General features: G+C 37.2%; 3 protein-coding genes and 2 pseudogenes across 3 annotated transcripts in view; 2 read left to right on the forward strand and 3 right to left on the reverse strand.

Annotated features, from left to right (window-relative positions):
* LOC141297569 (fatty acid desaturase 6-like) overlaps positions 1–4,008 on the reverse strand; it is a 4,857-nt gene extending 849 nt beyond the window's left edge. The window contains exon 1 of the mRNA XM_073827983.1: positions 3,567–4,008. Within this exon, the coding sequence (XP_073684084.1) occupies positions 3,567–3,822 (256 nt within the window). The 5' untranslated portion in view covers positions 3,823–4,008. The remainder of the gene's footprint in view (positions 1–3,566) is intronic.
* A 2,722-nt stretch (positions 4,009–6,730) lies between these two features.
* On the reverse strand, positions 6,731–17,493 carry LOC141298177 (pre-mRNA splicing regulator USH1G-like). The gene is made up of 4 exons (XM_073828689.1): positions 17,135–17,493; positions 13,744–14,197; positions 10,505–11,074; positions 6,731–9,293 (listed from the first exon to the last, which is right to left on the reverse strand). Exons 1-4 carry the CDS (start codon positions 17,296–17,298, stop codon positions 9,009–9,011), a joined length of 1,473 nt encoding a protein of 490 aa, XP_073684790.1. The 5' UTR covers positions 17,299–17,493; the 3' UTR covers positions 6,731–9,008.
* A 2,536-nt stretch (positions 17,494–20,029) lies between these two features.
* Positions 20,030–34,311, reverse strand: LOC141298252 (protein HID1-like). The gene is made up of 19 exons (XM_073828763.1): positions 34,197–34,311; positions 33,085–33,234; positions 32,319–32,489; positions 31,715–31,828; positions 30,907–31,013; positions 29,454–29,567; positions 29,113–29,365; positions 28,354–28,410; positions 28,043–28,183; positions 27,862–27,952; positions 24,825–24,976; positions 24,352–24,430; positions 24,105–24,269; positions 23,672–23,914; positions 22,313–22,461; positions 22,149–22,226; positions 21,911–22,002; positions 21,310–21,468; positions 20,030–20,564 (listed from the first exon to the last, which is right to left on the reverse strand). Exons 1-19 carry the CDS (start codon positions 34,260–34,262, stop codon positions 20,501–20,503), a joined length of 2,445 nt encoding a protein of 814 aa, XP_073684864.1. The 5' UTR covers positions 34,263–34,311; the 3' UTR covers positions 20,030–20,500.
* A 2,734-nt stretch (positions 34,312–37,045) lies between these two features.
* Positions 37,046–44,110, forward strand: LOC141297570 (uncharacterized; annotated as a pseudogene).
* Positions 44,111–50,488: 6,378 nt separating this feature from the next.
* On the forward strand, positions 50,489–54,940 carry LOC141297571 (pancreatic secretory granule membrane major glycoprotein GP2-like; annotated as a pseudogene).
* Positions 54,941–72,089: the final 17,149 nt, after the last annotated feature.

Genomic DNA, 72,089 nt, shown 5'->3' on the forward strand with positions numbered 1-72,089 from the left:
TATCTCATCCTGAGGACCACATAAGTAAAAAATGTCTCATCTTATCCCAATTTCCCCTACATTTACATGACGATGATTATAATAAAAATGGAAACGTTCTGTGTACAGATAACAATGTTGTCAAAATAAAAAAACGGCTAAAAGCTATGTATAATAAATAAAACGTTTTAATTTTTTAGTCGAAAACATCATCTTAATGCCCCCTATAGCTAAAAGTAGATTTAAAAATAAAATAAAATAAAGGTTTTACATTTAATGATTATGATATAAGTTTCATTTGGTATCTTTTTAAACTAATTTCTGTATTTTGATGGGCATGTTTGAAGAATTTTGCTTCCAAACAGGGAAAGTTAGAGGGTTTACTTATCTGTTTTTAATTGTTTAGCTGTTTTTATCAGGCCATGGTTTCATTTATTGTTTTTCATGGTTTCGGCTAATGTTTTGGGGTATATTTGGGTATTATATGTGACCCTGGATTACAAAACCAGTCTTCAGCAGCATGGGTATATATTTGTAGCAATAGCCAGCAATACACTGTATGGGTCAAAATTACACATTTTTCTTTTATGCCAAAATCATTAGGATATCAAGTAAAGATTATGTTCCATTAAGACATTTTATAAACTTCCTACCATAAATATATCAAAATGTAAATTTTGATTAGTAATATGCATTGCTAAGATGTTCATTTGGATAACTTCAAAGGCAATTTTCTAAATATTTAGATTTTTTTGCACCCTCAGATTTTTAAATAGTTCCATCTCGAACGAATATTGTCCTATCCTAATAAACCATACATCATTGGAAAGCTTATTTATTCCAAAAAACAAACAAACAAACTAACCATTATAACTGTTTCGTGGCCCAGGGTCACAGGTATTATTTGTTATATCTGTTATTGTTTGATAATGCAATAATTCCTTCTTCCAAAACAAACTTCTCCCATGGGAGACAACCTTAGCAACTAGTAATATAATCATATATTTCTATTTAAAAAAATAAAAGTATCACATAGTTCATGTTTTTTTTGTTATTGCTTTGTTCTGTTAAATGTTTTTTAAAACATGATTCTGATTATTATATAAAATATTAAAAGATCTTTTATTCTCATTTAGCAGTTTTGACCCCCATCTCTGTTGGTTTCTCCCTGAAAGACGAGTCAGTGGCTAGAGTGCTGCAGGAAACTGGATCTGCCCAATGGGAGGGAAGCACCCAGATCGAACCCGGTCGCTATGACAACCACCGCCACAGGAGTGCCTCGGTAATTTGGATATTAAAGGGATAGTTCAAATAAAATTACAATTCTGTCATCATTTGCTCACTTGTTCCAAACCTGAGTTTCTTTCTTAAGTTAAACTGTAAAATAAGACATGTTGAACAATGCTGGAAACCAAACCGTTTCTGGTCCTCCATAGTAGTTTTGTCCTTACTAAGTCTATCCAAAGTAGACTGTCAACTGTTTAGTCTTCATTATTTTGCATTCAGCAGATCATACAGGTTTGGAACAATTTCTAAACTATCCCTTTAACTCCAGCCAACGTCTGAAAGCTTATAAAGCTTATATATAAAAAGAAGCCAGTCTGTTTGCACAAATGCAATATTTTGGTTTCTTTGTCAGTGTTAAAACCCCTGGACTGCATGACTAAACAAGTCAACCATTTGTTTCGAATGCACATTTTCCAAAACACTCCCTATTAATGACATTACACACCTCCATACAGCATACAGGCCGTTGTAAATGGAATGAAAACATCAAAACACACTTTGAATGTTTTCTAGACTCTGAGCATCTTAAATCAAAATGCAAATATTTTCAGACCAAAGCAACAATGGATACAAATTTGTATTCAGTTGTTAGTAATTTCCCAACGCACCATGAACTTTTCATAAAACCGCGATTAATTGCATCCAAAATAAAAGTTTTTGTGTAAATAATATATGTGTGTGAACTGTGTGTATTTATTATGTTACGTTTATGTATTAAATATATTTATCATATAAATCATATGAATATAAACATATACATGCAAATATTTTCTTTATATATGCTTAATAAATATACACAGTACATAGACAAATATTATATAAACAAAACAAAACCTTTATTTTGGATGCGATTATTCATGATTAAGTTCGTTTAATCATGATTATTATTCGTTTAAGTTGCTTACATTCTTTAAAAAAAGTTACGAAAATAAAGATACGTTTTTTTGCAAAGAAAAAAATGCAATTTCAATCTTTTTACTTAAATACTTCACATTTCTTTGTAATTATTAATGAGCAATTTCAGAGTGAAAACTGTTTTAAAGTTGTTGTTTTCCCCTCAGATATGAATGGATGAATGTAAAAAAAAGAAATTATATTTTGCATAAAGAAAACAAAGCCTTACACATACTGTATATGCATGTATGCCAATTTCATTCAGGAAAAATCTCGTAATGTATTTTACTTTTGAGAGTCTTTGTAATTCCCCTAACTATTCTCATTAAATCAGTAAAGCACTAAACCGTTACTATACTGTTTAAATCAGGGGTGCCCAACTACCTACCTGCAGACTTTAGTTCCAGCCCTGCTCCAACACAGCTGTCTGTAATTATCAAGTGCTACCTAACAGATTAATTAGCTGGTTCAGGTGTGTTTGATTAGGGTTGGAGCTGAACTTTGTAGGATAGTAGATCTCCAGGAACAGAGTTGGGCACCCCTGGTTTAAATAATATGTGACCCTAGAACACAAAACCAGTCATGAAATTGATATTTATACCTCATTTATTCAGCTGAATAAATAAGATTTCTATTGACGTATAGGACAACATTTGGCCGAGATATAACTATTTGAAAACCTGAGGGTGCAAAAAAATTCAAAAAATGTAGAAAATCGCTTTTAAAATTATGCATATTACTAATCAAAAATTACATTTTGATATATTTATTTTAGAAAATTTACAAAATATCTTCATGGAACATGATCTTACTTAATATCCGAATGATTTTTGACATAAAAGAAAAATCAATAATTTTAACCCATACAATGTATTTTTGGCTATTGCTACAAATATATCCATGCTACTTAAGACAGGGTCACATATGTAATTGTTCCCACAACACAGTAATGGATTTGATTTATTTTATTGATTTTTTTTTTTTTGCATTATATACACTTTTAAAAAATAAAGGTTCTTCACGATGCCATAGAAGAACATTTTTGTCTAAATGGTTCCATAAAGAACCTTACTGTTTCACAAAAGGTTCTTTGTGGCGAAACAAAGTTCTTCAGATTATAAAAAGTAAGAAAGAGATGGTTCTTCAAAAAACCTTTGATTGATTGGTTCTTTGTGGAAGCAAAAAAATGGTTCTTCTATGGCATTGCTGTGAAGAACCTTTAAAAACACCTTTATTTCTAAGTGTAGTAATGTAAAATTTAAAAATAAATATGGATTGTTTTCATGAAAATTGGATATTTTAAGTATGTTTTGTTTGTCTCGAGAATATCCCAAAGAGTCTGTGTGTCTAAATAGTATTTTGTGTCTATAATTAAAAAAAGAAAAAGTCGTCAAAGAGTGTTATACCTGCCGGTAAACTGATGAAGGCTGCGGTTAGGATGCTGCAGTCTATTCCTCTCCTCTCCCACCAGCTGCTCTCTTTCACACTCTTCTGCACCAGGCGTGTGAGCTCCATCATCAGCGTCTCCCGCTCCGCGTCCGCTTTCTGCTTCCCCTGCGCTGCGTCCCAGTCCCGCTCCGTGTCCCCGTGTCCTTCGCCATCCCGGGACGCGGGTCCTCGCGGGCTGCCGGTGTCTCTCCTCTTCTCTGGGATGTCCTGCATGCTAGCGCTAGAGCTCAGAGGCGCATGGCTCAAGCACACACTCTCCGTCCCGTCCGCGAAACAAGGTTGTGAGGGACTTTAGTGCTGACTGCGCTAGAAACGGATCTCTCTCTCTCTTTCTCTCGAGTGCGCGCACTCTGTCTTTCTCGTTCCCACGGCGATGCCTTTGGCAGGAGTGTCCTCAGTGCTGCAAGAGCCCTGCGTCATCTCCTATCACAAGAACAACACACACACACACACACACACACACACACACACACACACACACACACACACACACACACACACACACACACACACACACACACACACACAGAGCTATAGAATGAATTTCAATGAAGAGATTTTGGGCTTTTTTTTTTTTTTTCAGACTAGTGGAAAGAAAACATCCAAAAGTCACTGAGTGTTTCTTTTATAGCACTTTATCTATTTGTGTCAATAGATGTCAATTACAATATATATTTTTAAATGCTGTTTTCTCAAAATGAGTTTTTTCTCCTACACTGAGCCATAAATCTCCATTCCAGTAGCACTTACACACACCAAACTTTACATTTTTATTCCTGTCTATATCCTGAAGGTTTTTACAGAGGGATTTGTTCATACATGATTCGCTTGAACATTTTATTCCCCCCAAAATTTAAAAAAATATAGTGTTTCCTGTCTCTTCTAAGTTTTTTCTGAATTATGGCGTGATGAAATGAAATACCCCAAATTCCCTCTGTAAAAACTTTTGACTCTAATATGTCAAAAAAAATTAAACAAGAATTTTGAAACTGACTTCATCCAGTGTGTAGACTTTTATACTAGAAATGTATGCAAATTAGCGCATATTTCATTAAATAATGCCTCATTTGCATATTAAAACCTAACATTTTAGAAAACTTGTAATACAAAAAATGTTTGCAATTATCAATGTAATCAATCAACTGGGTAAGTAAGGTGATAACTATTAGTTAATTTTTGTTTACCCTATTCACCTGCAGTGTCTTGCCTTAATAAATATTTCTGACTGAAATAAACAGTCAGAGCAGGAAAGATTAGGCCTATACTTATAAATTGTAATTCATTACTGATTCCAAATTACAGGAATTACATTTTAATTACTAACGTAATCCATTATATTACACATTTTAAGTAATATAATCAGACTACTTTTAGATTACTTTTAGATTGCTTTTGACCTAATGAATTTATCACATTGATTTAAACAGGATAGTTTTGTACCATATTGGCATAAAAATACAAAGAGTAATATGTGGAAGCCTGTTTCCGCCACTAAAAAAAAAAAGGTTATTGCAACTTGTTATCTCACAATTCTGAATTGTGAGACATAAACTCACAATTGCGAGTTATAAAGTCAGAATTTTCGAGATATAAACTTGCAGTTCTGAGAAAATTAGACAGAATTGCATGATATAAACTCGCAGTTGCAAGTTAGTCAGAATTGCATGATATAAACTCGCAATTCTGAGAAATAAAGTAAGAATTGCGTTATATAAACTGGTAATTCTGAGAAACAAAGTCGCAATTGTGTGATAAACTCGCAGCTGCAAGTTATAGTCAGAACTGCATTTATGTCAGAACATATCAGTCTTTTTTTCTCCTCAGAACTGGACTTTATAATTCGCAATTGCGAGTTTATATCTCAAAGTCACAATTGCGAGATACAAAGTCGCAATTGCAAGAAAAAAGTTTTATAAAACTTTATTATGCGTGATAAACTGATAAAATTCTGAGAAATAAAGTAAGAATTGCAGTTGCGAGTTATAGTCAGAATTGCATATAAACTTGCAATTGCGAGTTAAGTCAAAACATATTGTAAGTATTAATTATTTTTTCTCCTCATGGACTTTATAAATCGCAATTGCGAGTTTATATCTTAAAGTCGCAATTGTGAGAAAAAAAAGTCAGAATTGCGACATACAAAGTCGCAATTGCGAGAAAAAAAGTTTTATAAAACTGTATTACTCGCAAGTGTGAGATTATGTCGCATAATTCTGACTTTATATCTAGCAATTTTCTAGCAAATTTCTAGCTATAGGCAAACAGTTTACAGATATTTGAGAACTTTCGTTACTTAAAACTTGTGCTTTTCAGAAAAAAAACAAAAATCTTTTACAAAAATTTAATTTTTAAATTAAGTAAAACAATGGTTTAGCATACAATTTGCGCACAAATTCTGTAAATGTTATGTAAAACAAGCAAACAAACGAATCACAAAATAATGCAACAATTTATGTCAAAAATATTCACACAAAAAATCTGTAAGTTCTCATCTTTCTTGTTTCTACAATGATGCCTTTTGTCCACAGTGCAGCAAGGGCCCATGTGGTGTCTTGAATCGCAAGAACAACACACACACACACACACACACACACACACACACACACAACACACACACACACACACACACACACACACACACACACACACACACACACACACACGTACTCCTTGTACAGCTATAGAATACATTTACTCTCTCTTTCATCTCCTGACTCACCCATGTATTCAGCAAACCTTCTCTCTCTCTCTCTCTCTCTCTCTCTCTCTCTCTCTCTCTCTTTTAATCTACTTGGCAGAAGACAAAAAAAGGTTGCAGCAAAAGTGTTTTCTCAGAGAGAAAAAAACTCAAACGCAGGTCGGTAATAATGACTAGTTTATTAAATCAACATTTTAAAACAACTATCCACAATTTGTCACTGAAAACATTGGCATTTGGCTATCTGAAAATATCTTGGGTCATATTTCACCCTCAAATAAAAAGTAAAATATGTATGATTTTTAAAATCTAATGCTTCTTTTTTATATTAGGGTGAAATATGACCTGGCATACTCAGAAACACTTAAAATATAAAGACAATATTTCGAGTTTCATGCAAGACTACTAAAGAGCAGAGGAAAGAGCAAAGAATGGAAAACAAAACACAAGTAACATATGCAGAACACATTTCTTATGAATAATTAAGAGTGGTTTTATAAATGATTTACTCAGAAATGTTTGCATTTGAAACATTTTCTACATTGCAGTATGCAAGAATTGTTTTAACTAGAAATTTGTGAATGAATAAGAATGAGTCTGAGCTAAGAGCGAGTAAAACAAGAGCAGATACACTTGCATCCAGACAGGTACCGAACAGAAATACTGTCATGTAAACTGTACACGCAAGAAGGGATATCTGTGTGGAGTTGAATTGTGTGGACATGGAGTGTGATGGATAGACATATAAAGTAACAAGAGTTATATCAGCTTTCAGCATGTCGGCCTCTAAACCTGCTGCACACACCCAGAAATGAGCAGATAGCAGAGGAACACGGCACCCAGAACAAACATCTCACCGACTGAGCGAGAAGCTTTGACTGTAGCCGATCGATAACATACACAGAATCGTACATCAATAAAACTGTACAAACATCAGGTGGCCAATGAAGGTATTTTACACACACCCAAAGTCAGTTGGTGTAATATACAATCACTATAATTGTCAGAATTCAAAAGATGAAAACTGTAAATTATGTCAAATTTGACATAACTGGAATGTCTTTTGGCTGGACATTAATGCTGTCCAAAGCTACATATGTACAACTAAACATAAAAAACATTAGATAATATTTGCATATACAGTAAGCAATGAGCCAACCTGAATATATGATTTTACAGACTTCTTAATCTAAATGCTTCTACTTAAATGAATAAAAAAGTAAATTAGAGTAATCTGGGATAATGTGGGACACTAAAACACTGATATATAGATTTTTGCTCCACTAGCAAATCTATGTCATTTTCGTGATGCATCATCATGTAACAAAGGCCTCATTTCTTGGTCTGAATTGTTAGAGTTAAAAATCATTGTGAAGTTGACATGCTAATTATTACTGCAAATTACACCAACTTATTTTAGCCTTAAAAATAATGCATCAAAATGCAAGGCAACAATTCATTGTATTTATCTTTGATTAATCTCAAAATGGTAAATAGCAGGTCATATTAAAAATTTGTGTAATATATACCTCCAAACTGCATAGTCACTTATAACCGCAACTTCCAAACTTTCAAAAAGTAGCTCTTTTTTTAGTGTACCATAGAGAGCTGTAGTTTTCCTCCTAGCCACAAGGAGGCAGCTGTTTCACTCAATCATGCACAGACATGCTCTGTTCCAGATGCAGGTATAGGAAGTATTTAAAAAAATGTGAATTTGCACTGTGCAACCTGTTTTTCTTCCACAATGTCATGCATTTCAAAGTGAAGCAGGATATTTAATTAGGAAAACAAGTAGGGTGGGACTTGATTTGTCAATCTGGTATTGATCTGACAGGTTTAAAATTGAGCGTTGCGTTCCAGAATTGAGTCAAAATTAATGAGCATTTAATTAAGCTGTTTGGCTTTGATTAATAATCGCCTGCAGCAGAAAGCAGTCATTCCATAAGAAAAGCAACATTAGGGAACAGATATTCAATATTCTCATTAAATTCCTAATTTGCTGCTTATTATTGATAAGATATGTGCTGTAGTAGTTATGTTTAGGAATTTGGTGGGGTTAAGGGATATATAACATGGCCATGCGTTTTTATGTGCATTATAAGTATTAATAAACAGCCAGATATGCTGGGTATGCATGCTAATAAGCAAGTTAATAGTGAATAGTGTTCCCCAATCAAAAGTGTTACCGTATTTTGCTTAAAACCCCTAAAGCCTAATACATTTTTTCTCTGGAATAGCAAAAACACAGTATGCCCTTAAAATGTAGCTGACATTTTGATAATGTGAAAGTACCTTAACACTGGGGATGAACATTTAGCAAAGCAGGTGGTAGTTTCTGACGAGAAAGTGGCTGGAAACTTTAGGCGGTATAATTATCTTGTAGCAAATACAAGGTTTTGGCCAAATTCTCAGGCAGCATCGCATATATGTTTTACATAGAAAGCAATCCTAGAATGCAACAAACTCAGAGATAAAATGTCCAAGATGGTAGAAAAGATGAGAAATACTGGAAGACATGTCCAATAAATGGGTGAAATGGAAAAGTCTCCCATGCACTTTGCGTGAGAAGTGCCATTTGTGTGGCGTGTTGAGTGCTGACTTTGTAGACACTAACAAAGATACAGTCCAGCTAGGATGTTGTTTTAAAAACAGCAAGAAAGTACACTAGAGTTTGGAACAGAGTCAGTAACAGACAAACACTCTACAGCATAGTGTCCTGCATGCCGTCAGCTTCTTCCAGAACATTGTTGCGTCTACTACATGCATCAAGTAGTTTTTTGCGAGGTCCGAGTGGGATATGAATGCTAATGAGGTCCTGCTTGGAGCACAACAGCAATGCCTCTAGGTCCATCTGCTCTCGATGGAAGATGGAGAGGAAGTCACTCAGTCCTTGAGATGCCAGGAACACTTCTAAAGGAGCCGACGATGGCTGAAGCTCATCATCCTCTTCCTCCAAACCGAGGTCTCCTTCCTCCCATGGCAAATCCTATGGGATGCCACAACATGAGAACAATCATTATAATCATCATAAAGCCTCAGATCTAGATGCAGTTTCTTCTCATAGCCTGATTAGATTAACAGATTAACACTAAGCACATTTACATTAGGCTAATTCAAATCTACAAATTTCTGTATCTCACACTACATGGCCAAATGTATCTGGACACCATTTTAACAGGTTTTCATGATTTACTAATTACTAAAAATAGTAATCTTCATGGACAACCATCTAAAATGGAACCCTTTTTTGTTCAAAGAAATTATTTACTGGTGTGAAAGAACTTAAATAGCCTTCACAACCCCCTGCCCTTAACCCCAGTGATCACATTTAGGATGAATTGGAAATGCAGACTGTGAGCCTGACCACATTGCCCAATATCCAGTGCCAGACCTTGTATGATTGGGAGCAGTGCCCTGCAGTCATGTTCCAACATCTAGTAGAAAACCTTCCTATAAGAGTGGAAAATGGAACCAACTCCATTTACAAATCATTGGTACTGAAATTAAATATTTGACAAGCACATATCACCATGGTTTTTGGATGTCGACATTTTGCCATGTACTGCATGGTTGGGCAACTACAGTCCTGGAGAACCACCATTGTCTTGTAGAATTCAGCTCTATCCCTAATCAAACACATCTTCAGACTTTTGGTTAGATTGGGGATGAAGCTAAACTCTGCAAGACAGTGATCTTCCAGGAGCTTAGTTGCCCATCCTTAATGTGCTGCAAGTTCAAGACAGCCAATAGTAAGAATAGGATGTCTAGTACCATGCTCCTGGAGGGCTGACTAATCAAAGTCTTCTGGATTGCTTGAACAAGAATTATGCATATTGGTAAAGGGTTACAATTGAAGACCTTAGGAAGGTAGTCCTCCAGGAGCATTACCTTAGAACAGTGGTCTCCAAACTTTGTCCTAGAGGGCCACAGACCTGCAGAGTTTAACTCCACCTTGCCTCAACACACTCATCTTGAACTTTCTCACATGCCTAGTAAGACCTTGATGAGCTGGTTCAGGTGTGTTTAATTAGGTTTGGTGCTAAACTCTACAGGACACTGGCCCTCTAGGACCAATATTGGACACCCCTGCCTTAGAACAAATCAGATAAAGCTAGCATTTAATGATTTAGAAAGATGCTGCAGGGATTGATAGGAACAAGTGGAATTTGCATGGTATCTGGTGATTCTTGTTTGTACCTGCAAGTTCTTCTCTTGGAGACTCAAGGAGCTGCCTATGCTGACTTCATCAAGACTGGGTGATCGTAGTGGCAATCTTCCCCGTAAGCGAACATTCGGGATCCGTCCCACTGGTTCACTCCCCGCCACACTGCCCTCATTCTGTCCCATTCGCAACAGCCCATCAGTCACATAATTTCGACGGAATACCATGGTACCGAGTCCTGGGCGGTTGAACAAAGAGTCTCGACCTGAGTCTGTACTTATTTCAGAGTATGCAGCGTCATACAGACCGGGATCACTGAGTGCCCGTGAAACGGTGTCTACCTCATCGTCATCATTATCTGTCCTGATGTCCTGTTTACCAGAAAACATGTTACGGATGTTGAGCCGAGGACTGGACTGCTGGCGTCTGTCGACGTACGTACCCTGCTTCAAGAACATGACATCATTGCCAAGTTGAAGACCAGTGAGTGAACGAACACTCCTTCGCCCATCTTCGGAAATCTTGAACGTTCCGTCACCCTGCTTCTTCTTCTCAAGACGCCGCTGAATCTTAGTCCGGCCTCTAGTTGTGGACTGAAGCGTTGCCTGTAAAGAGAAGTTTATCATTGTTATATTCTTTGCCATACTTCACACTGTATCCAAACTTGTTAGCATTGCCTTACATACATCTAAGCACCCTATTTGAATACTGACTGCTGTTAGTGAGCTAGCACGCACTGTCCACAGAAGCATTATGCTACTTTACTAAGAAAGCAAGTCTTCATTTAGCAATTGCTTTACCTACAGTAAATCATGAGTGCCCAAACTTGGTCCTGGAGGGCCAAACTCAACAGGACCAAGTTCAGGCACCCCTGAGCTAAAGCAATATCCCAGTATCCTTGGGCTTTGCACAAGGGCAAAATAGTGACAAATCATGCAGGTCCAGAACCAGCAACTGCTGCAATCTCATTCCAAGTGTTTAACAGAGTTTAAGTGTTTGGACACCCCATTCTAAATTACAGGTTTGCATATTTTAGCAACACCCTTTACTAATGAGCTTAATGTCAAGTCATGCAATTGTCATAGTCAATCATTTTTACTTTTCCATTTCACCAGGATGATGCCCATTTGCGCAAAGGTCAAAAGGACACCTTTGGGATAAGTTCAAAACACAGCTTGTGAGCCAGGCTACAGTTTTATTCAGGGTTGTCCAGTCCTGGAAGGCCAACCTGCCCAAACAGTTGCCTAGACGTTTCTGGTGATCCTGAAGAACTTGATTAGGTTCAATTGTGTTTGATTAGGATTGGAGCTCTGCAGTATAGTGACCTTCCAGGAATAAGTTTTGAAACAAAGCTTTATAACTTGCTCTATATTGACTATAATGGTTAAAGGTGCCATAGAATGAATTTATACAATATTTTTAATTGTTCTCTGATATCTACATAGAAGGTATGGCATAGGAAAGGTCAAAAAGGTTTTACAAGTCTATTTACAACCCTACCCACTGCGCAATGTGACGTCGTAGTGACGTCTTTTCCATGTCATTTTTGGACGTCCAATTTCCGTCCATTGATGGGGTTGTTTTGTGACGCCAGGCGACGTCTTTTTTCGACGTCTACCGCACGTCTAATGTTGACGTTGGTGGGACCTCCATGTAAGGGCTACTCCAAAAGTGATTTTTTTTTTATATAAAATAAATAAATTTATATATATATACACACTGTATATGTAACCCCTCACACACAGGTCCTTCCGCACTTGCTCCGCGCAGGTCTCGAACCCGGGTCTCCGGGACGGGAGGCGGACGCCCTCACCATGAGGCTATTGCATCTCTTGAGATCAGGAAGTGCGGTTTACCTATTCATCACTTACTAGATGGCCTCCGTTATATATAACATAAAAAAATAATAACTTGATTATAGGCTACTTTAAATAAAATAAAAACTGTTAAAGGAAAACAGGAAAATGTAAAAAAAATAAAAATAATAATAAAAAAACATATGGACTACCAAATAAATAAATAGTCATACAGATAATAAATCTTGTTTGTTTATAAATAATCTGTATTCGTATGTATAATCATGTTAATAGGTTCTATTTTGTAAAACACATTTACTGCAACTGCCATAGACGTCCAAATGACGTCCAAAAAAACCCAGATCAAATGTTGAACGTCAAAATGACGTCTAAATTGGGTCATGGATAGACGTCCAAATAGTGGACCTAGTTTGGACGTTGAATAGATGTCCCGAATTGGTCCGACCGACGGACCCAATATAGACATGATCTGCACGTCTATCCGACGTCCAATGTGTATATCACAACTGCCATAGACGTCCAAATGACGTCCAAAAAAATAAGCCAGATTAGGTCAAATGTTGAACGTCAAAGTGACGTCCAAGTTGGGTCATGGTTGGACGTCCGAATAGTGGACCTAGTTTGGACGTCGAATAGATATCCAGAATTGGTCATGGACCGACGGACCCAATATAGACATGATCTGCACGTCTATCCGACGTCCAATGTTTAGTGGGTAGGATTTGTCCCTAGAATGAAACGCTCTGTTATTGTTTGTGAATATTAATGAGGAGCTCTGCTCTGATTGGCTGTTTTACAGAGCTGCTCATCGCAATAGCTAGCACATCGAAAATATAGATTTAATTACGGAGCTCTAGCCTCTTTTAACATGCGGTTTGTTGAATCTGCCATTTTTAATCCGCGACATTTTACTCTCACTACTGTGATTGCATGTGCTCTGTGTAAAGTTAAACTGCAGCGACTTACCACACAAGTTTAGATGCTCGTTCCTGATAGTCTTTAATGATGCTCAGGATCTGTAAATCATTGGCCATCATCAGCGCAGTCATCTCTCCGTTTATGTGGTAAGGCTACCGCTACCATTAGGCTAACCATGTCCCTTCAGTGGCTTGCCATATTTTACGGATGTACTGACGTTACTGATGATTGGGCGATGCAAATGTTGGGGGCGTATCTAATTAATGATCCTGACTATTGTGTAATAGTCGGTGTTATGTTGGAATTGACCTTTTTTCAGTGGTCTTTTGCAAACACCAGATTTATATAAGAAGGAGCAAACAATAGGTGTTTGAGACTCACTGTATGTCATGTCCATGTACTGAACTGTTATTATTTAACTATGCCAAGGTAAATAAAGTTTTCCATTCTATGGCACCTTTAAGTCCATGAAGCAAAGGTTTTATGTTGAGTATTACCAGTTCTATGCCCTTGAGGACCCATGTTTTCAGTCACAGTACCTGTGAGTATGTCATGTTGGAGTCGAGAGTGTTGAACTGCGGGATTCTTCGACTCGACAGGGTGCTACTGAAACTGCTGTAACTCATTGTATCCGACATGTCCATTGCAGCACTCTCTCTCAAGAAATGCTTCTCCATGCGTTCGTGATGCCTGCGCTGAAGCTTTTCACAGTTCTTAATGCGTTTCTCTGCATTACGGAAGGCACGGTCCTTTAATTTGCTCACAAGTTTGGGGTTGATGGTGATCTGCTTGGCAGCAATAGAGTCCAGATATCGCACACAGTCCATGTGGCCCCTAGAGGCCGCCATGTCAAGTGGTGTGTGGTAGTCATTGTCCAAACACCACACATTGGCGCCAAATGACACCAGGAAGGACAGACAGTTGAGATGGGCATTAGCTGCTGCCAGGTGAAGAGGAGTGTTTCCCCAAATATCACATTTATCTGGATCTCCTCTGTTGACCAAAAACAATAGCGGATTGGTTAAATCTAATCAGTTTACATAGCTACATGGTCAAAATTAGTGGTCGATGCATACAGGTTTGTTATGATTGACACCAATAATGATATCTTACAAAACATTTGTGCAAAATGGTTATTGGCCAATGCTGATGCACTCAAAATGGACAATTAATTTGCCTTGAAAATAAACTGATCAATTACTAGCGCAAATATAGGGTGTGTGAATACATGTGTATTTGCACATGTGCATGTCGGTGCATGATTGCATGCATTCATGTTCTGTTATGTGGCAAGGTGTTGATCTGAATACGTAACATGATGCTTTGGAGCTCCACTTACCCACTGTAACACATGTGCACACACACCCACACATTATGCACAGTGCCTTTGTGACTCACCTCTCCAAGTCATTAAAAACTGTGCACCATGTAATGCATTCATCTGTATTGAAAGAGACCTGCAGTATTCGTTACCAACCATACTTTACATTTAATTCATTCTGTTCATTCATTGATAATACTGAATAAGTGCAAAACCCTGTTTATTGTTAGTTAGTGTTACATGCATGTTAACCAGTAATCATGGTGTCAATTGTAAAGAAATAGTTTTTTGAAGAAAATATTTCAGGATTTCTCTCCAAATAGCGGACTTCTATAGTGTCCGCGAGTTTGAATTTCCAAAATGCAGTTTAAACGCAGCTTCAAAGAGCTCCAAACATTTTCTTCTGGAAGTGAACTACTCCTTTAAAACAATAATTTACAGAAAACAAAAATGGTGCCATTTTTCACTTTCCCTTATGTTTCAAACCCATATGACCAAAAAGTATAAAACTTTTGGAAAAAAAACTCAAGCTTTTTCTTTATGCAAAATAGCATACGAGTTTAGAGCCACATGACTGTGAGAAAAAAAAAATGTTTGTATCTGGTTAAATATTTCAGCTAGACCTTTAAGACAACTGTATAAATAAATATATATATATATATTATGCATTTTTAATAAACTGTCTGTCCTTACTAAGGTCCATAACCGCTCAGTGTTTTCTCTTTTAGTCTCAAATTCTCATATCTGCAAAAAAGCTAAAAAGAGTTGCTGAGGTATTAATGGAAACCAACCATTAGCAGAGACCAGCAGAAGCTATGTGAGGTTTATTGGGACCATGCGGGGTAACAAGATTAAAATACTACAGAAAGCAAAAACGTGAAAGACTGAGGTGTATAATGCTGCTGACATTCATGTTAACAAAATGCCAACACCCAAAGAAACAGGCTGGCGGAAGAGGAATAGCCTTAATTCATTATGCTGACCTTTAACTGTGAACATTAATATCTTTCTCTCTGTCTGACCATGTGTAAAATTCCTCTCCATGAATGTGCATGCAGCCCTGAACTTCCTTTAAAGACTCTCAGGATGAAAGCTTACTGCACGTTGGAGATGTAGCACAGCGCTTGCGTAGGATCTGTACTCTAGACAAGTTGGAGCCATGATGTTCAAAAGGGTAATGTTTTGTCAATCCCATTATTGATTCCTCCTAGCGGTAAAGGCAAATAATTATGCTCTCAGCTAAAAATAAAAACGTATTACTCAATTGTGTTCAAAATAATTATGAAATTCAATACACGTTTCCATCTTCTTCTTCTTCTTTTTTTTTATAATGGCTTTCCTGTTTATGTGGCTAACAGCTATTTTAAAAATAATTTGAACATGCAAAAAACATTCTGCTGATTCTTTCTGTGCCCAATCATGCCATCCAAACAAAATCTCAGACTATACAAATCAAAGTGATTCTCTTTTCTAAAAACACACTTTGTGAATCATGAACTCTCTGAGTTATAACTCAAACCGCAATCGTGTCTATCTTTGTGAACGTGTTTCAGTAAGAGATCCAGTTCAGTCTGAGATCTGGAGGGACTGATGCAGAACACTAATTAGAGAACAGTGAGGGTGTTCACAGAGCAGAACATTTAGCTTCCATTATTAACCTGGCCATGAGATAAGAGCCAGGTTATTTAGATCTAATTACCTAATGACTTGATAACAACACTAGTGCTCTCTCCTAAAGCCAGTTCTTTAAAAGAATGTTTACAGAAAACAAAAATGGTGCCATTTTGCACTATTCCTCATGTTTTTATTTTTTTTATTTTTGAAGAATCTCATTACCGCTTATTACATATGCAAAACAGTATATGAGTTTGGAGCAAAATGATTGTGAGAAAAAAATAACAGGGTTTATATTTTATCGGGATAAATATTCCAGTTATATTTAGCTGCATATGCATGACATTTTATTACAGCATGCCTTTATCTGCTGCAAGCAGATTTCAGGATTTATAATTGAATACAGGCCGACTACTTTTAAGCAGTAGCAACAGAAAAGCATCCCTCAAGAGAAAATTGCATGGTTCTCCTGCTTGACCTTTACTTTAATTAGTCCAGGACAGTAAATATGCAAATAAAACAATCCAGATATCCATCAGTGAGAGCGGCTGGGTGGAGGGCTAAATTATCTCAGTGCAGATGTGATCTGATACAGGAGAACACAGAACTGCCATCCTGTTAATGAAACTGTATATGCCAAAACATAACCAGACCTGAAAGCGTTGTATATCATTTTAATTATGTTGAAATTGAATAAACTCTTTAAATTACATGTTTTAAGTAGAACCAGATAGAAAAGGGCTGATTACCCAACACAAACTTTTCCTGTACTAAATATTTCTGAAAAAAAAAAAAAAAAAAAAGGCTAGAACTCTTTAGACAGCCAATATTACCAAAATGTATGTAGAACAAATATATATTATTATTTATACATACATTCATACATCATTTATGGTCTGGAATTGTTTTTTTATTTTAAACTGAAATAGTTTCGACAATAAACAAACACAATTTTAAAATATATATTGTTCATAAATAATTAACGTATCACTCACCCTCTTCCCACCACCAGTCTGAGCGCGTCCAGGTTGCCGTGGTGCGCGGCCCAGAGCGTCGGCGTCATTCCATCCTCATCCGGCGCGTTCAGGTCTTTGCGCGTCGCCTCTTTCAGGAGGTGCAGGTGACCATCTCGAGCCGCCCGGTGGTATTTGTCGTTCATAGCGGCGGATGAAGCCTCTATCCCGGCTCACGGACGGTCATTTGGCGTGTGTTGTGTTGGCGAGATTTCACGTGCGCTCCTGGCGTCTCCACTCGAGAAACTGCAGGCACGCTCGAACGGTTGCCATGGGATGAGCCTGGAATGGACACGCCCACTTCCGATCAGCGTACACCTGACAGATGAGACCTCGGTGACACATTCAGGTAAAATCACACTCTGAGATAAATGTGACCCTGGAACTAGGGTTGCCACCCGTCCCTTAAAATACGGAATCGTCCCGTATTTGAGAATGAAATTGCGCGTCCCGTTTTGAATCAATACGGGACGGGTTTTGTCCCGTATTTTTTATAATTTTTTTAAAAGCAGCGTCTCATGCAAATAATCACTGCGGTAAAGCCAGCCGCGGTTCAGAAAAACACGGTCAAGCCAGCCGCGATTGATTTTAAGTGTGCGCGCATATTACAGTGATTACGGTAGTTTCAGAAACAACACACAGAGAGAACGCGCTTGCAGAGCGCTTTTTATTTAGACGCCCAGGACTGAGAGATAATACTACAAAGTGCTCGTGAATTTTTACTTACTTATTTATTTGCATTTCTGCTTTAATATCCGTTTTATTTATTGGTGTACTTGACGGTTCTTTTCTGAGAAATCGGACATTATTAGACTTTAGAGTCTAATAAGTAGAAAAAACAAAACAATGATCAGTTCTTATTCAGGACGGCCCATATTATATGCAAAACTCATATGAAACCTTTTTACTGCAGCATTTTTTAGATATGGGACATTATTAGCCTACATTTTAACGGGGTATATAGACCCCATTTCTAAAAAGTAGAAAAAAACAATGATCAGTTCTTATTCAGGACGTCCCATATTATATGCACAACTCATATGAAACCTTTTTACTGCAGCATTTTTTTTTACCCCCCCTGCCCCATAAGTATTTACTTATTTTTATACGTAATCTGAATAAGCTTTCCATTGATGTTTGGTTTGTTAGGATAGGACACTATTTGGTCGAGATACAACTATTTACCATACAAAATGTACAAAATATCTTCATGGAATATGATATTTACTTAATATCCTAATGACTTTTGCCAGAAAATCGATCATTTTGACCCATGCAATGTACTGTTGTTGACCAGTGTTGTGGGTAATGCAAGTTACGTTATAATATTACTTTTTCCAAGTAACTAGTACAGTAACGCATTACATTTTAATTGACATGAAAATATTATTACTTTTCAAATAAGTAACGCCAGTTACTTTTTCTCCCATTTATTGATTAAAAGCTCTCCTGTCCCCATGTTGAGAGAAATTGTGAGTAAGATATTACTTTAGTTCTAGAACATGCATTAATTCATCTCACTCACTAAAAAAACAGATAGTCTTCTTCAAAATGAATAAAAACAATGAAATTCAACACAAACCTGCAATAATTAAATATGTTAAATTATACAAATATCCTTTATGTATTTAATCCCATTTTATTAACCAATGTTTTACTGATGTCCTTCAATGATCCAATTCATCCATACTAATAAGCAAAAATTACTCAAGATAATCTAACATTTGTTTTCCTTTCTTTTATTGCTGAAGAATTGATTTTTTCTTCTGCGGTCTACCCTACAGACCTGAATTTACTTTTCTCTAAGCCTGAGGCTTTTGGTGTAAAAAGGCTTTTACATTTGGCAAAAATAGAACTTTTTATTTTAAAAACAAGCAAGCCCTGTCCAGATTTAAAAAGTAACACAAAAGTAACGCATAACTTAATTAGTTACTTTTTAACTCAATATTGTAATGCATTACTTTTAAAAGTAACTTTCCCCAACACTGCTGTTGACTATTGCTAAAAATATACCTGTGCTACTTATGACTGGTTTTGTGGTCCAGGGTCACAAAAACACAGGATACAATGTAATGATTTGACGAGAATGGCAATAATTTTTAGAAAAGAACAAACAAAATGAGTAGATGGGTATGTCCTGTATTTATTCAATAAAATAAATCTATATAAAAATTATATATTTTATATTTTCATCCAGCCTGTAAACTTTTATTATTCTCCTTTGAGGGGTCATACATTCTCGCTGCAGTTGAGAAACTTAATATACAACAAACATTGAACTAACCCAATCTAAACAGAGCCAAACCCTGCTGTGACCTCAGCATAACCTTTGTTTTGGGATGACATTGCAAATCACTTATGTCCTCCCTTCTAAGTGTAGAAACACCTTTGAACCACAACAATTTGTGACCCTGGATAATTTTTTGAAATTTATATTTCTACATCACCCAAAGCTGAATAAATAAGCTTTCCACTGATTTTTTTTTTTTTTTTGGATAGTACAATATTTGGCCGAGATACTATTTGAAAATCTGCAATCTGAGGGTGCCAAAAATGTAAATATTGAGAAAATTGCCTTTAAAGTTGTCCAAATGAAGTCCTTAGCAATGCATATTACTAATCAAAAATTACCTTTTGATATAAATTTACGATAGGAAATGTACAAAATATCTTCATGGAATCTGATCTTTACTTAATATCCTAACGATTTTTGGCATAAAAGAAAAATGGATCATTCTAACCTATACAATGTTGGCTATTGCTACAAATATACCCCTGCTACTTACGACTTGTTTTGTGGTCCAGGGTCACATTTCTGATGTATTAAATGAAGTCTCATGCTGCATTTATCTCATTAAAAATATCCTGTTTTATTCAGAGACATAATATTGGCTATTCAGCGATTATGCAATATTTCATGTTGATTTGGGCAGGTTTCTGACCTGTATTAGTTTTGCATACAAAAAAGTAGACAAAATTGGCATTCAAGAGTTTTTATAGTACTTCTATACATGCAGCATTAGCAGCTTTTATATGATTAAGTTCTTGCTTCAGTTTATATACAGAGTTCATTCACACCCCTCCACACACAGAACACTAATACAGTAAAAAAAACAATATAAACACACACTCCTCTCATTCCTCATGAGGTCAGAGACCTGACGGTTAGTGTATGTGTCCGTACTCATGGACTGAGGAAGCAGAATGTGTCAGAAATAACAGAACAGTTTGATTAGGTAGTGTAAATTCATTCATTCATTCAAAGAAAATGTCAAAAAAAAAAAACTAACTGAATGACATTTTTAGAGAAATCAAGTCAGTTTTGTTGAGTTGCTTCTTTCTGTGTTATTAAATTCTCTGGATCTCAAACAGCTTGACATCAGTGTCATACCAAACAGGAGGATCCACGTTACTGAAATGAGAAAAAAACAGCAACTTTTATCCTGTTTTATTAGATATTAGCCATATTTCAATATATAAAAGTGACTCTGGACCACAAAATCAGTCTTAACTAGCATGCGTTTAGTTGTAGCAATAGCCAACAGTGTATGGGTCAAAATGATCAATTATTCTTTTATGCCAAAAATCTTTAGGATATTAAGTAAAGATCATGTTCCATTAAGATATTTTGTAAATTTCCTACCATAAGTAATATGCATGGCTAAGAACTGACAAAAGGGAACACATAAACCTCATATTTGAGGGGAAATTAACTTTTAGTACAGTTTTGAATTTTTTTTGTATTTTAGTATGTTTTAGTATGCAAGTTAAAATTCTATAATGTGATGTGGTTGCTACCTAAACTAATATGCATGGCTAAGAAATTTATTTGGACAACTTTTTAAAGGTGATTTTCTCAATATTTAGAATTGTTTTGCACCCTCAGATTCCAGATTTTTCAATAATTGTATCTCAGCTAAATATTCTCATATCCTAACACACCATACATCAATGGAAAGCTTATTTATTCCGCCTTTAGATTATGTATTAATCTCAGTTTTAAAAAACCGACCCTTATGACAGGTTTCATTGTCCAGGGTCACAAATACATAGAACACATCACATTGATAAAGTCTGATCAACTGATTTGTGAGACTTTCTATACTGAGTGTAGCTCCCACTTTGTCCTGTAGAGGGAGACAAAGCACAGGACTCACCGCAAGTAGATGATGCCCCACATGTACGTACGGAACCACAGAGCCGTGCCCTCATTGGCCTGGTACTTGCGGATGAGGATGGGATGAGGAACCGGCAACAAACCCACCAGAGTCCCGTGCTGCAGAAACTTCAGGATCTCAGTCTCATCCGTCAAACCTCTACAAGAACAACAAGAGCTCACTTAGTGTGAACCTCTTTATTACACATACTTTAGAAACCAAAATCTGGGACAGAAATATCATTTAAACCTGACAATTAACAGACTTTTAGGACTGTGAGACATTTAAAACAACGTAATGATATAAAGTGAAGAAATATTTTTGATTAATCAAATATATGATGCACTTTGAAACATCTCGAATCATGCTTTTGAATGATATAAAAAAAAAAAAATACTATTTCTTAAAATTTGTTAACTTTTCACTTATTATGCTAGTAATAGGATTTGTAAGTAAATTATTTGGATTAAATTAGAACAGAAGAATTTTTGCTAGTCGTCTCAGATGTTTGGTGCCACTTTTGTTGTGTCATGTGTAAAACCATCAGTCTGGATTGCCAGGTTCATCAGTATTAAATGATAAATATGTGTATGTGTCTTACTTGTCTATGCAGATTTTCTCCACCTGAGGCACCAGCACCTGTAGGAGTCTCATTATAGTCTGCAGAGGAAGTTTGCTCTTCCAGGAGAGGACCTGAAAGAGAACACACAGGGATGTGGATGTGATAAGCATAAACGTTTCGGAGAGGAAAACATTTTTTTTTCTGACTGTCTCATAAATATTGCAGTGCATACAAAGTCCTCACAAGCTTTGGTCTATAATTTGGTTTTATGACTGACCCAGTCTGGAGAAGGAGCCCAGTCTGATGAAGACGACACACGTTTCTGACTCCCATCAAAATCTTCTTTTTCAGACTTCTAACAAAAAAAAAAAAAAAAAAAACTGAAATAAACCGGATAAAGTAATGTAGATTAAATGCCAGGGTCATCAGTGATGCTTGTACCTTGTCATCTTCACCTGAGGTTGGCTCAGCGTCTCTGACTTGTGTCTCAGAGCTGTGATCTGATTGGTCGTGGGCTGGGTCACTCTGCTGCAGTAACAGGGTCATTCCATCCTCAGAAATCTGTGATGTCTCTGTTAGTTTATCAATGCCTACAACAAAATAAACCAAACATGAACATTTTTGTTAATGCCATGTCAGCAGATCAGAGAGAGAGATTTCAAAAAGACATTCAGGTGATAATTTTAAAATACATTATTTAAACATCTCTAAATAAAACAGAATTTAAATAAACCAACAAACAAGCTGTTAAATTACCAATACCAGCAACACTAGAGGTTTCCATCCAAAGTTGCAAAATAGTGCTTAAAACATTTTTAAATAAAGCACTCTTTCCATCCCAGGTGTTTAGAGCACAAAACTATGACTTATTATTAAAACTACTATTATTATTATTGTTAAAGTTGCTTAAGTTGTTGCACCTCAAATAATTTATTCAGTAAATGTGACCCTGGACAACAAAACCAGTCATAAGTGTATTTTTTTTAAATTGAGATTTATACATTATCTGAAAGCTCGATAATACTAATAAATAAGCTTTCCATTGATGTATGGTTGTTTGGAGAAAGCAATATTTGTGAGATATGAAAAAAAAACTGTCCAAATGAAGTTCTTAGCAATGCATATTACTAATCCAAAATTAGGTTTTGATATGTTTAAGGTAGGAAATTTACAAAATATCTCAATGAAGCATGATCTTTACTTAATATCCTAATATTTTTGCCATAAAATAAAAATAGATACTTTTGACCCATACAATGTTCTTCTGGATATTGCTACAAATATACCTGCTACTTAAGACCAGGTTCAGGTCTCAAATGTGTTTTCATCGTAGTTTATGTACATGTTTTCTTTTTGGATAAAAAAAAAAAAATCTGTCTCTATAGCATACATATGTCTTTTTATGCACATTTTACGATTTTATACACTGGATACATCATTTCCATCCAGACTTTTTATGCCATATCCTAAAACTGGCATAAAGATTCATAATTAACAAATTGTGGTGCACAGAGTTTTAATATGCAGCTGTTTGAGTAAGACTCAAGAGTTTTAGAAAATTGGAATACTTAAATTAAATTAAGTGTCTGTTCTTTATAAAAAGCTATAAAAAGACATGCAATATTGTACACAAGTCATATCTCCAATGCACTGGATACATCATTTCCATCCAGACTTTTTATGCCATATCCTAAAATTTGCATAAAAATGTGGATGGAAACAACTACTAAACTCTTAATAGTCAACATACTGAGGTGGAACAGTGCAATAATGTATACTGAAGTGGGTTACAGTACATACGTGGCATGGCCTTTAAGCTTGCGTTCAGAGTGCCTGTTTGAACCGGTGTGATTTTATATGGTCCTTCACTACAGGCAGTGTTGTATGGGTTGTTGGTCTCCATGAAGGCAGCATTATGGGTGCTGTTGCTCCTGCTTTTCTTCTGCAGGGCTTTCTGGATCGAGTTGATGTCTGTAGGCAGGTTGGCCAGCTGGTGAAAGACGTTGCGCTTGCGGATGATGCCGTACACCAGGTTACAGTTACCTGATTTTTGAAGACAGAAATGAATGCTATGCTTATAAAAACTACACTCAACAAATATTTGATTTTATTGTAAAATCTGAGTTGCAAGAAAGTAGAGCATTGTGTACCAAGGCTACATTATTTGCATTCTGCTTTTATTAGTGATTTGAATTAAGAACTGCCACCATGACTTTGCCAACTGCACACTTACCATCAAACTGGTACTGGATGATGTTGTTAAAAACTTCTAGCAAAAAGAAAACCAGGTGATGGGTAACAGGTGAGCAGAACAGGTACCACGGGCTTGAGAAAACTTCCAGCAAGTGTAGTAGTTTGTTGGCTGCTACCATAGACAGACTTTTCAGGTAAGGAGACACTGAAAAAAAACAACAACAGCAAAATTCATCAGGAAGTGAATACAATCTCTCAAAACATTTGTACTTTATAAACTTGCTTACCATTGACTATAATAGTGAGCAGACAGTCATAGAGGGGCTGCAGTCGCTGGTGTCCACTGGTGATGATTTTATGAAAAACCTGTCAAATCCAAAAATAAATAAAAATGTTTGCATTTTAATGCTCATGCAAACCAGTTCTCAAATTTTATTAGCTTATATTCCTATGAATGCATGAACCGAAAAGATGCACACATTGAATGCAACTCGAGTTGCTTTCAATAAAGACATCAGCTAAATGCATGAATGAAAATATTCATTAAAGATGCATGTTTAACATGCAGCTGTGTGAGTGGGACTCAAGAGTTTTACAAAATGGGAAGACTTCAATTAAATGTAGGGTCTGTTCTTTATAAAAAGACTCCAAAAGACATTGCACACAAGTCATATGGACTAATTTTACTGCGTTTTTAAAATTGCCAACATCTCCAATATGATGTAACAAAGGCACACAAGTTTATCTGTGTTCATCTCACCACTATCAGCAGGTCAGCATGAGTCCCAGCGAACACTGAAATATCCATTGGCACTCTCACAGTGTATGGTTTATTCAGACGCACTCCAAAATTCCTCTCTCCACTTAACAGCAACAAGATGAACACACCAATATGCACCAGACCGACACGTGCTGCGAACAAATACATATGCTGATTTTTATCACATCCTACAGTTCAGAAAAATAAGACACCACAAAAAAAGAAATGGGCAATATATTGAATAAAAGAAAAGTACATTAAAATAATTTGAAAATATGCACTCAAGAATTTAGTTCAAACCATCTTATATGACCCTGGACCATAAAACTAGTCATAAGGGTCGATTTTGAAAATTTGAAATTGAGATTTATACATCATCTGAAAGCTGATAAATAAGATTTCCATTGCATGGTTTGTAAGGATATGACAATATTTGGCCGAGATATAGGCTTGCCACGATAGACGGTGTTGACGGTGTTACCGGTTTTAAGACGCAACACCGATGACATCACTTTTCCACCGTGACACCGTCCCCACATTTGTTTTTTTAAGCATTCGTTTTTTTATTAAATATCTATTTGAATTAAATGGGAAATATAATTCTAAATAATTTACTTAAGACGAGAGCATGCACTATAATTAAAAACTGAACATAGCTACAATGCGTCATATTTCATTTATCACGTGAGGAGAACAAGAGGAGTCAAATCTACAGAAAGAGAACGGCGGACGATTTAGTGTCAAAACGCAATGCAAAAGCGCCTGTTTGGCAATATTTTGGCTTCAAACCAAAGGCAAAAAGGTAACCTGAAAACGTTAATGAGGCAATCTGCAATCTTTGCCTGACAAAGGTGGCAGCATCTGGAGGAAACCTTCAAGCGCAGCCCCGACTGCTGACTTGTCATTTTTGTAGCCTAATGTCATTTTGGAAGTTTTTCTTTTATATTCGTTTCTTGTTCATTCGTTTAATCTTATTTCAACTTTGTGCAATTTATTTATTTATCTTTCTATTTTATTTTCTTATTCGTTTTAAAAACATTCTAACATAGGCTACGTAATAGGGATGTTAACCGATGACCGTTTGACCGGTGGTTGACTGTATCAACGTTAACCGGTCAAAGTTGTCGGTAGTCGGTTAAAAAAAAAAGTGCCGGTGCGTCTTTTACGCATTCTGAAGATGCCTGTTTTATCCATTGGTTTTATCATGTTGCAGTCTATTAGGCAACATTCCACATAAGATGGGCTTAGATTTGGAAATACATTACATCTACATTTCAGTGGTAACCGATAAGGTGATGATGATCATCATCTTTCTTTATTATGGTTAGCACTACCTCAACTAAAGCGGCGTCTCTTCGGAGCTGTCATTTTCTTAAATGAGCCGTGGCAATGTTTCAAATGAGCTTCTAACCTAGACAAACGCCTTTATTTTCAAAGCGATCACCTTGTACCCAAACCATTTGAAACTAAGGAGCCATTTGTCCTACGATTACATACAACAAGCTCTTCGGCGCCGCGTTTGCGGGACTCATGTTTCGCGCTGTAGGGGATTTTAAAAAAGTGACGTGAGTGGCAGTGTGTGTGTGTGTGTGTGTGTGTGTGTGTGCGGGAGGCAGAGCGGCAGAGAGAGGCCGCGATCACACCGAACGCGTTTTTGCAGTTGGAGGCGCCTCTTTTGAATGGTTTTCTGTTGGCAGTGAGCGTTCTACGCGCTGCTTATGTGCCCCAGGCGCCTCGCGTTTTCGCTGCCTGCTGCGCCTCGCGTTTTTGCATGAGCGCTCTGAGCGCGTGAAGTTGAAAAAAAAATCAACTCTGAGCGGAAAAACGCCCAACGTCATTCGCGTTCTTTTCCATTGTCCAATCGAATGAATGGAGAGGCGGGCCTTCTGTTGTGGTGACGGAATTTTACGGGTTGCTTAAAAAGTCCGGAGACTGCAAGAAATAGAGGAGAAACCTTTTGTGTCTATCGTGGGTAACCTGGAGCTGTATTATTTAGGGTTTCTGCTAATATGACAGTTTACTTAACAGCATAAAACTAAGATTTTAGAGTGCTCGCGCTATAATCCTTTGATTTGACTGACAGGACAGCTGTTTCGGTCGTTGCTTAGCATAAAAAAAACGCAGCACGCTCTTTTATTAAAAGTCACCAAAAAAAAGGCAGTGCTGTGCGCATCGCGTTTTTAGAACTAAAAGACGCGTTCCGTGTGATCGCGGCCAGATGCGACAGAGTTGCGAAATTGCAGGCGCGGCTCGAAATGGCTGTTATTTCAAATAGCGTACCATATTTTAAACTAATCGGTTAACCGGTTTCAACCGGCTAATGAGGCTCGGTGGTCGGTCAAGAAATTTTTTCGTTTTCGCCATCCCTACTACGTAATAAACGTTCTATGGTTGTTTGTTTGGTTCCAACTTCCACAGTTTTTTCAACCTGTAGCATTGTTGTGTTTTTTTTTCCGTTATGTTAATAAAAGTTCTGTGTTTAATATCAGTGTTTTTTTTTTGTTGCAGTTTCGTTGTCGTCCATTCAAACAATTGATGCCGAATTGCCAATTCCCGCGAAACTGAAAGTGAAAGTATAATACGCACGCATTTATAAGCTATTTAAAAACAGAAAAAAAGAGGAAACCCCCACCGGTGTTGTCACATGTCGATTAACTGGTGGGGAAATTTCCTCATCATCACAACCCTACCGAGACGCAACCATTTAAAAATCTGAATATCAAAATATTGAGAAAATCACCTTTAAAGTTGTCCAAATTAATTTCTTAGCAATGCATATTACGAATGAAAAATTAAAGTTTTTATATATTTATGGTAGGGAATTTAAAAACTATCTTCATGGATCTTAATGATTTTTGGCATAAAAGAAAAATTGATCATTTTGACCCATGCAAATATACCCATGCTACTTAAAACTGCCTTTGTGGTCCAGGATCACATATTATTTAACCAAAAATGTCTTGAAGTACAATAAATATTAATGTAAAAATCTATGATTTGTTTTGTACGCGTAACCCCGAATGGTCCAGATACTCACACTGATTGGCGCGAGCGTCATTCAGATAGAACAGAATTGGTACCAGAATATCCAGCACGTCACTGCTCTTCAACACATAGAACAGGAACTTCTAAAACACAGAGATAAAGAAATTTGAGTCCTGAATTATTCTTATTTCATATTTTATTGTAAAATAAAATAAAACACCACGAGGTGGCACCTTGTTGAGGTCACAGAGTTTCCAGAAAAGCACCAGCAGCTCCTGATGAAACTGGATTTTCTTGCAGGAATGGGGAAGGTATGTCTGCAGCAGGGGGTTGTTGAGCAGCCGTCCGATTCCTCGCAAGATAAAATTAAAATCCTACAGGCAAAAAATATATGCATTTTGAAAAATATAGGTATTATTACTATAAACATAATATGTGAGGATACCGATCATTTACAGTGTTTAAACGTCTACTGTATGTGTAAGGTAGGAGTCGAGGGCTGTTGCACTTGATTTAGGAAGGTTGTGAAGTGTTTGTGTCTCACCTCTTCTCTATGAATTCGAGACAGGTAGTTTACAAACAGGTTTTCGCCTCTTGTTAACTGAAACATATCATGAGAAAAAACATGATACTTTTTCACACAAGATGTAGGATGCCATTTAAGGAAATGTAAGTTAAAACCATTTCATTCATCACTGAAAAAACAAAACAAAACAAAAACAAACTATTTTGGGCAATATTTTTATTTACCCTGCATTATTTGTGCTTACAGTATCATGCATGTTTTATTGCAGTATCAGTGCACGTTTAATTCATTGAGTTAGATTCAGTTATCATTTTGAAAATAAATAGCTTTTGCATTTTTCTCTCAATTTTGCATTAAAACATTAATTTTTGGATTTCATCATAGTTGGCATCAATTTGCATTGTGGGATATTGTATTTTACGAAAATTTTTGAGTTTAGGATGCTTGTCTAAAGATTTTAGTCTGTAATATTGTTTAAGGATGTTTAAAAGTAACAATCCCACAATGTTTGCAAAATGATAAAAAGATAACTTTTACATAACATTAAGAAATGTAATGTTTTGAATATTTAGACAACATTTAGAAATAACCTAAATGTTCTAATAATGTTTTTCAAATGTTTTTACTCTTCAGAGAACATTCAGAAATGTTATTTTCATAATGGAAACTAGGCAGAATGTTCAAAAACATTTAAAAAAAAAAATTTTCAGACAAGATTTAGGAAAGTTTTCATGTTACCTGGGATTCTATTCTGAACACATTTGTGTGTCTCGTTACCTGACATCCTTCAGCCATTGTGTTCTTGTTGTAATCAGCAGAGCAGTTATCAGCATTGGTGCTCAGGTTCGGGCTGGTGTTTGAGTTATCGATGAGCTCTTGCTCCAATGAAACGATCAGTGTCTGAAGCGCCAGCTCTGATAAAACTCCACGCTGGTCAGAGAACATCAGGTGATTGTAGGGGATACCGTACCCGACTGGATCATACGCACATACCACGTTAAGAAGAGAGGTGAAAAGTGGCAGGGCATGTCTGACAGAGAGAGAGAAAGAGCAAACTTTAATTGCTGCATCACCAACGAATGACGTGAATGACAACAAATGAGCGCATGTGTGGTTACCGGTTATCTCTAGAGCAAAAGAATGAGACCCAGGGATTGAGTTTATGCGTTTCAGATGGAGACTGGTACATTTCTTCTGAGAAACATGTCAATAAAAGCTTCAACAACTCTGCCCTAAGAGAGAAAATAAGATTGTGAAAGACATATAATTGCCAACATTTTCAATCATCAAGGATGCAGTAAATTGATTATAAATGAGAGCAAGGACATTTATAAAGTTTCTATTTTAAATAAATGCCGTTTTTTGAACTTTCTATTGATTAAAGAGTTTCCACAAAAATATGAAGCAGCACAACTGTTTTTAACATTAACAATAATTAGGAATTGTTTCTTGAGCAGAAAATCGTCATATTAGAATGATTTCTAAAGGATCATGTGACACTGAAGACTGGAGTAATGATGCTAAAAATTCAATTTTGATCACAGGAATGAATTTGATTTTATAATGTATTCAGATAGAAAACATCAATTATATGTGTTGCGACAATATTTCACAATATTACTGCTTTTACTGTATTTTGATCAATTTTGGTCAGCATGGAAGCCTTTTTTTAACCTCAAAATTGTGAATAATTTTAACAAAATAAGAGAGATCATACACAATGCATGTTATTTTATATTTAGTACTGTCCTGAGGATGACATTTTACATAAAAGATGTTTACATATAGTCAAAAATAGCTTAAAAAAATGTAAATAACCCCTTTCAAAAATTTGGAAACCCTTGGTTCTTAATACTGTGTGTGGTTACCTGAATGATCTATGACTGATCTCTTTTTTGTTTTGTGATGGTTGTTCATGATGAAAGTTTCAAATATTCACTGTTGCTCCAGAAGGAAAGACAATGCATTAAGAGCTGAGGGTGAAAACCCAAATTTTTGTATCATTTTCTCCCATTTAGTACTGCCCTTCGGAAGCAAAAGAAGATACTTGCATGTTTCCCAGAATACAAATTAAGTACAATTTACCTTGATCTTTAAATTCAAAATGTTTTGACCCCCGGTGTTTCCTTCTGGAGCATCAGTGAATGTTTGAACCTTTTTTCAATAGTTGTGTTTGAGTCCCTCAATTGTCCTCAGTGTGAAAAGATGGATCTCTAAATCATACAGCCACTGCTGGAAAGAGTTAAATATGCAAAAGATGCTGGAAAACTGAAGAATCTGCTGGACCTGGAGGATTTTTCTGAAGAACAGTGCTCAGTTTAACTGTTCAGAACAAACAAGGGACTCATGAGATCAGGGGGTTATTTTAATAATTTCAACTTTCATCTTTTTATGTAAAATATCTTATTTAGGACAGTGCTAAATAAAATAATAACATGCATTTTATATGATCTCTTATTTTGTTAAAATTATTCACATTGTCAAGAGGCTCCCAAACTTTCGCATGCCGCTGTATATGTGATAAGTGTAGTAAAGAGGGCCAGGGTAGTAAGAAGTGAGCAGATCTCTGACCTGTTGGAGTCATGTGTGTGATTGAGAGGCGGAGTCTGAGCAAATCCAACGCCAGCTTCCCAGATGAACTCACAGCTGTCTATGGACCGGATATCAGAAGGGCCATCCTGAAAACATATAGCCTACATAAGTCATGTTCAAGTAAACAATTTGTATTTATTAATTTTACACATAGATGAAAAGAAATTGTGTTCTCAAACTCAAAGGTTTGTGAGGGAAGTACATAGTGTTTGTTCATTGATGAAAAGCTATGAATTAATTAAATCATATTTTAAAAACGTTTAGTAAAACAGTAAAAGTTCATTTATTTGTTCACATGCATGTCATGTGAAATCTGAGAAATGCCAACATGTCAAATTATTGAAAAACTAACTTACGATCTCATGGGTACTTTAAGTAAATTTTTTAAATCAAAAAAAGTTTGGCAGAGAAAAAAAAAAAATCATGCAAGGAACAAATTTATCTTTAAAATATTTACCCTAAATGCAGTGCAAGTTGCTTTGGATAAAGCAAATCTAAATAAAGCAACTCATGAGATATAAATGTTTAAACACATTTGTAAAAAAAAATCTTTGCCAGATTTCTGTGCCATTATTTTAATGAGCAACCATTTTGCTGGATGGCATTTTCATAAATTTCAGACAAACCTGATTTTACATTAACATTAACTAATGTTGGTCACTTCTGATGGTCTCTTTCTTTCTAAACAGGGGTTTCTTAGCCAGACCAAGTAATATGGATCTGATTTTATTAGTTAAAACCCCTGCCAGACTAGAAAGTACTGATATAGAAACAGAAAGAGGGTTACCGCAGCGGTCCTGCTGTTGCTCTCGACAGTGAAGTCTGGACAGAAAAGCAGATCAGAAATAGCTGTGAGGAGAGATTCTGCCAACGGCCGTGTGCACTCCTCATCGCTTTCATCCTACGTCAACACACAGAGACAAATCACAATTTCATTTTTAAAATCACAAATTCTTACATATTTTGAAACTTTAGGAATTCAAGCTGGTCTGACAAAGTGTTTGAGGAGCTATTGGCTTTCTGAAGAGTTTCATGCACACAATCACATCATCAATACACTCTTTCTGCTCTGTTCATGTCTTTAATCACAGGATATTTAATACGCCGTCGTTCTTTGAGACAGAGACAATCAGAGCAGTGTTTAGGCGGGTAACAGGAGACCATAAAAATGCACTCCAGAACAAACTCTCTTACACACATAGCTCATGTTTTAAACAAAAGTTCGAGCTAGGCAAAGCTTTGCTGTGTATCTTCTTAAAAACTGCTTGGACAGCTCATGTTTGCCGGTGACGTTTTGGGAGTGTGTGCAAACTGCACGTTTTACTTTAGTGCATATTCAAACATTTGGAGAGGTAAGAACTTTGATGAAAGCAATTTTGAAATTTCTTTACCACAGATTTGCCCACTTTTGGCACGGTGGACCAGAAGAATCCACGCCAGTCTGGATCCTCAAAGATATACGGCAGAATCCGAGTCAACAGACGAGTGCAGCTCAGTACGGCCTGTCTGTCTCTCTCACACACACAACCTGAGTCGGCATTCAACACGAGCCTTTCCACTGCCTGCAAAAAAAAAAAAAAAAAAAAAGCACAAGTTATTACTCAAGACAGCTCAAAAAATGCCCGATTTTGTTTTTTGATGACAACATCAAAAAAAAAAAAAAAAAAAAAAAAAAAAAAAACTCTGGAATATTTGCTAACCAAATAAGATCAAACGAAAAAAAACAAAAATAAAGTTTTATGTGGATAAACTTTCACTTTTAGATTAAAATTATTTTTCACGCTGCTGTGCTTAAGCAATATTTATGCATATTCAAGTAAATTCTGTCACAAAAGTGTGCATGAATATATTTTATCAATGTATTTGAAACTAAAATGAAATTGAAATTAAATGAAAAAAAAAAAGTTTAAAGCCTCAGCAAATAACTAGGTCAAAAAGGTATCACACTAAATTTTTAAATACTTGAAAAACAAAAGCAAACAAAAAAAAAAGGAAAAATAATATGCATTTTCTGAAATGTGTATGCATCTGGTTCGAGTCAAAACAGACCTAAATACATGTATGGTAACTTGAGAGTCATGTTATTGTCACATGTTGAGGTCACATGATCACTTTTTTCCCTCATTATTGATCTCTGTTATGGGACACAGACTGTACCTTGTAACAGAGGGTTGCCAGATTGGATGGAGACTCCTCTCTCACAGCACGGATCTCGGCAGCAGGAACCAGAGCGAAAATATCCTGTGCCGTCAAGTTGATGTCAGTCCAGAACTGGTCCCAAAACACATCCTCAGAGGCCTCTACAGGCTACAAAAATCACAAGGGTCTTTTTTTATTTAAAAGTACAAATGACAAAATCATAACCTTTCAGAACTCGCATATTTTGCTGATTATTGCTGCTGAAAACAGTCAATTATTGTCATGTTCTGGACGGTACTAATCGGTCTGACTGGGAAAAAAATACGGAACAAAAAAAGGAGTTTGTGATTGGCCAAACTGAACCAGGATTTCCAGGGCAAGAATCTTGACAACATTCGAGTTTGTTCTTATTATTATGCCCTTTCCTGCTTACTAAGTCCTTCTCTGTATGATTAAGCAGCTTCAATTAGCATAAATTAGCAGAACAACTTATTCAGTAGTACATTAATGAATTAATTCATGTTGTTGTTTACATCCAAGTATCGCCAATATGGCTACGCATCTGGGAAACTCACCAAATCGTGACCAAATCGTGACCAAATTCTCACTATTTGTCAAAAATGTAAAACATGTTGATGGTCCGAAATGCTTAATTTACTAACAAAATACAAAATATAACATTGTTTCCTTTATTTTTACCATTCTTTTTTACAGAAAAGGGTGTTAACAGAATTATAGCAATTATAATTAACGAGAAAGTAATTAAAACAGAGAAAAAAATGTCAGTTTCAGAAAAGCAGGTCAGTTTCAACGTAAATGAGCATCTCCGTTAAAACTTTAAGAAATTAGAAAGCAGACTGAATGTAAATAAAACAGCATGAATGCACACAGCTGTCACATGTATAAAGTTTTTGATTCTCTCTAGTGTGAATGCTTGATATTAAATGATGATTAAAAACCAACAATTTAATATTCAAAGAAACTTTAAATGTCCAAAGGAGTGTCTAAAGTTTAATATTATTAGATATTATAAGCGACAATATTCCATCTGTTACACTTTAACAGCGCGTTGTTTCTAACCCACATAAACGCTTATAAAAGCCACATACATCAAATAAAATAAACCTGACCTGTGTTTTGGTTGTAAGTTGTATCACCGTTTTTCTGAAGTGCAGTTTGGAGTCTGAATTACCCATCTCTCTCTGATCTGTCCACCGCGCACCTGTGGCGCAGGTGAACACGACGCCAAATTACCACTTCTACTACGGCAAAGGCTTAGCTCATGAATATTAATTACGCTGCACTGACGTTGACGTTAACCTGTATGGCGCATCCAATCACCTTATGTTTTAATATTTGAGATTCGCTGATTCGCCAGCTGCCTAGGCGCCCATTTCAACCGTTAGCCAATCAGATTGGCCGAGTGAACGAGCGTCCCGTTACGTCATTAATATACATGAGAGAAGGCGTAGCCATAGTAGGAATCGTTTGTTCGTGACCAGGATGCAAGCATCGTATTTTTCCGGGTGTGTAAAGTAAATATTTGCCCAAAGATTACTCTTTAAAAGTCGAGTACCTTAAGCATACTGTGAATTAATATTAAGCTGTTGCTTTAAAGGTGCGGCTGACATTGAATACAATGGAAGTGTCCTCAGAAAAACACGTACCACCATCCATTGTGTTTATTTTATTAGTCTGCGCTATGCCATACATTGTGATTTAAATACAGTAAGCACACAATTAGTACTTTTTTCTACCCACTGTAAGTATATATCTCTCTTGAATGTGTTTAACATAGAAAAACCACATGATGTAATTGTGGATATTGATTTATGCACCATTATTTAAATGCTGCATATAGCAAAATCCATAACGTTGGTGTAATTTAGATAGTAGCAGCGTAGTTATTGGCTAGAACTTAAATAAACATACTTTACTTGGAATTTAGCATTACTGGGTATGTAAATACTTATAATGCTGTGAGTTTGTGTAAGTTTGGCTCCATATGTAGGAGTATATTTGTTGTTCCTCAATATTTATGAGCTCACAAAAGCTGTTGGGATAATAATGATACAAGAATCAGACATGATTGATTGATTGATTGATTGACTGATATGAAGCATAACATTGGCCTGGTTACAGGTTACTGATTTACCTCATTCCACAAGTAGAAATGTTCATTTTACCCTGCAATTTTGTGTTCTTAAGCTGAGATTCAGTAACATGTCGCTGTTAACGGTGATACTCAAACTGTTTTTGCTTTGACATTTCAAAATGGCAGAAGAATCACCAATGTTTGGCCAATTATTACAAGCAAAATATGTTTATATGTCCATAGTTTTTAAATCCAAAATTCACGCAGAAAAAAAATTGCATGCTTTACTTGGAATAGTCTTGTTTACATGCAATTGACTTAATTTGAATAAACTCATGTGTGCATGCTCATTTCACACAGTATGTGTTTAAAACCAGGAAAGAAAAACTCATCTGATTACATGATACACACAACACTGAGTGAGAGGAAAATGAGCAGTCAGCATATTAAATCAGATGTTTTCATGTAATTTGCAGTGGTAAGTGGCAATTTTATTTATGTCTATGTTGCTGCTTTGTTGCATTTAAAGAGCCAGTCTATGTTTGGAAAATTATACTACTCTTATTTTTCTGCAATATTAGTACTTTAAGTATGCAGTTTTTCTATATGCATACAAGTTACTGACAATGCAAATTTTCATTTTGCAAAAAGTTTGTGCTCATGCACATTTTTATTTTATTTCATTGCAACATTTCTTGGTGTAAGTTATTGTCAAAGCATTTATTGTTGTTTTTACTCTTTAAACTGTTAACTCTTGTTTTTATAAATGGGGGCAGACCTTTTTTGTCTGGCACGAAAAAGAGGTAATTAAAACATTGCAAACATTTAATTTATATTTAATGCTTGCTTACTTATTTTTATTATTATTTTAACATATATAGGCTAATCATTACTTTTCTTCTACAGACAAAGTCTGCCCTGTCAGTATGTGCTTGCTGATCTCCTCAAGTTTGGATTTAAAATGGGGAGGTTGTGCACTGAACATGATTGAATTGTCTTTGTGCAACTACCCATTGACTCACCAATGACAACTCTGGTCTTTATAGAAACAGTTGCTTACAAGTTTCCATCCATACCTACACAAATGTTTCTTCAACACCGCAAAAATGAAGTGCTTAAGAGAAGATTTATGTTATACTTTTTGTACGTACAGTATACATAATACCTGTTTTGTTCTAATACACATTGTATCAGCAATTATTAAGAATCAGTATGTTATCGAATATATATATTTGTTGCTGGGAATCTCACAGAAACATGATCTGATTTTCGGTCAACATGTACAGTACATTAGCTATTGTTTCATTTTAATATCAGAGCAACCAGTACATAACAGAACTGCACAATGTAGTAAACCGATTAAATGCCAAGCAAACCATAGCTACACTCTCACACAGAAATTAAAAACTGCTATTGTTTAGAGATTACTCTTGGTTCTAGTAATGATCCACCCAGAGTTATTAATAAAGGCATTGCTAAGTTTAGAAGAGCTGCAGTTTATCATCACTAATCAGTTGTTCAAGAGAGAATATCCCCGAGTTTGCTCTGCAGCAGCATTTGGCCTCAGGTAAAGTTATTCCTCTTAATTTTGTCACTCTTTGAGTCAGATTTTTACCAATGTTGTATTTTAATAGCTTGTTCTGGTTGTATGACTTATGGAATGAAGTTTTACATAAATGTGCAAAATGTGAATAACAAAAGCAAGAAATAGTATTGTCCCCATTTGTACAGTCAGTCAAAAGTAAAATTTAATAACAGAAATTAGTAACAGTTTAAAAACAGTAAAATTTAGTACAGATTACACAAGTTTTAAATTGCCGAATGCCACAAAGGATCATTTAGAATCAAGTTTTTTTTTTTTTTTAAACAGGTCAGTTTGTCATAATGAGGTTTCTAATCTCACTGTGCACTTTCCTGCTTCTGCTGGTCAATGGTGATGGTATGTTTATAAAAGTGCTCAGATTTTTATCTTAGAATGATGCATTTAAATGTCAACTTACTAGATGCTGTATTATTTACACATTATTAATTATTATTATTATTATTATTATTATTACACATGATTTGAATTTTGTGTTAACAGGTGAAACAGTCAGTACAACAGGACAAACATCAGGTACAACAATCTTTCTTCAACTTCTATAGCTGGCTTTATTATGAATCATAATCACTAATTTATTTCCATAAATAGAATGGCTTCCAGATTATGGGACAAACATTTGATCCAGTCATTATTGACAAAAATGCTTTTCTCTCCTTCACAAAAAAAGCAAACCACATTTATGAAATGCAGAGAGATCCATCCTCAGTTTATCAAACAAACATTGTTTCTTCCATAGTTATTTAATGTCCTGTTTATTTGTGCTGAACTAGATAGATATTGACAGTGTGTTGGCTTGTGATTGCCTTTTGTCTCTTTCAGCGTCTACAACTTCCGTCTCTGATCCATGCTATGACTATAACACTCTTGAAGAATACTGGAGAGACATACGGCAAAGCCCATATCAGTACTATGACCATGATGACACCCTTGTTGAATGGAGTGGCTGGTATCGGCTGTATTTGAATGGAGAAAGTGCCCAGATGTCTGAGTGGTGTGTGAATACTGTGGGATGTGGTGGTTACACTGGACTCTATCTCAACGGTTCTCATCCAACATTTGAGGATGGAGTGGTGACCCGTGAAGTTTTGGGAAGTTACATGTGGTCTTACCAGTGTGGCACCTATACATCTACGTCCATCCAAGTCAAAGCCTGTCCAGGAGATTATTACGTCTATGAATTTGTCAAACCCAACATATCAGTCCCCAGACCTACATACTGTGCAGGTGCAGTTCTAAGCACTTTTTTTTTTAAATAAAATACATTTTTGTAAATCATATGCATTAAGCTGTACTCCTATTTTAAGTTAAGTGTCATTTCTGTTCCTAACAGAATTGAGGAAATGTTACCCAAACCATTTTTGTACCATGCCTGTTCAGAAAACTAGTCGGATCCCTGACTGTTTCATGCAGCGTTGCTCCAAATATAACGTTAGTTAAACCAGAAGTTGTTGTGTTGGACTCTTTAAACAGACTATGCTGAGATAAGAGAAAGTAATTAGGGGGGGAAATTAAACACAATTCATCTGCAATGACATTTATTGGAAGTAAGCCTATGGGTGAGAATAATAATGTGGAGTAAAATTTAGAGGTCTGTCGCTATATATTCAATCTTTGTTCACCCGCTGCCCGCTTAGAATAATTTTCTTCCTGACTTGACCTGTTAAATTTAGATCTCATTTCCAGAATCTCACATTTAACCATTAAGAAATAATACAGAGTATGTAAAACTTATTTTTTTCAGTACGTTCATCAATGTTCCACTTAAGACGTATTGTATGACTGTCAAGAGTGGCTCGGATGGTCCTGTCAACAGCAGCAGCATTGAGCACAGCTGGAATGGTTTCACACATGAGTGCATGCTATAGGCTAAAGCTTGCTAAGGAAATATTTGAATGATTTATTTATGAATTAGTGTTTTCTGAGTCAGCTTTGCAAGTATGAAGTTAACGATCCCCCTCATTGATCTCCTCATTGGACGCACCTTTAGAGAGAAATGCATCTTTACGGATTAGCTACATAATGAAAGCGTTTTTGTTTTCAATTTGTTTGATTTCTGTGATGCATTTATTGGCTGAGTTTCGGTTCATTTTTGTTTTCTTTATTTTATAAAAGCACAAAGTTTTATTGATATTGTGTGTGCACAAATAAAAGTATACAGTACCATTTACAGTTCCGAATGACGTATTTTATCATTTTGAACAAAAATAAAAGCATGTTTTAAATTGTATGTAAGTGATCGTGCTGACGCAAAAAGCACTGATCCATGTGTGCGGCGCGTGCATAACAGTCCTGAGCGCTGGCCGTACAGGTGCTCGATATGAATGAGTAAAGCGCAGATATGCTGTTCAGAAAGGATATTGGGAACGGGATAGTGTTACCGCCTACTCCCATTCAAATTACACCAGAGTTACCTTCCGCTACCGCATTTTATTTGGAAATTTATCCCCGTGTCTCCAGGAATCTGGTCGGGTTCCGTGGTTGCAGACCTCTAGTAAATGGTAAAACTGATTGCACTACAAACCAGCATTTTAATCATTAAGATAATAATTAACAGCAAAACCAGCTGTTTTATACTACAAAAAAATTCTGGATGCGAATGAGACCAGAAGCCAGACCCATACAATTTACAAATGGCTGTGCTTGCTCTTGTAGGAAAAATTAGGTGGATACATGTTCTTTTCATGTTCTCTTACACAAAAAGTGTTTGAATGCGTAACTTAACCTTTCTCTTTTGTCCATGATAGTTGCTTTCCAAAGCATCAGCAGTGATCCCTGCTACAGCTATGAGTCTCTGGATCGTCCCTGGAGAGCCAACAATGAAAGTGGAGATTATATTTGTGATGAACGTTTCTCCTGGAATGGCTGGTACCGGCTTTTCTACAATGGAATGAATATCCAGATGCCAGAGACCTGTGTTAGTTCATACACCTGTAACACATACTATAGTCTGTGGCTCAATGGTCCTCACCCTCCGATAGAGGATGGAGTGGTGACCAGAGAGGTCTGTGGAGGGTCTTATTGGAGCAGCTGCTGTTATTACAAGACAAACCCCATCAGAGTGAAAGCATGTCCAGGCAATTACTATGTCTATGAACTTGTGCATCCACAACTCTGGTGTTCAGGGTACTGCACAGGTAATGTTTTTTCTCTCCATCTTCTCTCTCTTTTAGACAAAGTCTTTTACAAAAAAACTTTTACAATTTCTTAAATTTACTTACTGTCTTGAATGTCCTTCTTTTAAGATGTCAGCACAATTTCACAACCAATTTTTACTGCAAGTCCAGATATATTTACTGGATCCAGCATCACATTGAGTAAGTTACATTTGTTTGTTAATGTGTTTGATTAGCTCACATTTGCGCTTGTGAAGTTGCTTATTAAAAAAAAAAAAACTGGTCTGTTTTGGTCTCCTACTAACACAGATTATGACCCATGCAATAACTACAACACACTCAACAACCACTGGAGAAGCACACTCAACTACTGGTATTGGTATGGCTATATAAATGAACATGATGACACTCGTGTTGAATGGGATGGCTGGTATCGACTCTTCATTAATGGATCAAGTGCTCAGATGCCTGAGTGGTGTATGTCCTTCATGTCATGTGGAGGTTATAGTGCTCTGTGGCTTGGTGGCTCTCATCCTCAGCTAGAAGATGGAGTTGTTACTCGTGAAATATACGGCTCTCGCCATGATCAGTGCAGTCGCTACAGATCTGAACCAATCCAAGTCAAAGCTTGTTCTGGAGATTATTATGTCTACAAATTTACCAGACCAAAGGTTTCAATCCCAGCTCCTGTATATTGTGCAGGTACATTCATTCATTCTTTGTATTTGACATGCTTATATTGGAGTTTTCATATTTTGATCTTGGAATCATAATTTGGCACTATATTTGGGTCTTTTCCATAATAGTACCATTCATCGCCTCAAGTGTTGATCCCTGCTACAACTACACCAGTCTGGATCAGCTTTGGAGAGCCACTGACAACCCTTACTATAGTTACTATAGTAACTATTCCTACCATGTCATGTGTGATTATAATGTGGAGTGGAATGGCTGGTACAGGCTGTTCTACAATGGCCAAAATACTCAGATGCCAGAATCATGTGTTAATCAAGGCATGTGTGGCACTTATTACCCTCTGTCACTCAATGGCTCTCATCCACAGCTGGAAGATGGAGTGGTCACTCGTCAGGTCTGTGTATCTGCATGGAATGGCTGCTGTACTTACACATCCCACCCTATACAAATCAAAGCCTGTCCAGGAGATTACTACGTATATGAGTTTGTCAAGCCAATATTTTGTTCAGCGTTTTGTGCAGGTAGATATATCTAACAACATACACTTTGTTCACTACCATCGTGGGATTATTTTTTGGAAATGAGTGACATTAACAGAAATCTTTCTCATATCAGATGTCAGAGGCCTTAATGAGACATCAACTACTGGTAACGTACTATACTGTTTTACTAATATGCTGAGAGCCCTGATGTATACTACTGTAGAAAAACAAAAAAATAAGTAAAAAAAAAAATAAAACAAAAATAAAAATAGCAATATAGTGAAATATTCTGACAATTAAAAAAAAATTAAAAGATAAAATGTATTTATATCTGTGATCAAAGCTGAATTTTCAGCATCATTTAGTCTTCATTGTTACAAGATACTTCAGAAATCATTCATTTGCTGCTCAAGAAACATTTATTTATTATCAGTGTTGAAAACAGTTGTGCTGCTTAATATTTTGTGAAAACTGTGGTATTTTTTTTAAAGGTTTCTTTTAATTTTGGAATGAACAGTGTTGAAACAGAGATCTTTCATAACATTATATACTTTTTTTTTTAACGTCTTTGATCGATTTAATGAATCCTTACAAAAAATAAAAATAAAGAGTTCCAGCTGATCCCAAGCTTTTGAATGGTAACGTATACTATTGGCATTGCTTTAATCCCCAGTTTTATCCCTAGTTCATCACATTTTTACTACACAAGTGTAATAAATTATTTAATTTAATGAATAAAGATGAGTAAAAAACATTAGAATAATATGATGCCTATTTTGGTAAAATATTAATTATTAGCAGCCATGTTTTCCTCATTAATATTTACATTAGTTATGCTTTGATTTAAAATTTTAATGAGTGAATAACATTTAATGGCCTTATTTATAACAGTGTAATTTGTGCCCGTTTTTTTTTTTTATTCATTTTGTGGTTCTCCCTTTTAGATCCCTGTGCTGAACTTAGCTGCACAGAGGATGAATGGTGTGGAGAGAAAAACGGCGTCTATGGCTGTTTGTGTAACGAGAACCAGACCAGACCAGATTCTTTTGGTGAAACACATTCTACTACAAAAAAACGTTTTGATACAGTTTTATAAATTATTATTTACCTTTTTTTTGTTTATTCCGACAATGTTTTGGATGTTTTCTCTCTCAGATTTCTCAGAAACCTGTGAAAGCAGCTCTGGCTCCATGTCTGTGTCTCGCTGTCAGCTCTTTGAGGCTGGTTTTCCGGCTGACGGCTTACACCTCAATGATCCCAGCTGCAAAGGAACGGTCCGGAATGGCAGAGTGGAATTCCATTTTGATAACAGTGAACACATCTGTGGTACAAATCTTGTGGTATGATATATTTCGTATATGCCACTTGAATGTAAAAAAAAAAAAAAAAAAAAAAAAAAAGGATATCCTTTTTATAATACATGTGATTTAATTTCTCTAAAGTTTTACATGTAGATGAATACAGAAAGTGGTAGTTTTTTTTTGACAATTAAAAAAAATAGTCATAATCAGTAATTCGGCCAAAGCTCTAACCAACAAACACTTTAGATAGTGGTTGATGAGTGAAATAAACATGTTGACATGTTCAAATATTGTCTACAGGCCAATGGCACCCACTTCATCTATGGTAACTTCATTCTGGGGAAACCAAAGTCAGAAGGTCTCATCAGCAGAGAGAAAATCCTTAAGCTTCCTTTCAGCTGTGTTTATCCTCAAACACAAACACTTACCATGAATGTGGAAATCAACCCACTGGAGAGGTAGAAACATAAAGCAACAATAACTAAGCAGTATGAACCTGAGCTGTATGAAAATGATCCATTTTGAACATTTTAACAGCATTGTGCACAAGACTCTTCCCGCTGGTGAAGGGAGATATCAGGTTCGGATGATTCCATATGAGGATGATGAGTTTACCCGGCCCTTCACTGGTAGAGTAGATGCAGAGCTTGACCAGAAGATGAATGTGGAAGTTCGTGTTGAGGGGGTTGACAGCCGCCAGTTTGCCCTGGTGCTGGACACATGTTGGGCTACACCTGTGAATGACCCTGATCACAGTCTCCGCTGGGATCTCATTGATGCAGAGTAAAGCTTTTTTGTACATGGAATGCAAATGTTTGATGACTTACAGAAAATCACTTCTAAATTGAATGGCTTTCAAGTGAAAGAGTTTGATTTTATTATTGTCATTATTGCTATTCTCAGGTGTCCCAATCCGAATGATGACACAGTGGAGCTGCTGCAGAATGGCATCTCGACATCCAGCCGTTTCTCCTTCAGGATGTTTATCTTCACTGCAAACTCCACTAAGCTTTACCTGCACTGTGCTGTTCACCTTTGCCTTCTGTCAAGCAATCGCTGCTCATCGGTGAGTTCACCAAACCTTTCATGGTAATGAATAATTGTGCTTTGGCTTCATTATACTGCGCAGATGAATCTGATGGTTTCAAATGGTAACCATACCACTGCAAATGTCACTAATGAACAACATATATAAAATAAATATAATCTCTTCACAGTATGTCTAAATAGAAGTAGTCATGTGAGGTAAAATGGTGGAAACTATTGCAACTATTTATAGGCATACAACCCAAAGCATGAACTGGTTTAGAGTTTGGCATTGTTACCAACATAACCATTGTGTTGTGAATCTAGTGAATGTACAGCAAATGTGATGCTATGCAAACTAAAAGTATTTCTCGATATTAAACAGGGATTTACATAGCTGGATTTTCCCTTTCCTATTTTAGGACTGTAATTCTGGACACCATCGGAGAGAGCGCAGGTCTCTGGACTTCCATGACAGTGCTTCCATATCCATAGGTCCTCTGGTGTTGTTTGAAGGGAAAACAGGTGAACACTTCACTTTTTTTAATCATTTGTAAAAAAGGTTTATGATAATTTCTGTCGTGAATGCATTACATTTCATTGCATTATATTCCCTGTTCACAGATAAGTGGGTCCCTGAGCAAGTGAAGGTATCTGAGGCTTCTTGTCTGTGTGCTTCTCTGATGCTGTTACTTGTTCCTCTGATGAGTGTCCTGACCCTCTTCTAGTATTTTCCTACAAAAATGTGTAGCTTTTTACATGCATATTTTAATAAATGTGGTTCTGATGCCACACTGGTTGAGGGTTTCCAAATGTTTACTCATTTCATAGCTGTTATTTGGCCTTTGTTTGCTTACAAGCACCAAAAATTAATTATTCAGTGAATTAATCATGTTCTACATTAATCTTAATTTACTTCAGAGGATGCACTGCAATAACAAAGACAATCATATTCATGTTTATTTAAATCATTAATTCATTCCTATTCTATGATTTAGTCTTGTAACTTGTTTTAAAAGCCCTTGAGACAGGATGGAAAAAAAAGTAACTTTAGACATTTCACACAGAGAATGAAAAATTAAAGAAATAAATTGTAAGGCTTTGAAGAATGTTGCAAGTTGAAGCATTCTTTCTTATAAGGTAAGATGGGGTTGAATTCATCCACTACTAAAATAAAATTGTTCTTGTATTACTAGGATTAGATTGTAATTATAAAATGTGAAGAGAAACTGAAATTGACAAGTAGGTGAGTGTAATAAATATAAGAGATACTTTTGCATATGAGCAGTTTGACCCCCTCTTTGAATATCTTCACGTTCACACATATGAAGTTTTTATTTTATTAATGTTAATCCATGCTACCTAATCTATTAACTAATTAACATTTTGTTGCAGTATTTAATATATATACTTTTAATGTATTCAACTTGTTAGAATGTAATGTAGAAAGTAATAATAACCTAAATTGACTTCAGTTGCTTTAGTTTTGTTTGATACATAAAGCATTATGGACCTTATTTGTAAAGGGTTCCCTAAAACTCTTGAAAGTGACTTGTAAGATTTGAGAGTTATATTTATATTTATACATCTACATTAAATTTGACTGCTTACTTAAGCCTTTTTGTATTTTTTTTTTTTCTTAATGTTTGGTGTTACATACATAGTCTGCACATTTCCTGAGAAGACATTACTCTCATAACACATTAATGTGCGTCACATGGTTTGCGCTACAAAGGTGAGCGCTACCATCAGTCCTGTGTCATGCCAACAGTAAAGCATCCTGAGATCATTCATGTGTGGGGTTGCTTCTCATCCAAGGGAGTGGGCTCACTCACAATTTTGCCCAAAAACACAGCCATGAATAAAGAATGGTCTCAAACACCCTCCAACAGCAACTTCTTCCAACAATCCAACAACAGTTTGGTAAAGAACAATGCATTTTCCAGCACGATGGAGCACCGTGCCAATAAGGCAAAAGTGAAAACTTAGAGGTTCGGGGACCAAAACGTTGAAATTTTGGGTCCATGGCCTGGAAACTCCCCAGATCTTAATCCCATTGAGAACTTGTGGTCAATCCTCAAGAGGCGGGTGGACAAACAAAAACCCACTAATTCTGACAAACTCCAAGAAGTGATTATGAAAGAATGGGTTGCTATCAGTCAGGAGTTGGCCCAGAAGTTTATTGAGAGCATGCCCAGTCGAATTGCAGAGGTCCTGAAAAAGAAGGGCCAACACTGCAAATACTGACTCTTTTCATAAATGTCATGTAATTGTCGATAAAAGCCTTTGAAACGTATGAAGTGCTTGTAATTATATTTCAGTACATCACAGAAACAACTGAAACAAAGATCTAAAAGCAGTTTAGCAGCAAACTTTGTGAAAACTAATATTTGTCATTCTCAAAACTTTTGGCCACGACTGACTGTACAGTGTACAGCATAAATGACATTTTCTATTTTGGCTTTTTTTGTTAAATAAATTATGACATGGTGCAATATGTCATGTGTTGTTAATCTGATGTTTTATTTTTTCAAATTTTAGGACCTGCCAAGGACCAAATTGTTTTATGTCCTGATACAGAAATCCATGGAATTCAATAGGGTGTGCTAACTTTTTCACGTGACTGTATATATATAACGTACTCGGTTACTTTCGTAACCTCGGTTCCCTGAGATACGGGAACGAGTACTGCGTCGAAGACGCTATGGGAAAAGCTCCTTTTCTCCTGAGACTGAAGCATTTCAATAACGCAGTGTAACTGCACGGCCATTGGTTCGTGCAGTGATAAAAAGACGAACCAATGGCTCGGCAGCGGAGCTGCACGAGCCTATGGCGATGATTCGCGCCCGATCGCGCCAAAAGGGGCGGAGTATCTGGCTATATAAGCGTGCATTTAGCCATAGGATCTCAGGTACTTCGACTGAAGCGACGACTGAGTCGTGCAGCTACATAGCACGGCCAGCAACGCAGTACTCGTTCCCGTATCTCAGGGAACCGAGGTTACGAAAGTAACCGAGTACGTTCCCTTTCGATACTTTCACTCGTACTGCGTCGAAGACGCTATGGGGAACCAGTACAATCCCGCCGTTGCTATGGTAGAGGAACGACTGACACGGCCCTAGCACTGAAGGGCTAGTATGGGCCAATCTGTTTAATCAAGATAACGTGATAAACATCCGTTCCAGGGATTTAAGTGCAGTTTGGAGCTCCACTGAGGCCAAAGCGTACCACATAACATTTATTACTGGTAACAGTTATCCCATTATGCAGAAGCACCCGAGTCTGTAAAACCGGGACGTCCAGATTATAAAATCTAGCAAATGTGGACGGCGAGGCCCAGCCGGCCGCCGCACAAATTTCTGCTATGGAAACGCCACTAGACCAGGCCCAGGACGAGGCGATGCCTCTAGTCGAATGGGCTCTTACCCCCATGGGACATTGTAGGCCCAAAGAAGAGTAAGCCAGCATGATGGCTTCTACTATCCATTTGGATAACCTGTTTCGTGACCGAAGACCCCTTGGCGCGGCCACCGAAACACACAAACAGCTGTTCTGACTACCTAAAGGAAGCAGAACGCTCTACATAACACCTCAATGCCCTAACGGGGCAGAGGGGATTAAAATCCTGGTCTTGCTCCGAAGGAGGAAGAGCCAAGAGGGAAATAATTTGGTCTCTGAATGGCGTCGAGAGACTTTAGGTACATAACCACGTCTTGGCTTCAGGATGACTTTAGAGTCATTTAGCCCGAATTCCAAGCATATGGGGCTCACAAAGAGCGCCTGTAGTTCACCCATACGTTTGACTGATGCCAATGCTAAGAGCAGGGCAGTTTTCAGCGTTAGAGGGCGAAGGTCAGTGGACTGAAGCGGCTCAAAGGGAGGGCTTCTCAGAGCCCTCAGCACCGTGGGTAGGTCCCAAGAAGGGACTGTGATGGGGCGAAGGGGGGTTAAGCCTTCTTGACCCCTTCAAGAAACGAACGACCAGATTGTTCTTTCCCACAGATTGACCATTTATAAGGTAATGGAATGCCGCTATGGATGTCACATAGACCTTGAGCGTGGAGGGAGATCTTCCCTTGTCCAATAGCTCCTGAAGGAAGGACAATATCACTGATATGTCGCATAAATTCGGATCTGCACCGCGGGTGGAACACCAGGCGGAAAAGACAGACCACTTAAGATCATAGAGCCGCCTTGTAGAGGGTGCTCTGGCTTGAGAGATAGTGCTCAAAACGGCCTCAGGGAGACTTGTAGGCTCCCGTCGAGAGACCATACATGCAGCGCCCACAATTCCGGTGGGGGGTGCCATAGCGTTCTGTTTGCCTGTGTTAAGAGATCTCGTCTCAGTGGAATGGGCCACGGCGCTGTTGAAAGCAGCCGAGGAAGATCTGGAAACCAATGCTGGTTCTGCCAGAATGGGGCCACTAACAGGACTTTGAGCTTCTGCTCCCTGACTCGCCTTATGACCCGTGGTACCAGGGCAGTCGGGGGAAACGCATACAAAAGGAGATTGGGCCACTCGCGGGCCAATACATCCTGTTCCTTTGAAAAATAGATTGGGCAGTGATAATTGTCTTCTGAGGCGAAAAGATCTACTTGCGCCTTGCCGAAGACCGCCCATATTTCCTGAACCATTTGGGGGTGAAGCATCCACTCGTCTGAGGAGACGTTGCTCCGAGACAGCATGTCTGCTCCCTGGTTCAGCCTGCCTGGCACATGTGTTGCTCTCAACGAGCGGAAGTGCAGTTGAGCCCACTTTAGGAGACGTTTCACTAACGTGATAGATGTCTCGACGAAAGACCTCCCTGGTGATTTATGTAAGACACCACTGTCATACTGTCCGAGCGGACTAAGACGTGGTGTCCCTTTAAGACCGGCAGAAGGGTGTGGAGGCCTAAACACACTGCTAGCATTCCTAGGCAGTTGATGTGAAGGCGACTCTCTGCTTTCGACCATTGGTCGAATGCAGGCTGGCTGTCGCACAGTGCCCCCCAACCTGAGTTGGAGGCATCTGTCGAGACCACTTTCCTTCTGAATACCATGTCCAGGGGAACGCCCTGTTCCATCCATTGAGAGTTCTTCCAAGGAATCAGAGCTGTGACACAGGCCTGATCTACCTTGATACGTAGGCGTCCTAGACGCCAGGCTTGAGGAGGAACCTTTGGTTTCAGCCAGAACTGCAGAGGGCGCATTTGAAGCAGGCCCAACTGAAGTACTGGGGATGCCGAGGCCATCAGGCCGAGCATCTTCTGAAAAGCCTTGAGAGGGCGAAGGGCTCCGACTTTGAAGGAGGCCGCGAGCCTGCAAATAGCCTGGGCTCGTTGCGGCGCAACTCCATTCGGGTTGAGTCGAAAACTGCTCCCAGGAATGAAATACGTTGGCTGGGAGACAGCACGCTCTTGGAAAAATTGACCCTGAGTCCTAGGCACACTAAGTGGCTGAGGATTATGGATCTGTGGTGTATTAGCTCGTCCTCCGACTGGGCCAGGATGAGCCAGTCGTCGAGGTAATTCGAGACGCGGATTCCCATCTGTCTCAGGGGGGAAAAGCGCTGCGTCCATGCACTTCGTAAACGTGCGGGGAGCTAAGGACAGTCCGAACAGAAGGACTGTATATTGATAAGCCAATACCTCGAAGGCGAATCTCAAGAATTGCCTGTGACGGGGGGCATTCTGGATATGGAAGTATGCATCTTTCAGATCCAGTGAGCAAAAGCAGTCCTCTGTGCATATCTGCGAGAGGATCTGCTTTAGCGTAAGCATTCTGAACGGCCGTCTCATGAGGGCGCGATTCAGACGTCTGAGGTCGAGGATGGGTCTTAGACTGCCATCCTTCTTTGGAACGAGGAAGAAACGGCTGTAGAAGCCTGACTCGCTCTGTGTTGGGGGAACCGTATCTACGGCACCTTTGCCAACAAATTCCTCACCTCCGTACGCAAAACTTCTACGTCTTTGCTGTGAACTGAGGTGGAGACCCCGCTGAAGCGTGGTGGTCTTCAAGCGAACTGACGTGTGTAACCTCGTTCTATTATGCCCAGAACCCACTTGACACTCCGGGGATGGCTTGCCAGGCCTCGGCCCGCGTGGCAAGGGGTTGCATTGGTTCGAGCAACTGACCGTTATGACAATGGCAGGTTGTGAGGACGCTGTCAGAAAGGGCCCAGGGGTCACAACATTTTCCACTGAGAAAACGAGCCGCCAGCGAGATATAACACTCATCGTCTCAACAAGCGCAGCCTCAGCGTGGGCATGGCCCAGACGCATCCAATTTGAAGCTGTCAGTAATGATCAGTGACAGCATTCTCATTTAATCCACCTAAAAAGATCAAACCGCTCAAAAAGAGGAGTAATGATGATCTTTGTATTAACATATAGGTAGTTTAAAACGCTGCGCACATCCTCTCAGTTCTGCTCGTAGCAGACGAGGGGAGGGGCGGGGCCGTCTTCACTGAGAAACGAGCCGCCAGCGAGACATAACACTCATCGTCTCAACGAGCGCAGCCTCAGCGTGGGCGTGGCCAGGACGCATCCAAATTGAAGCTGTCAGTAATGATCACAGTGACAGCATTCTCCTTTAATCCACCTAAAAAGATCAAACCGCTCAAAAAGAGGAGTACTGATGATCTTTGTATAAACATAGGCAGTTTAAAACGCTGCGCACATCCTCTCAGTTCTGCTCGTAGCAGACGAGGGAGGGGCGGGGCCGTCTTCATTGAGAAATCGAGCTGTGAGCAAAGCAGATCCAGACGTAAACACTCGCAGAGAGAGCTGTCTGTCTCAGAGCATGCAATCTCAGCGTGGGCGTGGCCCAGGCGAGAGGCGCACTGAAATATGAAGCTGTCAGCAATATAGAATCATAGGTGACAGCTTTCTGCTCCGATTTGCTCAGAAGGATAGAGCCGCTCGATAAGGCGAGAGGCGCAGATCCTCACATAACACTGATCAAAGACTGCACAGAGTGACGAACGCGGGGCTTTGCCGGCGTTACGTCACTTAAGTCTGATCGCGCATTCACCGTTTCTTTCTCCGAGGTAACTGAGAGAAGAGAAACGTGAGAAGGGGGAGGCGGGGCGACTCCCGCGAGCGAACATGTCCATACTATTAATAATGAAAGCAGCTCGCCTCTGTGAGCGCGGCATAAGCGACGCATACACGAAAGCAAAGCCGTCAGTAATAGATGTAACAGTGCTTCGCTCTGATCTGCCAGGGAGGATTAAAGCCGCTCGTGTAACGAGTGCATCTGATCCTCGCGAGTAACACGCTGGCAAATCAATAAAGCTTGCACAATATGTGTCGGCATGAGAATGCTCGTGCATGATTGCTCAGCTCACAACTCGCTGCTGCTTCCTCCGAGATTACTGGGAGGAGAGAGACATGAGAGCTGGAGCGCCTTCTGCGAGCGGACCGGGCTTTCGTAGTGAACGCAGTCCGTCTCCCTAGCAACACACACACACAAACAAATGCGAGCTTGTCAGATCAAAGGCAATGGGAAGAGCGAGCACGCGGGCTCACTGCCGGCGTACGATCGTTCAAACCCTGTTGTTTAGTTCCCTGACTCCACTGTCTCTTTCTCCGAGCCTTGCTGAGAGATAAGAAACGGGAGAACGGGGTTAGCGAGCGAAAAGAGCGAGACTCAAACTGTCAGCGACAGCATTCCGTCTCAGTGAGCGGCACTCACTGCCCTTCTACATCGTGCAGAGCCCTGCACGAGCCACTCGCATCGCGACATTTGCAACAACGTCGCTAGAAAATTTGCTCTTTTAGAACTTACTTCTTAGAAATAAGCCCTTTTATACTCACCGGATGGCGGCAGGGGATCAGCTGGGACCGCTGCTGCTGCGACGCTGAAGGCGGCGGAGAAGCGGCTAATCAGACGAGCAGAGAGGGTCTCTCGTTCAGCTTGATCCGCTGCGAAGGCGTGTCAACGGCGAGTAGCATCAAGTCTCGTAGATCAGCAAAGAAGTCGTCGCTGAAGGAGAAGGATCTGAGATCCTATGGCTAAATGCACGCTTATATAGCCAGATACTCCGCCCCTTTTGGCGCGATCGGGCGCGATCGGGCGCGAATCATCGCCATAGGCTCGTGCAGCTCCGCTGCCGAGCCATTGGTTCGTCTTTTTATCACTGCACGAACCAATGGCCGTGCAGTTACACTGCGTTATTGAAATGCTTCAGTCTCAGGAGAAAAGGAGCTTTTCCCATAGCGTCTTCGACGCAGTACGAGTGAAAGTATCGAAAGGGAACTTTATTTCAGACACACATTTGGTCCATAGATAAAAAATAAAAATATAGAAAAAGTACAATACTTTAAATGACATAACATTACAATAAAATTCAATGTATATCATTACAGTACTGTTTTTTATTCTCACAGAATCTACAATTTCTAGCTCTGATCCACGCTATGATTACGCTGGTTACACCACACTTGATGGATGGTGATTTCAGAATGAACAAAAACAGGAAAAATTACATTAAACAGAAGTAATATACAGTAGCTCATAGAATGAGTATACAATACAAATTAGAGGGAAAGGACAACATTTGTGTAAAGACTCATCTTCTGCTTGGCATTTGACTGAATCCTATTGCTGTATTAATTCTTCACAAAAAAAGCATAAACAGAGAATGTCTTTTTAAACTATGAAAATAAATCAGTGAACATCTGTAAACAATGGTTATCCAGAGTGTAGAACTAAACTTGAGTGCAGCTTTATTAATAGTAAAATCTCTTAATAGCATGGATGTACATGGATAAAAGTTACAAGAGTTTGAAGCATTTGATAGCCTGTCCAGGATGATGTTTATGGTGGGTTACCATTTTAATTGATTATTAATAATCTTAACTTTAGACCAAAAGCAATAATCAGTCAAGCAAACTTCCTTCTAGATAAATCCCTGTTCTGAACTCAACTGCTCTGAGGATGAAAGGTGTGGGATGAAAAACGGTGTTTACTGCTGTTTATGTAATGACGACCAACCCAGACCACAACCTGACTCTTTTGGTTGGTATCTTTCCAAAACAAAATGTGTAAACATACACTTTTTTCAAGTCATTAGTTTTTATTCTCTCAGATTTTTCAGAAACCTGTGAAAGCAGTTCTGGCTCCATGTCTGTGTCTCGATGTCAGCTCTTTGAGGCTGTTTTTTCAGCGGCTTACACCTCAATGATCCCAGCTGCAAAGGAACGGTCCGGAATGGCAGAGTGGAATTCCATTTTGATAACGATGAACACATCTGTGGTACCAATCTTGTGATAGGACTAGTCTCAGCCTCAGACGCCACACCCCCAGGACGTTGCCTAAACATCTGATGCATATGGTACACTTAACTGGACACACTTTAGGAATGTCGAAGGCGTTATCGGATTTCTGGGAGACGCGAGTGTCGCATTTATTTTCGGTCCGCCGGGAAACAAAGCGCAGACTGTTTTACTCTGTGTTTTGCTAAGAGGTGCTTATGCAGATGGCATTGTCGTTATACACTTTTGCAACGTTCACAAACAAATTACTGAGTTACTGCTTGTTCTCCCTCTCTTCTTTAACTTTCAATGCTGGTTATTTCAATGACTGACTTGTTGCACACCAGTCTGTTGTTGTATGGACATTTCCACGTCCCGAAACGTGACGCTGAACGAAACAAACTGTGATTGGTTGTTTGACATGTCGGTCAAACGGCCTTATGGGCGGGCCTTGGCCAATGAAAGCTGCCATGAATTCCAGACCTTCAGCCGTCAGTCTGAAGACTATGGTAGGACTAACTTTGTATAATCTATTCAAATCCACAATGCAAACATGCGTAATGCCTTATAGAACCAGTAGAGTTGTATTTGACCACATGGGGAATCTCTTTGAGATTTAAGAAGATTGTTTGGCTCTTACAGTTTGTTACAGATTGATTCTTTGATTAGTCTCTAGAGTTTGTTTGGGCCTTCCAAAGTCTCTAAAAGATGAACTGGGGAAGGGTGCACAAGATCCTGCCACATAAAAGACTGGACATTGTGCCCGCATTCTCCACCATTAATATGTAACCTACCATTCTTTTACTTGACTGCTATTTGTTTTCAGTTTGAGCTAAATTACAAGATTGTGCATGTCCACAGGCCAACAGCACCCATTTCATCTGTAGTAACTTTACTCTGGGGACACCGAGGTTACAAGGTCTCATCAGCAGAGAGAAAATCCTTAAGCTTCCTTTCAGCTGTGTTTACCCTCAAACACAAACACTTTCCATGAATGTGGAAATCAATCCACTGGAGAGGTGTGAGTCAAATATTATTTCTGAATAGTTCACAAAATGGAAATTTTCCCACCAAATGTCAAAAAGTCAAATCCTTTTGAGAACTTCAAACTAAAAAAAACAAACAAACAAACAAAAAAGCTCCACAAGTTCATTATAAAAATGGCCTATATGACTGATATGAGGGAATCATAAACCATGTTCTGTAAATAATGATGAAAATGTTTTTGAGTTAATTGATCTCAAGTAGAAAAATAAATATCTAAGTAAACATGGTAATATTTTCTAAACTTAGAATATATAATTTAAAACGGAATATCTGTCTATTATTTCAACAGCATTGTGCACAAGACTCTTCCCGTTGGTGAAGGGAGATATCAGGTTCGGATGATTCCATATGAGGATGATGAGTTTACCCGGCCCTTCACTGGTTCAGTTGATGCAAAGCTCAACCAGAAGATGAATGTGGAAGTTCGTGTTGAGGGGGTTGACAGCCGCCAGTTTGCCCTGGTGCTGGACACGTGTTGGGCTACACCTGTGAATGATCCTGATCACAGTCTCTGCTGGGATCTCATCGTTACAGAGTAAAGCAGCTTCTATTCATAAAAGTTCAGGCTTAACTGTAACATTTTAAAAATAACTTTAGATAGATTGAATAAGTAATAATCCATATCACTTTTAGACTTACCTGATAATTGCATGTTTTAGTATTTCAGAACTAAAGCACAAGATCACGTTATGTACCTGAAATGCAAATGTGTAAAGATTTACAGGATCATTTCTAATTAAATTGATTGTCATTATTGCTATTTTTTACAGTAGGTGTCCAAATCCAAATGATGACACAGTGGAGCTGTTGCAGAATGGCGTTTCAACATCCAGCCGTTTCTCCTTCAGGATGTTTATCTTCACTGCAAAGTCCACTAAGCTTTACCTGCACTGTGCTGTTCACCTTTGCCTTTTGTCTAGCAATCACTGCTCAACAGTAAGTTGTAATGAGTTTTGGTGGTGAGGTTTGATGACCAACATTGCTAAACTACTTATTTTGACTGCCCTCTGCTGGAAACATTTTGCACTCCTGTTTCTTGTTTTTCCCTTTTAGGACTGTAACTCTGAACACAACTGGAGGGAGCAAAGGTCTCTGGACTTCCATGACAGTGCTTCCATATCCATGGGTCCTATGATGTTGTCTGAAGGGAACACAGGTGGGCATTTCTCTTATTTTAATCATTTGTAAATAAAGGTTTATTATGATTTCTTTCATGAATACATTACACTTAAATGCATTATATTCCCTGTTCACATATAAGTGGGTCCCTGAGCCAGGGACTTCTCTTATGCTGTTTCTTGTTCCTCTGATGAGTGTCCTGACCCACTTTTAGTTTATTAACACACACACAGCAGATTTTCTAGTAGCATATTTATTAATTTAACATGGATCCAACACTGGTTTGGGGTTTCTGATTGTTTTTTTTAATTTCATGTGGACTTTTTTTTATTTATTTATTTATTTATATTTATTTATTTTAAGTTTAAGTAGTTTTTAAGCTTAAACGGATAGATAGATTTATAGACAGATTAATAGATAGATAGATTTATAGACAGATAGATTTATAGATAGAGATTTTTATATAGATAGATTTATAGATAGATAGATTTATAGACAGATAGATAGATAGATAGATAGATAGATAGATAGATAGATAGATAGAGATTTATATATAGATAGATTTATAGACAGATAGATAGATAGATTTATAGGCAGATAGATTTATAGATAGATTTATATATAGATAGATTTATAGACAGATTAGATAGAGTTTGAAAAGTTCAAGTTTAAAATTTAAGTTTGATGTTTTCAGTCTGAAATAGTTTGAAGTTTAAAGTAGTTTTAAAAGCTTCAAGATGTTAAGGTTCTCAGAGTGGTTGCTGGGGTGTTTCTATGTGGTTGGTAGGGTACCCATGGTGGCTGCTAAGGTGTTACTATGTGGTTGCTAAGGTACCCGGGGTGGTTGCTAAGGTGTTGCTATGTGGTTGCTAAGGTACCCGGGGTGGTTGCTAGGGTGTTGCTATGTGGTTGCTAAGGTATCCAGGGTGGTTGCTAAGGTGTTGCTACATGGTTGCTAGGGTACCTGGGGTGGTTGCTAAGATGTTGCTATGCGGTTGCTAAGGTACCCGAGGTGGTTGCAAGGTGTTGCTATGCGGTTGCTAGGGTACCCTGGGTGGTTGCTAAGGTGTTGCTATGCGGTTGCTAAGGTATCTGGGGTGGTTGCTAAGGTGTTGCTATGTGGTTGCTAAGGTACCTGGGGTGGTTGCTAAGGTGTTGCTATGCGGTTGCTAGGGTACCCAGGGTGGTTGCTAAGGTGTTGCTACGCGGTTGCTAGGGTACCTGGGGTGGTTGCTAAGGTGTTGCTATGCAGTTGCTATGGTACCCGGGGTGGTTGCTAAGGTGTTGCTATGTGGTTGCTAAGGTACCCATGGTGGTTGCTAAGGTGTTGCTATGCGGTTGCTAGGGTACCCGGGGTGGTTGCTAAGGTGTTGCTATGCGGTTGCTAGGGTTCCTGGGGTGGTTGCTAAGGTGTTGCTATGTGGTTGCTAAGGTACCCATGGTGGTTGCTAAGGTGTTGCTATGCGGTTGCTAAGGTACCCATGGTGGTTGCTAAGGTGTTACTATGTGGTTGCTAAGGTACCTGAGGTGGTTTGCTAAGGTGTTGCTATGCGGTTACTAGGGTACCTAGGGTGGTTACTAGCATGTTGCTGGCATGATTAGCTAGTTGCTAGCATGATTTTAGCATGACTAGCAAGTCGCTAACATGATTTTAGCAAGACTAGCAAGTCGCTAGCATGATTTTAACATGATTAGCAAGTCGTTAGCATGATTTTAGCCTGACTAGCAAAGTCGCTAGCATGATTTTAGCATGACTAGCAAGTTGCTAGCATGATTTTAGCATTACTAGCAAGTCACTAGCATGATTTTAGCATGACTAGCAAGTCGCTTTCATTATTTTAGCATGACTAGCAAAGTCGCTAGCATGATTTTAGCATGACTAGCAAGTCGCTAGCATGATTTTAACATGACTAGCAAGTCGCTAGCATGATTTTAGCATTACTAGCAAGTCGCTAACATGATTTTAGCAAGACTAGCAAGTCGCTAGCATGATTTTAGCATGACTAGCAAGTCGCTAGCATGATTTTAGCATGACTAGCAAGTCGCTAACATGATTTTAGCATGACTAGCATATTGTTAGCATGATTTAGATAGATAGATAGATATATAGATAGATTAATAGATAGACAGATTGATAGATAGATTTATAGATAGACAGATTAATAGATGGATAGATTTATAGATAGACAGATTGATAGATAGATTTATAGATAGACAGATTGATAGATAGATAGATTAATAGATAGACAGATTTATATATAGATAGATAGACAGATTAATAGATAGACAGAGTTATAGATAGATAGATAGATAGATAGACAGATTAATAGATAGACAGATTTATAGATGGATAGATTTATAGATAGACAGATTAATAGATAGATAGATTTATAGATAGATTAATAGATAGACAGATTAATAGATGGATAGATTTATAGATAGATAGACAGATTTATAGATAGATAGATTAATAGATAGACATTTATAGATAGACAGATTAATAGATAGATTTATAGATAGATTAATAGATAGACAGATTTATAGATGGATAGATTTATAGATAGACAGATTAATAGATAGATAGATTAATAGATAGACAGATTAATAGATGGATAGATTTATAGATAGATACACAGATTTATAGATAGATAGATTAATAGATAGACATTTATAGATAGACAGATTAATAGATAGATAGATTTATAGATAGATTAATAGATAGATAGATAGATAGATAGATAGATAGATAGATAGATAGATAGATAGATAGATGAGTTTAAATGAGTTTGATTGGATTAGAAATAGTAGATAGAAGGGAAGCCTGATTGAGTCTCAAAGGATTCTGGCAGTTTAAATTTGAATTTTGACAGTTGGAGTTTGAACATTCCGTCAATGTAAGTCAATGAGATTTTATTCCCAGTTTTAATCGGGATTTTTAGGAAAACCGTAAGTCCGATTAGTTAGAAAAGATATAGCAACTCGAGTTAGACCAGTATGAAGATCTGGGCTGAGTTTGGAGTTTGTAGAGTTAAAGCTCTAGGAGGAGTAGCAGTCAGAAAATTTTTGTCTCAGAAGAAGAATAATAATAACTAGAAGCTAAAGTTCGATGACAAACTTTAAATGTTGGCTTGGAGAGCCAAATTGGGCAGCCTTCGGGCAAAAGGGCCAGCCCAGAACACCATAGTGGATTAATATGTGTATTTTAGGTTAAAACGGCTTGCCATACTGGAATAAGTGATGAGCGCCTGCTTCAAAGCCGCGTCGCGTTGCCGTGCGGTTGAGCCGAAAAGCAGAAATAAGCAAGCATTTAAACTTTTTATTATATGACTGAACTATTATTGTGTTGAATCGCTGGAGTGTTTGTATTAAAATACCTTTAAAAGACGTGCAAATGATGTCTTTGTTAACAGACACATAAATGCAGCCGTGCATCTCATGTTAGTTAGTTAAGCCTATGAAAAACGTAATTTGCACCCAATGCAGGTCTTTAAAATATTCTTCTATATTTATTGTGTTGAATCGCTAGAGTGTTTTTATTTAAATGCCTTTAAAAGACGCGCAGTCATGTATAATTGTCAGTCGGACATCTCGGAGCTCATGTCTAACACACTGCTGAATGCAGCGCTCTCTGTATGAAAACAAAATGCTCACAAACAACTGCATTTAGCTGTTGATATTTTCTAATGGGTGGACTGAATTAAATCGCTGCAATATTGTAATTTTAAAGGCGTTCTAATTCGTGCAAATTATGTCGTTCGTCTCCATGTATACTCGTTGAAAGCAATCTGTACACGGTGAAGGAAATGCTTAGGGGTTTCAATAAATTCGCTCAAACAGCTGAATTCAGGTCTTTATGTGTTCTAATGGGTATTTACAATTAAATGGCTGGAATATTGTAATTTTAAAGGCATTATTTATATGCATTTTCCACCAAATTCAAAGTGAAAGTAAGTCACAGCTCGGTAACATGTTCGTTAGTGAAACGTATTGAAAAGCTCATTTGCAGCTAATGTAGTTCTTTAAAATATTCTTGTATATTTATTGTGTTGGATCGCTGGAGTGTTTTTATTTAAATGCTTTTAAAAGACGTTCAGTCATGTATTATTCTCAGTCGGGTAAGTTAGCTCCGAGCCTGAAAGCTCGTCTGTATAACACATTTGCTGAAGACAGCTTTAACTTTGAAATAAAACAGATCACAAAAGGCTGATTTGTTGATGTGTTCTAATGAGTATTTACAAACAAATCGTTGAAATATATTTATTTTAAAGGCGTTCTAATTCGTGCAATTTATGTTGTTTGTGAGCACATGCACAGAGAGAGTAGCCTAGTGCTGACGGCTTGTATAAGCGCTGAAGGTGAGCTTTTCTTTTACAAGAACTACTCACAAACCACTGAATTTAACTGTTGATATGTTCTAATGGGTATTTAGAGTTAAATCGCTGTAATAATTAAATTTTTAAGGCGATATTTATTTGTATTTCCACCGATTTCAGAGTGACTGTAAGTGAGAGGTTTGAGTCCCGCCTCTTCAGTCGAGAGGTATTACTGTTAGAGGGCGCAATTTTTCTCAGCCCATGTAATTCATTGGGAAATGTGTCATATTCAAAAATTAATAATAAATCAACTGTAAGTCTGATCACTCTAAAAAGATATAGCAACTAACTTCAGAGCAGGACCCAGGTATCTGCCAAGTTTGGGGCTTGTGGCATTCAAGCCCTAGGAGGAGTAGCGTTTGTAAATTCGTGTACCATAAGAATAATAACATATAACTAGAAGCTAAAGTTCGATGACAAACTTTAAATGTTGGCTTGGAGAGCCAAATTGGGCAGCCTTGGGGCAAAAGGGCCAGCCCAGAACACTTAGAGCTCTGTAATTGAACAGCTTGCCATAGTGGATTAATATGTGTATTTTAGGTTAAAACGGCTTGCCAGACGAGATTCGTGCAGCGCTTGCTTCAAAGCCACGACGCGTTGCTGTGCGGTTGAGGCGAAAAGCAGAAATAAGCAAGCATTTAACCTTTTTATTATATGATTGTACTATTATTGTGTTGAATCGCTGGAGTGTTTATATTAAAATACCTTTAAAAGTCGTGCAAATGATGTCTTTGTTAACAGACACATATATGCAGCCGTGCATCTCATGTTCGTTAGTGAAACGTTTGAAATAGCTCCTTTACACTCAATGCAGCTCTTTAAAATAGTCTTCTATATTTATTGTGTGCAATCGCTGGAATGTTTTTATTTGATTACCTTTAAAAGACGTGCAAATGAATTCTTTGTTGACACAGACGGATGCAGCCGTACATCTCATGTTCGTTATTAAAAACCTTTGAAACAGGTCATTTGCATTCAATGCGGCTCTTTAAAATATTCTTCTATATTTATTGTGTGCAATCGCTGGAATGTTTTATTTAAATGCCTTTAAAAGACGTGCCAATGAATTCTTTGTTGACACAGACGGATGCAGCCGTACATCTCATGTTCGTTATTAAAAACCTTTGAAACAGGTCATTTGCATTCAATGCAGCTTTTTAAAATATTCTTCTATATTTATCGTGTGCAATCGCTGGAGTGTTTTTATTTAAATGCCTTTAAAAGACGTGCAAATGATATATTTGTTGACAGACTGATAATGCAGCCATACATCTCATGTTCGTTAGTAAAACGTTTGAAATAGCTCATTTACACCCAATGTAGCTCTTTAAAATATTCTTCTATATTTATTGTGTTGGATCGCTGGAGTGTTTTTATTTAAATGCTTTTAAAAGACGTGCAGTCATGTATAATTCTCAGACGGAGATGTGAAGCTCATCTGTAACACACTCTGTAAAGACAGCGGTTTAACTTTTATACAAAACAGCTCACAGCTGAATGTAGCTGTTGATGTGTTCTAATGGGTATTAAGAGTTAAATCGCTGTAATATTAAAATTTTTAAAGCGGTATTTATTTGTATTTCCACCGATTTCAGAGTGACTGTAAGTAAGAGGTTTGAGTCCCGCCTCTTCAGTGGAGAGGTATTGCGCCTCTAGATGGCGCATTTTTTCTCAGCCCATTGAAATCCTATAGAAATTTTTCATGTAAAAAAATTAATATTAAATCAACTGTAAGTCTGATCATTCCAAAAAGATATAGCAACACTTTGGTGACCAGGGCCCAGGGCTCCGCCGAGTTTGGGGCTTGTAGCCTTAAAGCTCTAGGAGGAGTAGCGTATAGAATTTTAGTCTCAGAAGAATTTTAATAATAACTAGAAGCTAAAGTTTGATGACAAACTTTAAATGTTGGCTTGGAGAAGCAAACCGGGCAGCCTTCGGGCAAAAGGGCCAGCCCAGAACACTTAGAGCTCTCTGATTGAATTGTTGCTAGTAAAAATGCTATTACGATAAGTAATGCTTAGTATATTTTAGGCTAAACAGCTTGCCATAGAGGATTTATGTGTATTTTAGGTTAAAACGGCTTGCCATACAACAAGTGTGCAGCGCGTGCTTGAAAGCGTTGCTGTGCGGTTGAGCCTAAAAGCAGAAATAAGCAAGCATTTAAGCTGTGTAATATATTACTCTACTATTATTGTGTTTAATCGCTGGAGTGTTTGTATACCTTTAAAAGACGTGCAAATGATGTCTTTGATGCAGATGAAGACTGAGCAGTGCATTCAATGTTAGTTAGTTAAGCCAGTGAAAAAAGTCATTTGCACTCAATGTAGGTCTTTAAAATATTCTTCTATATTTATTGTGTTGAATCGCGGGAGTGTTTTTATTTAAATGCCTTTAAAAGACGTGCAGTCATGTATAATTCTCAGTCGGACATCTCGGAGCTCATGTCTAACACACGGCTGAATGCAGCGCTTTCTGTATGAAAAAAAAATAGTCACAAACAACTGCATTTAGCTGTTGATATTTTCTAATGGGTGGACTGAATTAAATCGCTGCAATATTGTAATTTTAAAGGCGGTCAAATTTGTGCAAATTTTGTCGTTCGTATCCATGTAAACTCGTTGAAAGCAATCTGTACGCGGTGAAGGAAATGCTTAGGGGTTTCAATAAATTCGCTCAAACAGCTGAATTCAGGTCTTGATGTGTTTCTAATGGGTATTTACTATTAAATGGCTGGAATATTGTAATTTTAAAGGCGTTATTTATATGCATTTTCCACCGAAATCAAAGTGAAAGTAAGTCTCAGCTCGGTAACATGTTCGTTAGTGAAACCTATTGAACAGCTCATTTGCAGCTAATGTAGTTCTTTAAAATATTCTTGTATTGTGTTGGATCGCTGGAGTGTTTTTATTTAAATGCTTTTAAAAGACGTGCAGTCATGTATAATTCTCAGTCAGGTTAGCTCCGAAAGCTCGTCTGTATAACACATTTGCTGAAGACAGTGCTTTAACTTTGAAATAAAACAGATCTCAAAAGGCATGATTTGTTGATGTGTTCTAATGGGTATTTACAAACAAATCGCTGAAATATATTTACTTTAAAGGCGTTCTAATTCGTGCAATTTATGTTGTTTGTGAGCACATGTCGAGAGAGAGAAGCCTAGTGCTGACGGCTTGTATAAGCGCTGAAGGGAGCGAGCTTTTCTCTTACAAGAACTACTCACAAACCACTGAATTTAGCTGTTGATATGTTCTAATGGGTATTTAGAGTTAAATCGCTGTAATATTTGAATTTTTAAGGCGGTATTTATTTGTATTTCCACCGATTTCAGAGTGACTGTAAGTAAGAGGTTTGAATCCCGCCTCTTCAGTGGAGAGGTATTGCGCCTTTAGATGGCGCATTTTTTCTCAGCCCATTGAAATCCCATAGAAATTTTTCATGTAAAAAAATTAATATTAAATCAACTGTAAGTCTGATCATTCCAAATAGATATAGCAACACTTTGGTGACCAGGGCCCAGGGCTCCGCCGAGTTTGGGGCTTGTAGCCTTAAAGCTCTAGGAGGAGTAGCGTATAGAATTTTAGTCTCAGAAGAATTTTAATAATAATAATAATAAGTTTAAATAGCATAACAATATGTTGGCTTCTCCAAGCCAACATAACTAGAAGCTAAAGTTCGATGACAAACTTTAAATGTTGGCTTGGAGAAGCAAACCGGGCAGCCTTTCGGGCAAAAGGGCCAGCCCAGAACACTTAGAGCTCTCTGATTGAATTGTTGCTAGTAAAAATGCTATTACGATAAGTAATGCTTAGTATATTTTAGGCTAAACAGCTTGCCATAGAGGATTTATGTGTATTTTAGGTTAAAACGGCTTGCCATACAACAAGTGTGCAGCGCGTGCTTGAAAGCGTTGCTGTGCGGTTGAGCCTAAAAGCAGAAATAAGCAAGCATTTAAGCTGTGTAATATATTACTCTACTATTATTGTGTTTAATCGCTGGAGTGTTTGTATACCTTTAAAAGACGTGCAAATGATGTCTTTGATGCAGATGAAGACTGAGCAGTGCATTCAATGTTAGTTAGTTAAGCCAGTGAAAAAAGTCATTTGCACTCAATGTAGGTCTTTAAAATATTCTTCTATATTTATTGTGTGCAATCGCTGGAGTGTTTGTATTTAAATGCCTTTAAAAGACGTGCAGTCATGTATAATTCTCAGTCGGACATCTCGGAGCTCATAACACACTGCTGAACACAGCGCTCTCTGTATGAAAAAAAAAAATACTCACGAACAACTGCATTTAGCTGTTGATATTCTCTAATGGGTGGACTTAATTAAATCGCTGCAATATTGTAATTTTAAAGGCGGTCAAATTCGTGCAAATTATGTCGTTCGTCTCCATGTATCATAGTTGAAGGCAATCTGTACGCGGTGAAGGAAATGCTTCGGGTTTTCAATAAATTCGTTCAAACAGCTGAATTCAGGTCTTGATGTGTTCTAATGGGTATTTATAATTAAATGGCTGGAATATTGTCATTTTAAAGGCGTTATTTATATGCATTTTCCACCGAGTTCAAAGTGAAAGTAAGTCACAGCTCGGTAACATGTTCGTTAGTGAAACTGAAAAGCTCATTTGCAGCTAATATAGTTCTTTAAAATATTCTTGTATATTTATTGTGTTGGATCGCTGGAGTGTTTTTATTTAAATGCTTTTAAAAGACGCGCAGTCATGTATAATTCTCAGTCTGGTAAGTTAGCTCCGAGCCGTAAAGCTCATCTGTATAACACATTTGCTGAAGACAGTGCTTTAACTTTGAAATAAAACAGATCACAAAAGGTTGATTTGTTGATGTGTTCTAATGGGTATTTACAAATAAATCGCTGAAATATATAAATTTTAAAGGCACTCTAATTCGTGCAATTTATGTTGTTTATGAGCACATACAGAGAGAGTTCGTGCTGACGGCTTGTATACTCGCTGAAGGGTGCAAGCATTTCTTTTACAAGAACTGCTCACAAACCACTGAATTTAGCTGTTGATGTGTTCTAATGGGTATTTACAATTAAATCGCTGGAATATTTAATTTTAAAAGGCGGTATTTATTTGTATTTCCACCGATTTCAGAGTGACTGTAAGCAAGAGGTTTGAGTCCCGCCTCTTCAGTCGAGAGGTATTGCGCCTCTAGATGGCGCATTTTTTCTCAGCCCATTGAAATCCTATAGAAATTTTTCATGTAAAAAAATTAATATTAAATCAACTGTAAGTCTGATCATTCCAAAAAGATATAGCAACACTTTGGTGACCAGGGCCCAGGGCTCCGCCGAGTTTGGGGCTTGTAGCCTTAAAGCTCTAGGAGGAGTAGCGTATAGAATTTTAGTCTCAGAAGAATTTTAATAATAATAATAATAAGTTTAAATAGCATAACAATATGTTGGCTTCTCCAAGCCAACATAATAATAATAAGTTTAAATAGCATAACAATATGTTGGCTCTCCAAGCCAACATAATAATAATAATAATAATAAGTTTAAATAGCATAACAGTATGTTGGCTCTCCAAGCCAACATAACTAGATAAAAAAGTTCGTCGAGACAAACTTTAAGTTGGCTTGAGAAAGCTTTGCCTTAAAGTTTAAAGAAGTTTTGAAAGCTTTAAGCAGTTTGATTAGTTTTTAAAGTTTAAAGATAGAAAAAGTTTGAAAAGATTTAAGTTTGAAGGTTTTCAGTCTGAAATAGTTTTAAGTTTAAAGTAGTTTTAAAGCTTAAACGGATAGACAGATTTATAGATGGATAGATTTATAGACAGATAGATTTATAGACAGATTAATAGACAGATTTATAGATAGATAGATTTATAGACAGATTTATAGATAGATTTATAGATAGATAGATTTATAGACAGATAGATTTATAGACAGATTAATAGACAGATTTATAGATAGATTAATAGATATATAGATTTATAGACAGATAGATTTATAGACAGATTTATAGACAGATTTATAGATAGATAGATTAATAGATATAGATTTATAGATAGACAGATTTATAGATAGATAGATTAATAGATATAGATTTATAGATAGACAGATTAATAGATAGATAGATTAATAGATATAGATTTATAGATAGACAGATTAATAGATAGACAGATTTATAGATAGATAGATTAATAGATAGATTTATAGATAGACAGATTAATAGATGGATAGATTTATAGATAGACAAGCATGACTAACAAGTTACTAACATGATCCTAGCACGACTAGCAAGTCACTAGCATGATTTTAGCATGACTAGCAAGTCGCTAGCATGATTTTAGCATGACTAGCAAGTCGCTAGCATGATTTTAGCATGACTAGCAAGTTGCTAGCATGATTTTAGCATGATTAGCAAGTCGGTAGCATGATGTTAGCATGACAAGCAAATCGCTAGCATGATTTTAGGATGATACTAGCATGACTAACAAGTTACTAGCATGATCCTAGCACGACTAGCAAGTCACTAGCATGATTTTAACATGACTAGCAAGTCGGTAGCATGATTTTAGCATGATTAACAAGTCGGTAGCATGATTTTAGCATGACAAGCAAATCGCTAGCATGATTTTAACATGATTAGCAAGTCGGTAGCATGATTTTAACATGACAAGCAAGTCGCTAGCATGATTTTAACATGATTAGCAAGTCGCTAGCATGATTTTAGCATGACTAGCAAGTCACTAGCATGATTTTAACAAATCGCTAGCATGATTTTAGCATGATTAGCAAGTCACTAGCATGATTTTAGCATGACTAGCAAGTCCCTAGCATGATTTTAGCCTGACTAGCAAAGTCGCTAGCATGATTTTATCATTACTAGCAAGTCACTAGCATGATTTTAGCATTACTAGCAAGTCGCTAACATGATTTTAAAAGACTAGCAAGTCGCTAGCATGATTTTAACATGATTAGCAAGTCACTACCATGATTTTAGCATGACTAGCAAGTCACTAGCATGATTTTAGCATGACTAGCAAGACGCTAGCACGAATTAAGCATGATTAGCAAGTTGCTAGCATGATTTTAGCATGACTAGCAAGTCGCTAGCAAGGTTTTAGCAAGTCGCTAGCATGATTTTAGCATGACTAGCAAGTCGCTAACATGAATTTAGCATGACTAGCAAGTCGCTAACATGAATTTAGCATGACTAGCAAGTCACTAGCATGATTTTAGCATGATTAGCATATTGTTAGCATGATTAAGATGGAGAGATAGAAAGATAGATAGATTAATAGATGGATAGATTTATAGATAGACAGATTTATAGATAGATAGATTTATAGATAGATTTATAGATAGACAGATTAATAGATAGACAGATTTATAGATGGATAGATTTATAGATAGATAGATTAATAGATAGATTTATAGATAGATAGATTAATGGATAGACAGATTTATAGATAGACAGATTTATAGATGGATAGATTTATAGATAGATAGATTAATAGATAGATTAATAGATAGATAGATTAATAGATAGACAGATTTATAGATAGACAGATTTATAGATGGATAGATTTATAGATAGATAGATTTATAGATAGACAGATTGATAGATAGACAGATTAATAGATAGATAGATTTATAGATAGATTAATAGATAGACAGATTAATAGATGGATAGATAGATAGATAGATAGATAGATAGATAGATAGATAGATAGATAGATAGATAGATAGATAGATAGATGAGTTTGATCGGATTAGAAATAGTAGATAGAAGGGAAGCCTGATTTGAGTCTCAAAGGATTCTGGCAGTTTAAATTTGAATTTTGACAGTTGGAGTTTGAACATTCCGTCAATGTAAGTCAATGAGATTTTATTCCCAGTTTTAATCGGGATTTTTAGGAAAACCGTAAGTCCGATTAGTTAGAAAAGATATAGCAACTCGAGTTAGACCAGTATGAAGATCTGGGCTGAGTTTGGAGTTTGTAGAGTTAAAGCTCTAGGAGGAGTAGCAGTCAGAAAATCTTTGTCTCAGAAGAAGAATAATAATAATAACTAGAAGCTAAAGTTCGATGACAAACTTTAAATGTTGGCTTGGAGAGCCAAATTGGGCAGCCTTCGGGCAAAAGGGCCAGCCCAGAACACCATAGTGGATTAATAATTGTATTTTAGGTTAAAACGGCTTGCCATACTGGAATAAGTGATGAGCGCCTGCTTCAAAGCCGCGTCGCGTTGCCGTGCGGTTGAGCCGAAAAGCAGAAATAAGCAAGCATTTAAACTTTTTATTATATGACTGAACTATTATTGTGTTGGATCGCTGGAGTGTTTGTATTAAAATACCTTTAAAAGACGTGCAAATGATGTCTTTGTTAACAGACACATAAATGCAGCCGTGCATCTCATGTTAGTTAGTTAAGCCTATGAAAAACGTCATTTGCACCCAATGCAGGTCTTTAAAATATTCTTCTATATTTATTGTGTTGAATCGCTGGAGTGTTTTTATTTAAATGCCTTTAAAAGACGTGCAGTCATGTATAATTCTCAGTCGGACATCTCGGAGCTCATGTCTAACACACTGCTGAATGCAGCGCTCTCTGTATGAAAAAACAAAATGCTCACAAACAACTGCATTTAGCTGTTGATATTTTCTAATGGGTGGACTGAATTAAATCGCTGCAATATTGTAATTTTAAAGGCGTTCTAATTCGTGCAAATTATGTCGTTCGTCTCCATGTATACTCGTTGAAAGCAATCTGTACACGGTGAAGGAATTGCTTAGGGTTTTCAATAAATTCGCTCAAACAGCTGAATTCAGGTCTTGATGTGTTCTAATGGGTATTTACAATTAAATGGCTGGAATATTGTAATTTTAAAGGCGTTATTTATATGCATTTTCCACCGAAATCAAAGTGAAAGTAAGTCTCAGCTCGGTAACATGTTCGTTTGTGAAACTGAAAAGCTCATTTGCAGCTAAGGTAGTTCTTTAAAATATTCTTGTATATTTATTGTGTTGGATCGCTGGAGTGTTTTTATTTAAATGCTTTTAAAAGACGTGCAGTCATAATTCTCAGTCGGGTAAGTTAGCTCCGAGCCGTGAAAGCTCGTCTGTATAACACATTTGCTGAAGACAGTGCTTTAACTTTGAAATAAAACAGATCACAAAAGGCTGATTTGTTGATGTGTTCTAATGGGTATTTACAAACAAATCGCTGAAATATATTTATTTTAAAGGCGTTCTAATTCGTGCAATTTATGTTGTTTGTGAGCACATGTCGAGAGAGAGAGAAGCCTAGTGCTGACGGCTTGTACAAGCGCTGAAGGGTGCGAGCTTTTCTTTTACAAGAACTACTCACAAACCACTGAATTTAGCTGTTGATATGTTCTAATGGGTATTTAGAGTTAAATCGCTGTAATATTTGAATTTTTAAGGCGGTATTTATTTGTATTTCCACCGATTTCAGAGTGACTGTAAGCAAGAGGTTTGAGTCCCGCCTCTTCAGTGGAGAGGTATTGCGCCTTTAGATGGCGCATTTTTTCTCAGCCCATTGAAATCCCATAGAAATTTTTCATGTAAAAAAATTAATATTAAATCAACTGTAAGTCTGATCATTCCAAAAAGATATAGCAACACTTTGGTGACCAGGGCCCAGGGCTCCGCCGAGTTTGGGGCTTGTAGCCTTAAAGCTCTAGGAGGAGTAGCGTATAGAATTTTAGTCTCAGAAGAAGTTTAATAATAATAATAAGTTTAAATAGCATAACAATATGTTGGCTTCTCCAAGCCAACATAACTAGAAGCTAAAGTTCGATGACAAACTTTAAATGTTGGCTTGGAGAGCCAAATTGGGCAGCCTTCGGGCAAAAGGGCCAGCCCAGAACACCATAGTGGATTAATATGTGTATTTTAGGTTAAAACGGCTTGCCATACTCAGAGGTGTAAAGAGTACCCGGAAACCATACTTGAGTAAAAGTACAGATACCTTACTGTAAAAATTACTCCGTTACAAGTTACAAGTCACCAATTCCAATAAGACTTGAGTAAAAGTCTTAAAGTATCCGATTTTAAAAGAACTTAAGTATTTTACTCGTACTGAACGTAGGCTCAAAGAACACAAAGAAATGTGTATAACAAGAAACCGTTTATTTGTGAGAATTTATTTAAATCCTAATATAGAAATGAAATTGAACACCTTAATGTTTCAAAATGGCAGAACAAGTCTCAAAAACTGTTTAAAAATTGAAAAATTAATTTAAAAGCATTTTTAGTGCATTTAAAATTAAGCATATATTCACTTATTCAGTTTAAAATATATTATCTTAGCATTCCACAAAGTTTCCAAAAAAAGAAAAGAAAAAAGAATTCACACATTACTGATAAAAGTATATAAAATATTGCCTAATGCCCCAAATTATATACACAATACTAGAACACATATTATTCCAAATAAATGTTTAAAGTTGTTTAATGTTAAAACCTTGTTTAAAACTATTTAAAGTAACTGATTATAGCAAAATATAGATTCTAATTATTTGGGATATAAAAGTTTCATAGGATAAAACAATTTGCATTGATTTGTAATGATTTGCCATCCCTCCTGTTTCACATTTTTGAATGAATAGTAAAAAAAAAAATCCATTATTTCATCTGACAATTCACGATGCCTTGATGGCATACAAATATTCACTTTTGCTGATGGAAAAGGGCATAAAGTCTCTGAAAGAAACTTTAAAAGAAAACGCATAGCATCATTACTGTACATTATAACATTACTCACATGGGGGTTTTGAATTCCGCACAGAGATTCCGTTCACGTTCATGTGGAGTAGTCTCATTTAGCACATAGGTAAATAGCATCCAGTACCTTCAGCACCCTGCAGATGGCGATATCGCCTCTTCCGCTCAAGAAATTACCCATAGCAGAAAAAGATGCCGACTTGTTGCGCACAATCACAATGTAATGAGTAACGGTAAGTGTACGTTCAAATGTAGTGGAGTAAAGAGTACATATATTACATAAAAAATGTAGTCGAGTAGAGAGTAAAAGTTGCTTATATTTTTGATACTCAGTACAAGTAAAAAGTAGCCAAAAAAATACTTAAGTACAGTAACGAAGTCCATTTACTCAAATACTTTACACCACTGGCCATACTGGAATAAGTGATGAGCGCCTGCTTCAAAGCCGCGTCGCGTTGCCGTGCGGTTGAGCCGAAAAGCAGAAATAAGCAAGCATTTAAACTTTTTATTATATGACTGAACTATTATTGTGTTGAATCGCTGGAGTGTTTGTATTAAAATACCTTTAAAAGACGTGCAAATGATGTCTTTGTTAACAGACACATAAATGCAGCCTTGCATCTCATGTTAAAGTTAAGCCTATGAAAAACGTAATTTGCACCCAATGCAGGTCTTTAAAAATATTCTTCTATATTTATTGTGTTGAATCGCTGGAGTGTTTTTATTTAAATGCCTTTAAAAGACGTGCAGTCATGTATAATTCTCAGACGGACATCTCGGAGCTCATGTCTAAACACACTGCTGAACGCAGCCCAGCAAACATTGGTCCGACGGCGACGTCCTGTCCCTGGCCAAAAATAGTCGCGGTAGGACGACAAAATATGCAAAAAAAATTAACACAAAATATTTCTTAAAAATGCATTCAGATGCATTTGTACATGTCTACAATTATATGTGGTTGCATGTAAAGTTGTTACTTTGACTTTTAGCTGAGTGTAGTTCAAAATATACCCGGTTGTGATTCGGTTGTGAAAGGACGTCCAGCAGGTGACGTCTTTTACACGTGCATTTATAGTCCATCGTCAACCTCTATAAAATCCTTATGAAATATGCAAAAGCAATTGTGCTTACATTCACATTCACATTGGCATACTACAAAGTAGTTTCTTAAGAGGTTGTTAATAGACGTCCACTGACGTCCTTTAAACGTTTAAGACCCATGCAAACCAGCACGGAAATCTTTATTTAAAAAACTTCCATTTGTTTTACATCTTGTTTTATGTCAAATTCTATTCACAAATTGCTTGTAGTTAAGTGTGAAATCACTGCATTTACCCATTATTCCACTAGTTTCCCATACATTACAATATGATTTAATTATTTCGTTTTTAATGATTAAATATATATAGGCTATATACATAAGTTATTCATAAAGTCACAATTTAAAGTCTGAGCTGGATGCAAAAACTGCTGCCAAGATGTTGTTACAAATCTCCCGATATGGTATCATTCTCTACAGCAGATTATCTCGAGATATGACAGTTTGTATACTCAAAATTCCAGATCAATAGGTGGCGGTAATGCATCTTTTTATGCTGGTTTGGCAAAATCGCCAAAAACACCAGAAGAAGAGGAGTGAGCCGTAACGTACAGAAGGAGAGAGTTTTTTGAGTTTACAAATCATTAATTCACCGATGGGTAAGTACATTTTGAGGTATTTAATTAATGTATTTTAATTTTACTTGTTTTACTCGGAGGAACCAAAAGCAAGTATAAGCACACTGTCAAGTTAAATTAACTTGGGCTAAAGTTAGCTAGTATGCTAAAAGGTAATGTTTAATGCTATGGTCTTTTTTAACCCTAAAAAGAAACTCATCTGTGGCAAAATAAAAAGTTTATGAAAATTAAAAGTTGAAGTAGCCAGCTTTCGAATATTTTTAAGTTTTCTCAATTTGTTGTTTTATGTGTAAGCATTATCACAGAATGTTAAAGTGTGTTTGTGTTAATGACTTGTATGAGATATATTAAAAATTATATATTCAGTATACTATATACATTGACACACACACACACACACAGACATATACATAAATATATTTCTTTATTATTAGGCAAGCTATAAAAGGAAAAAAAAACAATAGTTAAATGTATATATGTACTTTGATATCAATGACATGCAGCACATAAGAGCACATCGGTTGATTAAACATGTTT

This window comes from Garra rufa, chromosome 22 (genome assembly GCF_049309525.1).
Source record: "Garra rufa chromosome 22, GarRuf1.0, whole genome shotgun sequence".
Classification (NCBI taxonomy): Eukaryota; Metazoa; Chordata; class Actinopteri; order Cypriniformes; family Cyprinidae; genus Garra; species Garra rufa.

Bases quoted from the DNA above. Each gene is read 5' to 3' on its own strand.
- LOC141298252 (XM_073828763.1), bottom strand. From the start codon at position 34,262: ATGGGTAATTCAGACTCCAAACTGCACTTCAGAAAAACGGTGATACAA. The intron at 23,915-24,104 runs GTAAGTGTGCAG...TTCAAAAATCAG, and splicing joins CATCCAGTACCAGTTTGATG to GTAACTGTAACCTGGTGTAC. The intron at 22,003-22,148 runs GTCAGTCATAAA...GTTCTCTTTCAG, and splicing joins GGGCTCCTTCTCCAGACTGG to GTCCTCTCCTGGAAGAGCAA.
- LOC141298177 (XM_073828689.1), bottom strand. From the start codon at position 17,298: ATGAACGACAAATACCACCGGGCGGCTCGAGATGGTCACCTGCACCTC. The intron at 11,075-13,743 runs GTACTGTGACTG...TTCTCTTTACAG, and splicing joins CCAACATGACATACTCACAG to GCAACGCTTCAGTCCACAAC. The intron at 9,294-10,504 runs GTACAAACAAGA...GGCATCCCATAG, and splicing joins TCCAAGAGAAGAACTTGCAG to GATTTGCCATGGGAGGAAGG.